This window comes from Trifolium pratense, linkage group LG2 (genome assembly GCF_020283565.1).
Source record: "Trifolium pratense cultivar HEN17-A07 linkage group LG2, ARS_RC_1.1, whole genome shotgun sequence".
NCBI lineage: Eukaryota > Viridiplantae > Streptophyta > Magnoliopsida > Fabales > Fabaceae > Trifolium > Trifolium pratense.
In genome coordinates this window covers 69,176,829-69,248,917 of record NC_060060.1, presented here as the reverse complement: position 1 = coordinate 69,248,917, position 72,089 = coordinate 69,176,829, and the positions used below count along the sequence as shown (strand labels likewise).

Genomic DNA, 72,089 nt, shown 5'->3' with positions numbered 1-72,089 from the left:
CTTTGAGGATTTACTACTACAATTAACATCAATGGAAATGATGCATATGTTGAAGATCTTCAAAACCTACTCAAAGTTTCATCTTAGCTTCTCAAGATAAGAATGATCTAAGAATGATTTTCCATGGATTTACAAAGGAGCTTATGCACCACAAGGCATCAAAGTTTCAATCATTGTCTAAGCTAGAAAATGATAATCCTCATGATGAGTACTCCCACGCCTCCACTAAAAGCATCTCAAAGTACTCAATGAACAAGCAACAATGTGTGCAAAACATCAAGAGGAATTGTGGAAAGTTTTGCAGTAACATGAATATCCCACTTTAAGAAAATCTTGAGATACTGTTTCAAGAATGATCTGAGAACATTCTTAACAGACAGACTGCACTTTTGAATATAAGCATGTTTTGGATTAAGGGCTTTCTGATTTTATAAGTCAACTTTGGACAAAACAAATAAGCACTTTACAAAGGAAATATGGATCAAATCTCTACAGAAGATAATCTCTTTTGGGATCAACAACACTTGGTGGAATTTTAAGTATATGCTTTCCTAGTCATAATTCATGCAAAGAATTATGAGTTTGATCATTCATGATCTTTTATGGCATTGATCAACCAACTGAAATATCTGATCATATATCATAGGCCAATCAGATTGCAACAACACTCTTTGAACTATGAGTTGTATTGTACTTGAGAAGAAACATTCTTCAATGCAAGTGTCATAACAAGTACACTTTTGTCCTACATGCCTTGATACTTTTCCAGCTGGTTTATTCCCAAGCTAATGCTATCTCTGAGTTGTCCTTGAGCCTACTGAACAGCTGCATATCACAAAGGAAATAGAGATGAAGCTTCATCACATTTGCTGATACAGTCAAGACTGGTTCAAGACTGATTCAAGAACGTTCCTGCACACAGTTTTGCAAAACCATCTCCAACTGTCATGAGTCCTTTTACTGAGGTTCCAAACGGCTATATCTGACCTCTGACATTGGAAGGATGCAGGAAACAACTCATTTGTACTTGCTTACAGCTCACACATATTTGGCTCTTGTGGATCAAAGCAAAATGAAGTTCAAGACTGTTCCAAGACTGAACAGAGAACCTGTCAAATATGCAGAAGTTGTCTGCTGCTTGTGGAGCACTGAGTAACAGCTCTTTTTTGCCCTCTAACTGATATACTTGAAGGCCAAGCTTCAACCTCAAGCAAGCATCTATAAAAGGCAAGCAAATCCAAGAGAAAGAGCAAGAGTTTAAGCCAAAAAATCATCAAATACTTGTTTTTGTCTACAAGTCATAAAGCTCTTCTTTCATCACTCAAACTCAAGCTCTTCATTCACATCATATTTCTGAGTTTAGTGAGTGTTTCTATTTGCTTCTCAAACAACCTTTGAGTTTCTACAAGCAAATTTCTCAAGAGACCACTTTTCAACATAACCCACTTTTAAGTGGTTATATCTTTGTCTCTCAATTTTACCACTCACACTCCAGCTCTCTATCAACCTATTGGATCACAATATTACTGAGTGTATTGAGTGTATTTTGTATAAGCTTCTCAAACTAGTTTTGAGTTTGTGTATAAGCTTAGATCCAGAACAACTTCCTTTGTAAAAGAAGATGGCTCAAGTCAATACGTAACTATTGAGTGAGTGACACCTCTGTAAGGCTGAGGTAGATCAAGCTTGTAGGGCTTAGAAGTTTTTTGATCTTGGTTCAGATCAAAGAAAATTTGTATTTGAGATCGGTAGTATCCAAAGATCATAGTGAAAACTCACAGGCGTGGGGACTGGACTAGCCCAACATTTGGGTGAACCAGTATAACTTTTGTGTGTGAATCTCTCTTACCTTTAACTCTTTATTTACTGTAAACACACATCACACACACCACTTGATTTACATTTAATTTGAACTCTCATGCAGTGAAGAACATTCTCAGAACAATCTGTTTTATCATTCACTAACATTTATCCAAGTATACACTTGAGATCAATTTTGTAGAGTGCAGGATTAATTTTAAAAGGGTCACAATTCAAACCCCCCCTTTCTTGTGACTATTTCTTCCACTTCAGGGGTTCGTACTTCGGCCCCACCCATATATAATGCAATGTCGCTGCCAACCAAGCTAAGTTCACTTGACAGTTTGGTTGAAATTTTTTACTGTGGAAGACTCAACATTTTATTAAATTAACATCTGTATGCATTTTACATTTTATATGTTATATTTATTTATATTTTTACACAATTTGTAATTTTTTTTATGTGATGTTTATTATTGTCACAATTCACGGGATTCATAAAATGTTTTAATTTTTTATTTAATTTTTTATTAAACATTTTTTACAACTAGTTTGATCGAAAATATTATAAATTTGATAAATTTTTTAAGGTTGATGGATCCTTGAGGAAATTGTTGGGATCCGCGGGGATGAGGGTGGAGGAAGAATAAGTTAGAATATTTTGTGGGCTACCATCAATTGTGCGTTTTAGTTTTAATAAAAACGGATTGATGTTGTTGTGATCAATTTGATGATTCTTAGGCTCAATAAGTGTGATAAGTAATAATGAGTTTTGAACACTAATTCTGATTTGTGTAGAAACAAAGTGTAGGTCCAACCTCTAGTGTACATGATGGATGATATGACTATGATTGTTCTTTTATAAATAGATAGGCTAGATCTCCTTTGTCATCACGTTGTCACGCGAGCAATACACCGAAATAAGCTTGTCTGAGGTTTGCCCTATTGATAACCTTAAATTTTGTAGCATGTGATCAGTCAAAGGAAGACATGGTCTAATACATTAGTCATTCCAATGTTAGCACTTCTGATAACGATGATTATTCGTTATCATGATTTTCAAGTAAGTGTGTTCTAATTTCATATAATATGTCAATCTCTAATTTTAATCTTACAAAATATTCTCTGAAGCGAGAAATTGGGACGAGGATGAAATTTAAATGGCAGAGGACTGTGCGGTAAAACATTTCCCGCTCATTTCTCATCTCGTTAACATCCCTACTCACATGGGTATGCAATTCATATGATGGTTTCTGTAACATCCCAAACTGCTTTCAGGATGACCGACTGTCCCCACAAACCAACACGAGTCCTTTCAACGTGCTTTGTCCTCACTCACACGCTTTCCGGGAAACTTCCCAGAAGGTCACCCATCCAAATACTACTCCAAGTCAAGCACGCTTAACTGTGGAGTTCTTATGGAATAGGCTACCGAAAAGAAGATGCATCTTGTTGGTATAGGTAGTACCCATCAATCCTTATAAGCCTTCCTTCCACCATGCAATCTGAAACCTGCACAACCTCAGGATCCCTCTCATTCCTATGTGAATTCGGTTCTTGCCTAGAAGCTGCCGGGAGCCGCACATTGTCATGCCTCATGCACCGACGACCACTCCCTGCACCCTCGTTAGCTTCCGATGTTACAGTTTCCAAAATATCATGAAGGGGATTCACTGGTTATCCCATTTGCATAAACTGGTGGGGGCGAATCGAACCTAAAGTTTAGTGTGTTCACACACACTTTTGAATTTATGTGCAATATCATCATGTCCGTCTTCATCTTCTTCTTGTTTGAGTATTTGGAGCAGCCCCCAACAAAAGTTCTCACAAGGGTATGAATAAACACCGAAAATAATACTGAAGGTTATGCCCTTATCCTAGCCGAAGAAACATTATGATGTAAGGACATTCATGTGCATAAGTAACCTCGTTAGTGTAGACAACAAGGTGGCGTGTGAAGTCTTATCTTATTTATTTATAGTTACAGAAATGCTCACGTGGTCGTTACCCCTCAACATCTGTTATTGCTACTAACAACATTTGATCGTTCGGATCATTACCAATGAAATTCCTGGCACACAGTGGACAGGTGTTGCTCAAGGTGTAGCAACACTTGTCTGTTGTAGACAGATGTTGTTACAGGTGCGCCAACACTTGTCTATAAACAGAGCAAATAACATAAAACAATACAAACAGTAAAGTAAATAACACACGAGAGTTGTTAACCCAGTTCAGCCTAAAGCCTACTCTGGGGGATACCAATCCAGGAATGAAGTCCACTATCAGCAGTATTACTTCGAAGCTAAACTCACCCGTTTACAACTTCTCACTTAATCACTACCCAATGACCCTTCTACCTAGGAACTCCTAGATATGAGACCCCGTCCCAATTCCCACCTTAACAACACAGACAGCGTTGTTATTCAATTCAACAATCACAACAGGTGGAGACACACTCCTAAGAAACTAGGATTCACTCTTGCTTAAAAGCTTGCGAGTAAACCACACAACACAATAGAACAATCTCCGTACTTCAAAGCTTAGGAGAAGTTCACTTTACAACTCAATAACACTCAGGTCCTAAGCTTGCATCAATGAGACACAAGATAGGCTCACAATTAACACTCTAAAATCCCTAAAACACATGCTTTGTAAGAACACGATTTTAGATGCTTGAAACCATATGCTTGCCTTCGTATTTATAGCAGTAGAATGACTTGGGCTTCAAGACAAAATTAGGGTTTCTAGAATTGCGGCAGCTGTGATATATTTTTGAAAACAATAGTTATATTTTTGAAACGCAAAAATATATTTTCCAAAAATATAATTCCTTTGGAAAATAAAACTAGGGTTTGGCTGCCTCATGAAACACATTAAACACGTGCGCCTTCCTTTGTAAGAAACCTTGAAACAATTCTTCAAACAGATCTTCAAAAGATTGAGTAGAAATTTAAACCCGCTAGCTGGCGCGCACGATACAGAGTCAGGTGTCGTTCCAAAGTGTCCCAACATTTGTCACAACACTTGGGGTCAGCACATTTGTCTCAACACTTGGCTAAAATATGTTTTTGCAAAATGTAGCCAATATACAAAAACCCAACAATCTCCCCCTTTGGCAAATTTTGGCTAAAACAATATTAGACCAGTATATAGAGAGATACAGTATTACCTTTCCTTCAAGTCAACATGTTCACACAACTAGGAAAGAAAGTAACACATAATAATCAATACTTCCATGATAGTCAAGTAGCATCAGAGGCAATGCAACAGCGGAATAAAACATCTAGCCTTATGGAACAACACAAGGGAGAAATAAACTCCCAAAGTAGATGCTAAGAAGTAGGAGAAATAAACTCCTAATAGTTTAACGCGTATTTCTTCAACATAAGAACAACAGGGAAAAATAAATCCCCATAAACATCTGAGAAAAATAAATTCTCAGTCATAATGGATAGTGGACTCATTAGTCAGGTGCCATAACACTTGGCACAACATTTGTCATCAAATACATTCAGGCGATCAAGAGATAAAGTCACTCACACTCCCCCTGAATTCATGCATACGTACACCAGATAAAGAAAGAATATTCACTACTCCCCCTCAGTACATGCATATTACTCACACTCCCCCTCAATACGAGCATACGAACAATTCATGGAAACACAGTCACCAGATGTGAGAACATCTGTCCACACACTTGTCACACACACACACACACACACTACACACACTACTCCCCCTTTTTAGCCACAATTTAGACAAACACATGCATAGGAAATCATAGTGTAGTAGACAATAGAAGTGTCAGGGTGTAGTTATTACAGACCATAGAGCACACACAGGTGCTAGAAATTCAGGGCCTTGCCCAAAAAGGTAATAACAAAGAAACACCAAAAGTACATCAGGAAAATCATAAGAAAAACATCAGAAATCATATTGAAGAACTTTCATCAGAGTCCTCCATCACATCCTCAGAGCCATCCTCAGAGTCACTAGTTCCTTCTCCTTCTTGTTCATTAGGCTCACCCTCAACAGTCTCAGCAGCCTCCTCAGCCTTCAGTGCCTCAATCACACGATCAATTTTCAATTTTCTTGCCTCAAGGGCTCTGCTAGTCTCAGTAAGATCAGCAATCATCTGCTTTCTTGAAAGTACACCAGCCTGGACAGATGTGCCAACACCTGCTGCAGCATTTGTCCCATCCAGCAGCCTCTGCTCAATCACCAACACCCCTTTCCTTTTACAAGGAACATCAGTACTTCTTAGTATATCTGGGTGTTGCTCAAGGATGATATTGCATAGCAGAGTAGGGAGAGCAACTGGCTTCTCAACAGCATAAGTCAGGGCATGACTTAAGGTTTCTTGAAAGAAATGATATCCATAATCAAATTTGGCCTTGGTACCCACAGCATATATGAACTTTCCCAATCCTCTGGCTACATCACCTGAATGGGTTGTAGGGACCCAATTGTGTGCAGCTATCCTATTCAAAACAGCATAAAATGGAGAGAGAGAAGTTGCAGCCAATTTTGCCTTGCTTGGCCATACCTTGATCCTGCCACCTGTGAGGACCTTGCAGACCTCATTGTCTGCGACTTTTAGAGGAGCCACTTCATCAGAATCCCTTTGCAAATATTGGTTGATCACAGTTGGAGAGAATTGAACACACTTCCCACGAACAAATACCTGCCTGTATTCAGGACTTGCTGGATCATTACAGTTTGCAGCCACATTAATCAAAAATTCTTTCACAAGCCTGTCATAACACTTGTCCAAACCAACCACAGTTTTCATTAATCCTGCATACTCAAGAGCTTCAACAACACTTGGACATTCAAGAATATCATTTTTCAAATTCCTTTCCAGAGCTAACCTCCTGTGATACACATACTTCCATCTTGCAGACCCATTCTCCAGATGAAATGAGACATTATCTAAAGGAGCATAGGGAACAGTTTGAGGGAACTTCTTCCTTCCTATACTCTTCCTAGATGTGCTGCCAGATGCAGCAACATCTGTCTCTGGCTCAAAATCAGAATCACTAGTTGGTGGAGCCTTCCTTATCCTAGTTTCTGTTCTAGGTATTACCTTACTTACAGGTTTTGGAGGTCCATAAAGAGGCTTTTTACTAGTATCTTTTCCAGTCTTAGAAGGTTTGGGTGTTTGGGCAGGTGTGTTAGCAGTTTCTACCCCTTTACCAGCCTTACTTCTAGTCCTTCTAGCCACACTAGCCTCAGAATTTGTAGGCACAACCCTATCACTAACAGTAGTTTCATTTTCATTAACAATTATAACCTCAGGAGTTTCATTCACAACTTTATCAGGAACAGTTTCTTTATCAGTAGCCTTAGGTGGGGGACTCTCATCAGACTCAGAATAGTCAACAAGGTTTTCTTGTGCCAAAGATGTGGTAACATCTGGCACCACATTTGGCGTAGCGCCATGTGTTGCAACACTTGGCGCAACATGAGTCTCAGGAGCAGTTTTGTTAATGGACTCATCAGCAACATCATTATTGGTCTCAGTAGAAGCACCAATATTATCATCAACAACAACAAGGGAGTTAGGAACACTTTTCCCCAAATTTCCAGATATAGCTGGGGTCTCTACACCTAGGGTTTTATCAGATTTTGGTGTATTAAGACCTAAATTAACAGAAATCTTACCAGATGCAGTAACACTTTCAACTGTAGGATTAGCGACAGGCGTTGCAACACCACTTGATGGTAGTGGATCAATGTGAAGTTCAGACATTGTAAAAGGCTTACTCGATTCACCTTTCCCTTTCTTGCCTTTACGCGTTGAACTTTTAATTGCAGTAGGAGAGGAAGGATTTGTACTTGTTCGCGATGATTTATCCTTCTTTGCAACTGATTTTCTCCTCATCGTTGGACTCGTGGCAGGTATGGTGTTGAGAGGAATAGCATTTATCGCCATTTGTGGTGATGGTACAGCATCTGTCTTCGTTGGTGAAGATTTAGCAGAGTTAGACATAGTGAGTGAAAAGAGGTGAATTTTGTGATTGAAGAAGATGGAAGTTGAACGTTCTCTGAGAAAATACAAAGTGGAAGTTGAGTTGATTTGCGTGAGAGAGAAAAGAAGATGAGAAGTTTGCGTGAAGATAGGTTGGTTTTGAAAAACCAATAATAACTCCCTTAAGTTAGCGTGCACCAAAAGTGGGAGAGTGAAATTAATTGCTGCACGCTCTCCATGCAGTAACTGCTATTGATTTTCAAAAAGGCAAATTCCTAATTTGCCCCTCAATTTTTCAAATTGACTTGCGTCCAAAGCTTTAGTAAAAATGTCTGCTAACTGTTCTTCAGATGCAATGTGCTCAAGTGTAACAATTTTTTCTTCTACAAGCTCCCTTATAAAATGATGGCGTATATCAATATGCTTAGTCCTACTATGTTGAATAGGATTTTTAGAAATGTGTATAGCACTCAGATTGTCACAGTAAAGTGTCATGACATCTTGCTCAACACTATACTCCTTCAACATTTGTCTCATCCATAACAATTGAGAGCAACTACTCCCAGCTGCTATATATTCTGCCTCAGCTGTTGATAGAGACACACTATTCTGCTTCTTACTAAACCAAGATACTAGATTGTTTCCCAAGAAGAAACATGCACCAGAGGTGCTCTTTCTATCATCAGCACTTCCAGCCCAATCTGCATCACAATATCCAATTAAGGTAGAATCATTACCATGAGAGTATAAAATTCCATAGCCACATGTTCCATTGACATATTTGAAGATCCTCTTTACTTGAGTCAGATGACTCATCTTGGGTTCAGATTGGTATCTAGCACAAACACCTACTGCAAACATGATGTCAGGCCTGCTAGCTGTGAGATATAGCAAGCTCCCAATCATACTTCTGTAGAGACTTTGATCCACATCAATCCCTTTCTCATCTTTGGTAAGCTTCAAGTGTGTAGGTGCAGGTGTTCTTTTGTGACTACCACCTTCCATTCCAAATTTCTTCACAATGTTTCTTGCATATTTTTCTTGAGAGATAAATATGGTGTCTTCCATTTGTTTGACCTGAAGACCTAAAAAATAGGTTAGCTCTCCTACAAGACTCATTTCAAATTCAGATTGCATTTGATGCACAAAATGTTCCACCATTTGTCGCGACATTCCACCAAATACAATATCATCCACATATATCTGAGCTATCATTAACTTCCCTTTCTCTTCTCTTATAAACAGGGTTTTATCATTCCCACCCTTCTTGTATCCATGGCTGACAAGGAATTCAGTCAGTCTTTCATACCATGCTCTAGGGGCTTGTTTCAATCCATAGAGTGCTTTCTTTAGTTTGTAAACATGGTTGGGAAAGCTTGGATCTACAAACCCTTTTGGTTGTTCAACATATACCTCTTCATTTAGATAGCCATTTAGGAATGCACTTTTCACATCCATTTGATATAGCTTGAATTTTAAAATGCATGCCACAGCCAAGAGTAATCTTATGGACTCCAAGCGAGCAACTGGAGCAAAAGTTTCATCAAAGTCTACTCCTTCTATCTGGGTGTATCCTTGTGCTACAAGTCTGGCTTTATTTCTAGTAATGTCACCATTTTCATCAGTTTTGTTCTTGTACACCCACTTTGTACCAATAACATTTATACCATCTGGTCTAGGTACTAGATCCCATACCTCACTTCTTTTGAACTGAGTTAGTTCATCCTGCATAGCATTGATCCAGTATTCATCAGTCAAAGCTTCTTTAACATTCTTTGGTTCAATCTTTGATATGAAACATGAATTGGAGATTGCTTCTTTTGATCTTCTTGTTGCAATTCCTTGATTTGGATTTCCAATGACAAGTTCCAGAGGATGATTCTTCTGTGTTCTGGTAGATGGTCACTTGTTTGGTCTAGGAACCTCTGTAGTAGATTCAGAATGTTGATCAGGTTCAGGTTCAGTTTGATCATCATCAGGTGTTGGGACAGGTGTTATGACATCTGTCTCTTCAGCTGGATCTGCACTTGTTGTATCACTATCATCAACAACAACATTAATTGATTCCAACATAGTTCTTGTTCTGGAGTTAAAAACCCTGTAGGCTCTGCTGTTGGTTGAGTAACCTAAAAATATCCCCTCATCACTTTTGGGGTCCAATTTTCTCCTAGGTTCTCTATCTGCCAAAATATAACATTTTGACCCAAACACATGGAAATACTTCACAGTAGGCTTCCTATTCTTCCATAGTTCATACAGTGTTGTAGCAGTACCTTTTCTTAATGTTACTCTATTGTGAATGTAACATGCTGTATTCATGGCTTCAGCCCAGAACTTGTAAGGAACATTTTTGGCATGCAACATTACTCTAGCAGATTCCTATAAGGTTCTATTCTTTCTTTCAACCACACCATTTTGTTGAGGTATAATTGGTGAAGAAAATTCATGAATTATTCCTTCAGCAGCACAAAAATCAGCAAATTTAGAGTTTTCAAACTCCTTACCATGGTCACTTCTGATTCTTACAATACCACAGTCTTTCTCTTTTTGAAGTTGTACACAAAGATTTTTGAATTCTTCAAAAGTCTCAGATTTTTCCCTAATGAAATTTACCCAAGTATATCTAGAGAAGTCATCAACAATAACAAGAACATATTTCTTACCTCCAAGACTCTCAACTTGTATGGGCCCCATCAGATCCATATGTAGTAACTCAAGAACTCTAGAGGTGGACAAGTGTTGCAACTTTAGGTGCGACACTTTGGTTTGCTTCCCAATCTGACATTCACCACAGATATTGCCTTCCTGTATCTGTAAGCTTGGTAGTCCTCTGACAGCTTCTTCTGATATGACTCTCTTCATGCTCTTCAGGTTAAGGTGTCCTAATTTTTGATGCCACAGCTTAACCTCTTCATTTTTAGTTAAGAGACATGTAGATACATTAGCTTCTTCAAGAGGGATCCACAAGTAGCAGTTGTCTTTTGATCTAACACCCCTCATAAGGATGTCTCCTTCATTATTGCTGACCAGACATTCATTTTTTGTAAAGTTGACTTTCATGCCTTGATCACATAGTTGGCTTATACTGATTAGATTGGCAGTTAGTCCTTTTACAAGGAGAACATTTTTAATTTTTGGTAGACCATGGTCAATCAGTCTTCCAATACCTTTGATTTCCCCCTTTGCTCCATCTCCAAATGTCACAAAACTTGTGGCATAGGATTTTACCTCTTTCAAATACTTTTCAACACCAGTCATGTGTCTGGAACAACCACTATCAAAGTACCAGTCTTCTTTTGATGAGGCTCTAAGTGACGTATGGGCAATCAGACTTTTCCCACTGCTTTCAGCTGTATACTCCTTGGTATTGGTTGTATCATCTTTTTGCTTCCATTCCATCCTTGTTTTAGTAATGGATGGATCAGATTCTTGTGGAATTTCACTTGGATACCCATACAATTTGTAGCAGTAGGGCCTTATGTGCCCCTTTCTTCCACAGTGATGACATCTCCATGAGTGGTACCTGCTTCTTGGTCTAGGTATAAACCTAGGTCTCTGCCATCTTTGCTGATGTGGTGCCACATGTGGCAACACTTGTCTCTGCTGTCTAGGAGACAGGTGTGACGACATCCTGTCATGCATTTTTGGAGACGGTTGTTTACTTATCTCAGGCATATATTTCCCTTCTTTGTTGTAATCCATAATCCTATTAACATTTTTGTATTCATACCCAATGCCTGTTTTGGATCTACTAGGAGCAGGCAAAGTTTCCAGGATTTCATCTAGATCACTTCCTTTGAATAGCCTAAGAACATGCTTCTTTAAATTCTCAAGATGAGAGTTTAATTCAGTTACCTCTTCATTCAGATGGGCTATCTCAGTCAGTTGTTTGATCTTATCAGCTTCTAAGTTGATGATAGTTGCCTTCTGTTCCTCAATGATCTTGAAACTATCTTCCCATTTAGTACTAAATTCAGAGATTCTTGACAGATTAGCAGCTCTCTCAGTTTGCAACTTAGTGATTGTTTCTTTTTGCTCTTCAGAGACTCTGCAGACTTTGTAACGACCCGATTTTTAGTAAATCGATATTTTATATATTTGCATATATTTTGGGTTAGTGTTAAATATTTATTTACGCGACCTATTATTATTTATCGCGAACATAAGTTTGTGAGCGAAACCTTTGTCGTGTTAGTGGGCTTGGGGCGTGTGAGAGCTTATTGGGCCTAAGCCATTGGGCTTGGTTCATGACCAATAGGAAGTGGTATAAGTAGCAAGTCAAACTAAGGAATAGTATCATAACTTGTTTTCATGAGAAGTTGAGGTTTGTAAGCTTAGAGCAAAGCAAGAACCCTAGGAGAGCTTGTAGAAGAGCACGAGCAAGGAGAAGAGATTTAGAAGCCAAGAATCATCGTTCAATCTAAGGTGAGAGTGGTTAAGCATAAGCTTGGGTGATCCAAGAGAGGGGAGGTGTCTAGCCTCCATTCCTGAACTCTCTCATCCAATTTCTTTGGGGTTTGGGTGAAGTTTCTTTATCATAAACATGTCTTTTCATCTTAGTATGCTTAATGAACATCTAGGAGGGAATATGTATATGTTTGGTGATGGTTTTGCATGTTTATGCAACTTTGCTTATTTTGCAAGAAATTGACATGATTTTGTATGTGTGATGTGTTTTGGTGTTTGTGAATGTTAATCCATGTATATATGTATGGTATATACATGATTGATCACTTGTTATGCATTTATAACATGTCTAGATGTATTTTTGATGGATTTGAGTGTTAAACCGCCTTATTGAAACTCAAGAACAGATATTTATCTGGTGTAGTTCGCTAAGCGACCAAGAGTTCGCTGCAGCGAACAGGTTCGCTGAAGCTCGCCAAAGCTCGCCATGAGCAGGTGACTCCCTGGTGTGGTTCGCCAAGTCTCGCTAAGCCCTCGCTTAGCGAAGGCCTCTGTGACAGCAATTTTTGCTGATGTTTGTAAAGTGTGTGTATCCATGTATTTGGTTTCGTTTTGGTTTGGAATTATTATATGTTTAATAATTGTGTTGTGTGATGGCATTTATATAAAATGTCAAAGAAGTATATGTATGTTTGTATATCGGGTTGTCCGATAAAGAAGAATATTAGTTTGTCTGATAAAGAAGTTTAATGGATTATGTTATCCATGTAGTGAGCGGTAGCTTCGTGCTAAGTGATTATCATATGTTTGGTAAATGCATGGCATTCATAAACTCATGCATTATTTAGGGATATCAGACTTGTCTGATAAAGAAGGATATTGGACTTGTCCAATAAAGAAGGATATCAATGGTAAGTTCCTTGATAAAGAAGATGGTACCACATGCATTAGTCGTGTCTAGGTTGGCATGACATTGAATGTTTGGCATTAGTCGCATTTGAGTAAATGTGCAATTATGTGTTATGTGTTATGTGAGTTCTTTGTGTTGTCCGAGACGACGTGAAACTATCTGGTTGTGTACTTGTGAGTATGTGTTATTTGGTGTATTACTTATTGAGGAATGTGTGTGAGTTAGTAATCCGTGATAGGTTGAATATAGGTGCGTTTCTATATTCGTATGTATGTGATTATGTTTACTAACTCTCTACCTATTTGTTATGTGCTGGACCTTTGGGGGTTCAGGTATTCAGGTCGAGGTTTCGATCGAGCTTTAGCTGCAGATCGTTTTGGTGTGGAGCACTTTTGGTGAGGAGCTAGTGTAGGCTACCTTTGTATAGTTTTGTTAAGTTTAGTTTGGTTGAGATGTATATTAGTGCTCTGGTAATTTGTAACATCGAGTCGGGGATCGTTTGTATTCCGTCGTATATCGATGCGAACATCTTAACTTATGTTTTATGTAGATGAATTATCTTTTGAACTATGTTGTTCATTGCTTTGAAAATCCTTTATGATTATGTTTTCCGCTGCGACGTTTCGTGTCGTGTGCACGATCGTTTTTGAAAATGTTTTCCGTAGCGCTCCGGCTACTTATCTTTAAAAAGTTTTTAAGATCACGTTTTTAAGGGTAGTTAGTTCGGGGTGTTACAATAGTTGGTATCAGAGCAGGTCGGTTCATGTGAGCCATTAGGATTTTCTTTCTCTTGTATGAAGCATGTGTTGGGTACACTGTTAATACATTCTAACGTCGAGTTGTGATTCGTTCAGGAATCATGGCTGCTGCTAGGACCAACGCTCAGATTGCACGAGCTTTGACTGCTTTGACTACATTGGTGGTAAGGGATAATGACCCGGAAAGGGATAGTGAGAAAAGATTGGAAAGGTTTATGTCGCATAAACCAACTCTGTTTACCGGAGGCTATAACCCGGAGGGAGCTATCAAGTGGTTAGATGAGGTTGAGATAATCTTTGAAGCAATGTGTTGTTCCGAAGAGAACAAGACTACTTTGGGAACTTATGCCCTTAGAGAGGAGGCAATCGTTTGGTGGAGGAATGTGAGACTCAGGATAGGAGTGGACGGTGTTGCCATCGTTTGGGAAACTTTCAAAAGGGAATTTTTAAGGAAGTACTTTCCGGCTGATGTGAAGAATAAGAAAGTGATCGAGTTCATGGAGCTCAAGCAAGGAAATTTATCGGTCGCCGAGTATACGGCTAAGTTTGAAGCTTTGTGTGTGTTTAGTCCACACTACAACACGGTGGAAGCCGAAGAGGATAAGTGTGTCAAGTTCGAGAGTGGACTTCGTCCGGATATCAAGCTTTTGATTGGATTTTCTGAAATCAGGGATTTTCCGACCCTTATGACCAAGGCAAGGATTTGTGATGAAGATAGCAAAGCCAAGACCAACTACTATAAGGTTCTGAATGATAGGAAAGGAAAAGGTTTGGATCGTGGTAAGCCGTATGAGAACAAGGGCAATGGAAGTGGAAAGAAGAAGCAAGGAAGTGGAAGTTGTTACAAATGTGGAGAGCGGGGTCATATGTCATATGATTGCCCGAGGAGAAGCGACAAGTGTTTCAGTTGTGGTCAGTTTGGGCACAAGGCCGATGCTTGTCGGGTGAAAGTGTTTTGTTTCAATTGTGGCGAGGAAGGTCACAAGAGTCCGGTATGCAAGAAACCGAAGATGCCGCGTTGAGGGTTCGTTCTCTGTTTTATCTCTTAGGAAATTTCGAGGGCGAAATTCTTTTAAGGGGGGTAGAGTTGTAACGACCCGATTTTTAGTAAATCGATATTTTATATATTTGCATATATTTTGGGTTAGTGTTAAATATTTATTTACGCGACCTATTATTATTTATCGCGAACATAAGTTTGTGTGCGAAACCTTTGTCGTGTTAGTGGGCTTGGGGCGTGTGAGAGCTTATTGGGCCTAAGCCATTGGGCTTGGTTCATGACCAATAGGAAGTGGTATAAGTAGCAAGTCAAACTAAGGAATAGTATCATAACTTGTTTTCATGAGAAGTTGAGGTTTGTAAGCTTAGAGCAAAGCAAGAACCCTAGGAGAGCTTGTAGAAGAGCACGAGCAAGGAGAAGAGATTTAGAAGCCAAGAATCATCGTTCAATCTAAGGTGAGAGTGGTTAAGCATAAGCTTGGGTGATCCAAGAGAGGGGAGGTGTCTAGCCTCCATTCCTGAACTCTCTCATCCAATTTCTTTGGGGTTTGGGTGAAGTTTCTTTATCATAAACATGTCTTTTCATCTTAGTATGCTTAATGAACATCTAGGAGGGAATATGTATATGTTTGGTGATGGTTTTGCATGTTTATGCAACTTTGCTTATTTTGCAAGAAATTGACATGATTTTGTATGTGTGATGTGTTTTGGTGTTTGTGAATGTTAATCCATGTATATATGTATGGTATATACATGATTGATCACTTGTTATGCATTTATAACATGTCTAGATGTATTTTTGATGGATTTGAGTGTTAAACCGCCTTATTGAAACTCAAGAACAGATATTTATCTGGTGTAGTTCGCTAAGCGACCAAGAGTTCGCTGCAGCGAACAGGTTCGCTGAAGCTCGCCAAAGCTCGCCATGAGCAGGTGACTCCCTGGTGTGGTTCGCCAAGTCTCGCTAAGCCCTCGCTTAGCGAAGGCCTCTGTGACAGCAATTTTTGCTGATGTTTGTAAAGTGTGTGTATCCATGTATTTGGTTTCGTTTTGGTTTGGAATTATTATATGTTTAATAATTGTGTTGTGTGATGGCATTTATATAAAATGTCAAAGAAGTATATGTATGTTTGTATATCGGGTTGTCCGATAAAGAAGAATATCAGTTTGTCTAATAAAGAAGTTTAATGGATTATGTTATCCATGTATACGTAGTGAGCGGTAGCTTCGTGCTAAGTGATTATCATATGTTTGGTAAATGCATGGCATTCATAAACTCATGCATTATTTAGGGATATCAGACTTGTCTGATAAAGAAGGATATTGGACTTGTCCAATAAAGAAGGATATCAATGGTAAGTTCCTTGATAAAGAAGATGGTACCACATGCATTAGTCGTGTCTAGGTTGGCATGACATTGAATGTTTGGCATTAGTCGCATTTGAGTAAATGTGCAATTATGTGTTATGTGTTATGTGAGTTCTTTGTGTTGTCCGAGACGACGTGAAACTATCTGGTTGTGTACTTGTGAGGATGTGTTATTTGGTGTATTACTTATTGAGGAATGTGTGTGAGTTAGTAATCCGTGATAGGTTGAATATAGGTGCGTTTCTATATTCGTATGTATGTGATTATGTTTACTAACTCTCTACCTATTTGTTATGTGCTGGACCTTTGGGGGTTCAGGTATTCAGGTCGAGGTTTCGATCGAGCTTTAGCTGCAGATCGTTTTGGTGTGGAGCACTTTTGGTGAGGAGCTAGTGTAGGCTACCTTTGTATAGTTTTGTTAAGTTTAGTTTGGTTGAGATGTATATTAGTGCTCTGGTAATTTGTAACATCGAGTCGGGGATCGTTTGTATTCCGTCGTATATCGATGCGAACATCTTAACTTATGTTTTATGTAGATGAATTATCTTTTGAACTATGTTGTTCATTGCTTTGAAAATCCTTTATGATTATGTTTTCCGCTGCGACGTTTCGTGTCGTGTGCACGATCGTTTTTGAAAATGTTTTCCGTAGCGCTCCGGCTACTTATCTTTAAAAAGTTTTTAAGATCACGTTTTTAAGGGTAGTTAGTTCGGGGTGTTACAGACTTCTGCACTCTTCAGACACAGCTTTTTATATGATTCAGCAAGTTCATCAAAGGTTAGTTCTTCTTCACATGATTCAGTGTCAGATGTGCAAACACTTGTCAATACATGTATAGCTTTTGCAGTATCGGCTTCTCCTTCAGAATCTTCATCTGACCAAGTTACAGTTAACCCCTTCTTTTGTTTCTTCAGAAATGTTCCACATTCACTTCTAATATGACCAAACCCCTCACATTCATGGCATTGAACACCTTTATTTGGAGCTGATTTCTCATCTGTTACAGGTTTTCTGAAATTCCTGTAAGTGTTGCGACCGATGTCAGCTGCACCTGTCTTAGAGCGTTTGTCCATTCTCTTTAGCACCTTATTAAATTGTTTTCCCAAAAGAACCATTGCATCAGAGATGCTTTGTTCAGACTCTGTGTCACTCAGTTGATCTTCTTCCTCAGCATTTGAAACAAAAGCAATACTTTTGTTTTTCTTATCCATCTTTTCATTTGTAGCTACCTCATAGGTTTGTAGTGAACCAACCAGTTCATCTAGCTTCATATCTGTGATATCCTTTGCTTCTTCTATAGCTGTGACTTTCATGTCAAACTTCTTAGGTAGAGACCTGAGCATTTTTCTTACCAGCTTTTCTTCAGGTATCTTTTCACCCAAGGCATTAAATTGATTGTCAAAATCAAGTATGGTCATGTGAAAATCCTGAATGGTTTCATCATCATTCATTCTAAGATTCTCAAACTTAGTTGTTAGGAGTTGTAGCTTAGACAGCTTCACTTTAGAGGTACCTTCATGAACAGTCTCAAGAATTGTCCAAGCTTCCTTAGCACAGACACACTTTTTGATGAGTCTGAATATGTGCTTGTCAACACCATTATATAGTGCATATAATGCTTTTGAGTTTGCAAGAGCAAGCTCATCCTCTTCTTTGGACCATTCTTCAGCAGATTTCAACTCAAGAGTTGGTTTACCATCTTTGTCCATCTTCACAGATGGAGTCCATCCTCTCAGAATTGCCTTCCATGTCTTGCTATCAATTTGTCTTAGGAAGACCATCATGCGGGACTTCCAATAGTCATAGTTTGAAGCGCCAACCAAAAGAGGTGGTCTGGTAACAAAACCTCCTTCTTTGTCCATCCTTGCCAGAAACGATTTCCTTGGAGCTCACCCTAAAATTCAGAACAGGGTGCCTGCTCTGATGCCAATTGAAATTCCTGGCACACAGTGGACAGGTGTTGCTCAAGGTGTAGCAACACTTGTCTGTTGTAGACAGATGTTGTTACAGGTGCGCCAACACTTGTCTATAAACAGAGCAAATAACATAAAACAATACAAACAGTAAAGTAAATAACACACGAGAGTTGTTAACCCAGTTCAGCCTAAAGCCTACTCTGGGGGATACCAATCCAGGAATGAAGTCCACTATCAGCAGTATTACTTCGAAGCTAAACTCACCCGTTTACAACTTCTCACTTAATCACTACCCAATGACCCTTCTACCTAGGAACTCCTAGATATGAGACCCCGTCCCAATTCCCACCTTAACAACACAGACAGCGTTGTTATTCAATTCAACAATCACAACAGGTGGAGACACACTCCTAAGAAACTAGGATTCACTCTTGCTTAAAAGCTTGCGAGTAAACCACACAACACAATAGAACAATCTCCGTACTTCAAAGCTTAGGAGAAGTTCACTTTACAACTCAATAACACTCAGGTCCTAAGCTTGCATCAATGAGACACAAGATAGGCTCACAATTAACACTCTAAAATCCCTAAAACACACGCTTTGTAAGAACACGATTTTAGATGCTTGAAACCATATGCTTGCCTTCGTATTTATAGCAGTAGAATGACTTGGGCTTCAAGACAAAATTAGGGTTTCTAGAATTGCGGCAGCTGTGATATATTTTTGAAAACAATAGTTATATTTTTGAAACGCAAAAATATATTTTCCAAAAATATAATTCCTTTGGAAAATAAAACTAGGGTTTGGCTGCCTCATGAAACACATTAAACACGTGCGCCTTCCTCTGTAAGAAACCTTGAAACAATTCTTCAAACAGATCTTCAAAAGATTGAGTAGAAATTTAAACCCGCTAGCTGGCGCGCACGATACAGAGTCAGGTGTCGTTCCAAAGTGTCCCAACATTTGTCACAACACTTGGGGTCAGCACATTTGTCTCAACACTTGGCTAAAATATGTTTTTGCAAAATGTAGCCAATATACAAAAACCCAACAACCAACAACTACAAGTATCGTACCACCATGATATTCCTTTAAAAAACATGTCTACAACACAAAAAAATAATAAAATAATTTCTTAATCTCCAAATGAAAAACCATTGACTAAAAATATTTTTCTTAACACGGTCAGTGTATCTCCATTAACTCAATAGATATCGACAATAAAGATTGTATTATTCTATTATCATTAATTTTTTTTTTTTAAAAAGTTGGAGTTATCAATTTATTCTTTTGGTGACTAGATGGAGTTATCAAATGACCCCACTTTACCTCTGCTCTTTGATCGTGCCTCATATGTCGATAGATATATAAATAGTGTATATACTATATACTAATATTTTTTTTTGGAACAAGATACTAGTAAATCTCATAGGTAAGTTGGTAACACAAAATGGTAAAAAGGAAAGTGCATACGGTACGAATATACGAATATCCAAGGAATAAAATTTCCACCTTGATATTTATAGGAAACTTAATCCTGAGAATAAATTTTGTATCCGGGAAACAAACTCCCCTTCTAATTGCATATTTTGCTTTCATGTTTCCAAGAAACCGTATATGACTACCCCATATCTTGATATTGATCAATTAATTGTGTTATTTAACCTCTTTTCAAAAGAAATACATGCGAAAGGGAAAGACAAATAAATTACCAAAGAAAATAGATGTTATATTATTGCCAATTACTAATTGAAATTACATAAAATAAAGGGTCGATATGTCTACAAATTATAAATGTAATGCGAATCTTACAAATCCATATCCATATATGATATATCCTAATTCCATAAAATGATAACAATATTATAAAATCGACGAGAACAAGAGCCTTCTTGATAAGCTTCCAAAATCCACTCTCCACTAAATAACAACTCATGATGAACCCTAATTTGATCACAAAGGTAGTAAATGGATTGATGATAATAGTCGAAATACACATTATAGCAATAAGTATTTTTCATGCGGATCTTCTCGCCTACAATTTCCCCTACCCACCAGCCATCTTTATAAAAAAAATCCACTTTTTGATCATTAAGTTACGAATATGAGGCGGTAGCGGACGAATATCCTTTAAAAATAATGTCTCAGTGAGAAATTCAAACTCATCATTTTTAAGAAGGTCACTGCCACAAAAATTAGTTTTGATAGCGCCTATTTAATAGCTCTTATCTAAAAAGCACTATAAAAACCACTGATATGCTGATACTCCATAATAGCTTTTATGAGAAGGACAAAACTTAAAAACAGTATTATAGGTTGTTGGGTTTTTGTATATTGGCTACATTTTGCGAAAACATATTTTAGCCAAGTGTTGAGACAAATGTGCTGACCCCAAGTGTTGTGACAAATGTTGTTACACTTTGGAACAACACCTGACTCTGTTCTGCGCGCGCCAGCTAGATGTTATTATTTTCTACTCAATCTTTTGAAGATCTGTTTGAAGAATTATTTCGTGGTTTCTTATACAACAAGGCGCACGTGATCAATGTGTTTCAGAAGGCAGCTGAACCCTAGTTCTATTTTCCAAAGGAATTATATTTTTGGAAAATATATTTTTGTGTTTCAAAAATAGAACTATTATTTTCAAAAATATATCTTGTGAAGATTGCTGCAGAAAATATAAAAGATTTATTTCAAATAAATCTTTGTGCTTCAAGAAGATTAGAAGATTTAATTTTAAAATATATTTACAACAAATATATTTATGGGAGGAATATTTGATGCAAAGAAAGATTTGGTAAAAATATATATTTTGCATCTAGAAGATTTCTTGGAGCTGAAGCACTGTGAAAAGCCCACGAGGCTGTGCTATATAAAGGGTGCTGCTAACCCTTATTATGGACCGAAACTTGAAGCTAAAATAGAATATCAAAGATGTAGTCTTTTAAGGGTTTCGTGTCTTTAAGCCACTCTCTAGGAGAGTTGGTGTAAAGTGAACCACTCGGGTTGTGAGATGGTCACTATGTCCTCACTCAGAAACCTATAGGTAATGAGTTGAGTATTGTAATTGGAGGAAGCTTTTAAGTAACTCCAAATTGTGAACTTAGTCGTTGGCTAGGTGGTGATGTTATTGAAGTGTGTCTTCATCTTTGTCAAGGAGAGTGTCTCCATTATGTTGTTATTGAAATCCTTACTGGTTGTAAGGTTGAGGGGAGTGAGACGGGGTCTCATATCTAGGAGTTCCTAGGTAGAAGTGTCATTGGGTAGGGATTAAGTGAGGAGTTGTAAACGGGGAAGTTTAGCTCCGAATTAATACTGCTGATAGTGAATTTCCTCCTGGATTGGTATCCCCCAGATTAGGCTGTTAGGCTGAACTGGGTTAACAATTATGTGTGTCGTTTATGCTTTTCAGTATATGTTTTTAATGCTCTGTTTTATTGTTCTTACTGCTAAGACAAGTGTTGCGACAAGTGTCGGCACATCGTGGACAACACTTGTCTACTGTGTACCAGAATTTCAATTGGTATCAGAGCAGGCATCCTGTTCTGTATCTGGGTGAGATCCTAGGGAAGATACTTTCTGGTTATGAACAAGTAAGGAATACTGAAAAGTTGTTTGGACTTGAAGAAGTTCATATTTGTTTGAATGGTCCCTATAAGTGGGGGATGGACTATTCATGGCAAGGTGTGTAGCTTTGGTGTTGAGCTGTTGTATGGTTTGATTTATTTTCAAACCTATGTTAACCTGTTGCACCTGAAGTGTGGAGTTTGTGCAAAGGTCATTATGGTGTGCCTGAAGTTTGTTGAGGAGTTTTCTGGTTTGAATTCCGCTGCATACATATATGATGGGAAAACTCATGGTGGTTTTGAGTGTGCTACACTCTGTTCTCCTCTGGTGAGGTTCAACTAACTTGTTGGAGATGCCAACGATACTTGAGGGTGATCTCAAGTCCACTCATAAAGGCACTCATATATGAGTTTGTTGAAGAGAGATCTGAACGAAGTTGTGAGCAATTTATTTTTGCTTCTAACCCTAAAAGCCAACCTCCAGTGGCTTTGATAAAGGATCTCTTGGTGTGTTCCTTGAGAAGGGGACTGATGTCGTCTCAGATGTTGCTACATCTGACCAGCAGTATGCAGAATCTTGGTTGGATTTATTTTGACACTAGAAACTTATGGTTGACTTCTTGGGTGAGTTTATTTCTGATCCAAGTAAGTGGTAGTGCAGATGTGTGTTTTGCTTTTCCTGTGTAAGCTTGATAAAGGATCTATTATTATGGTACCTGAGAAGGGGACTGATGTGCTCCCAGATGTTGGTACATCTGACCTGCAGATTATGCAGAATCGTGTTGGATGACAGTTGGGCATGTAAGGTGCTTGGAATTATGGATAGGAGTGCTCAAGTTGTATGGTCAGAAGAAGCTTATCTGCCTATGTGAATCAGAATGTGGAGGTTCTGATCTTTCTTTAATAGTATCTCTTGATCGCCTGAATGTATTTGATGCCAAATGTTGTGCCAAGTGTTATGGCACCTGACTATTGATTCCACTAGTAGTGGATGTAAGGGCAGCAAAATATTGTCAGATACTGAGGTCTGATAATTGTCTTTGGTTATCTACTGCAAGTCACTCGAGAAAAAGGTTAGAGTGTTGTTCAAACATGTGTGGATGATCTGGTATTGAAGGTTAATCAACTACTGATGGTTGATCCTCTTGTGTCCCCCTGCTGTTGTTAATTGTGACTTTGGTGCTTCCACTAAGGCCACAAGTGATTGTGTTGGTGAAACTCTCAAGGAAACTATCCCTGAGACAAATGTTGTACCAAGTGTAGGTACATTTGTGGCACCTGCAACTGCCACATATTTTGATACATCTGCAGCACCTGAAACTATAATAGATCATAATGTTTCAGATATTTCTTACCAGATGAATACTACTAAGAAAGAGAATACTACAAAAAGTAATTATGACTGGTAATAATTCTGCTGATCACTGTGTTGTGAACTCTCAATCTGATGAGAGTATGAAGATTGTGTCTAAAAATCTTGAGGATAGTTAGCCTGTTGGTGATCTTGCAGCTCATGCTCTGATTAGTAGAGTGCTAGTCTTTGTCGTGATGTTTGTGGATGTGTTATGCTATGAATCTAGTCATCCCGATCTAATATGTTCTTTTGTGAGAATTTATATCTGTCTGTCAATGTGCTATGTGGGCTCGGTGAACCCAATTACGCTGCTGCATGTCTCTGGTGTGTGTTTTTGTTGAAGTGAAAGAAGGTATGTCTTGTATCTATCTCTCCATTGTCTGGTGTACGCTAATCAAGGGAAATATGATTTAAATTCTTCGGCAAATGTTAATTCTGCTGTTGATGCTTCTACTAAGGTCAATAGTTACTGTATTGATGAGTATATCAAGGAAACTGTTCTTGAGACTAATGTTGTGCCAGATGTTTATACATTTGTGGCACCTGATACTGGTGTAGGCAAGAATGATCAAGATAATCCTGACCAGGTGGATACTACTGAGCAAGAAAGAACTCCAGTAGTAGTAAGGACTGATAATAACTCTGGTAATAATGTTATGGGTTATTCTAAATCTGATGAGAGTATTAGGTCTTTGTTTGCTGATTAAGAACCTTCTGTTGACAAAAGTGTGGGTGATGATCCTGATGTTGTCATTGTGAATGACATAGTGGCTGGTAACGAGTCACTAGATAAGACACCTAGCGCTAATATTGTAGGAAGAATCAGAAGTAGGGCTGGTAAAAATGTGACAACTGTCAATACACTTGTCCAGAAATCTAAATCATGAAAGGTGACAAGATTTGTTGGGAAGAAACCTTTTTATGGTCCACCAAGGACAATGAGTAATAATGTATCTGTTACTGGGAGAAGAAAAAGAGTCTGAAAAGAAAGAACCCCCCTCTAGTAAATCAGACTTTGAAAGGGAGACAAGTGTAGCTACATTTGGTGACACATTCAGAAGAAGTGTGAAAGGAATGAAGGTCTGATGAGAACAGTGTCTGATCTAGGTGACTGTTTTGATAAGCTGGTAAGGGGATTTGTAGTGAATGTTGGTGACAATTGTGATGATCCTAAAAACCCTGAGTATAGGCAGGTTTTTGTGAGAGGAAGGTGTGTTCACTTCTCACCCTCTATAATCAACAAATTTTTGGGAAGAAGTAATGAGGAAGTAGCTGAGCTGGAAGTCACAGATAATATTTGTAGAACAATCACTGGGAATAAGCTGAAGCAATGGCCTTGTCAAATGAAACTTTCTGCATCTCAACTATCTCCTTTATATGCAGTTCTGAATAAGATTGTTGTTGTTAATCGAGTTCCTACCACTCATTCCAGTGATGTAGCCAAAGAATTGGCTAGGTTCATTTATGTTGTTGGAACTAAGGCCAGGTTTGATTATGGTGCTTATATCTTTTATGCCACTTTGGAACATGCTAAATCTTTTGCTCTACAACTACCCATAGCATTTCCTACTTTACTGTGTGGTATTGTTCTTGACCAACATCCAAATATTCTTGTGGACACTGATGTCCCTTGTAAAAGAAAAGGAAAGCTGAATATTGAGCAAAGGCTGCTTGCAGAGACAAATGTTGCAGCAGGTGTTGGTACATCTGTCCAGCAAAAGCTGGTGCTCTCACTAGGCAGCAAATGATAACTGACTTGATTGAGTCTAGTAGAGCTCTCAGGAAACTGAAGACTGTGATGATCCTTTGAGCAAAGAATTCATGAAGGTTTTTGACATGGGTAGATGTGTTGAATTTTCACCTGATGTGATTAATAAGTTTTTGGGCAGGAGTGAAGAACCTGAAGCTGAGGTAGAGAATTCTGACAGTGCTATAGGCTTGAGTAACTTTATCTACACTGTTGGTACCAAGACCAAATGGGATTTTGACTCTTATATTTTTCAAACTACTAAGCATGCTAAGCCTTTGGATGTGAAGATGCCAACAACATTTCCAATGTGCTTTGTAGTATTATTCTTGATCAGCATCCAAGTATTTTGATCAGCTCTGATGTTGTCTATAAGAAGGAATCTCCTCTCACATTGCACTATAGACTAGTTGAAGGGACAAATGTCCCACATAATGTTGCAACATCTGGCAAGAAAATTCTGGCTTCATGACAGAAAAAGAGATGATTGCTGATTTGATGAGACTTATGCAAGTTGAAAAACCTTGGTCGAAAGAAGTATGTCTTTTTAGTTGTTGATGATTCCTCCAGATTTACTTGGGTAAATTTTATTAATATCGAATCAAATGTTGTTACTCATGTTAAAGGTTCTGTCAGTTCAAATGTTATGGCTAGTGCTGGAACATCTGTCAGATGTACCTCTGAAACTTTCAATCTAGTATGAATGTTGCTGTTGTTGATGACACTGTTGTTGAAAATGTGCATGTGTCATCTTCCAAGGTTGTTGGTTCTGACACTTTGTCATCCCTCACTAAAGTTGTGGTTGAGTCCCCCAAAGGAACCTCACATACGTCTAATGTCATATCGGATGTTGAAACATCCTGGACCAACCCGTTAGTGTTGTTGAAACCTGTTCTGCAATCCCCCAAACTGATGTTGATATGGTTCTGAGAGTCCTCAATCTAATGAGGATCAACTAATGGTGGTTTGGAGTATTGATGTTTTGAATGTGGTAGAAGAAACTGATCTTGATGATCTTCCACTTGACCAAAGTTGTTGCTCAAAGTGTGACTAAAAGGAGAACTAGCATGGTATGATTGTTTGGATGTGCATTCTGCTGAGAAGTATTATATGTGTTCAGATGTGTTATGATCATATGCGATAATGTGATGATCAAAGGTGATTACTACTATGGTAAGTGACTATTTCAGACCTGTTTCTGAAACCTCTAGTTTGATGTTCTTATGTGATGACAATATATATATTGTTGAAGATGCTTTTGGTATATGTCTCTTGAGATTGGAACTGAGTAATACTCATCTGTGTTGAATAACTTGTCTGTTCTGGTACGAGATGTTGTAACATCTGTCTCAACATCATGTTATCTCAAGTGTTCCAACATTGTGTACAACATCTGTCACCAAAATGCCAGAATGTGGTTGACTATGAGCCAAATATTGAGGATGTTGTTCTGGGCATCATGTCACTTGACAGGAAGAAAGTTGACATCTCTTCTGTCCTCTTAGAGAATGTTTCATTCATTTTGAAGAAAATGTCTAGAAATAGAAATTTGTGTTTTAAAGGAGATAATGCTGCGAGAAGCTGAATTTTTGAACAATGTTCTCTCATGCTCTTGTCATGTTGTGGAAACAAGGGGAAAAAGTTTGTTTTATGAGTGTTGACTATGGAGTTTGATGTGGTGGATATGATATGGTTCCTCTATTTCTGATTTATATCCCATGGTGTTATGTTTGGTTGTAGTAGCTCTGTGCACTATGTGGTTGATGTGATGAAGATAGTATAGGTTTATGCCTTATTACTTATGATCTTCATGCTATACTGTTGGAGTTTGGTCATGGTATTGTGGGTGAAAGTGCGCATGTTCTCTTCCCACTACTTTTGTTCTCCGTATCTTTTGTGGGCTAGGCCATGGATTTCTAGCACCTCTGTGTGCATTATGGTCTGTATTGTGTGCACTCTGAAGCGTTTGTCTGCTACTCTATGTTCTGATATGTATGATGTTTGTCAAAATTATGACTAAAAAGGGGGAGTTGTGTGTGTGTGTGACAAGTGAGTGGACAAATGTCCTCACATCTGGTGACTGTTTTTGAGTTTTTGTTTCTATGCTCGTATTGATGTTCTTATGCTTCTATGCTCGTATTGAGGGGGAGTGTGAGTTATCTATATATGCATGTGTTGAGGGGGAGTAATGCTATTCAGGAGGAGTAGTAGTGTGTGACTAGCATGATAATGTGTTCTGATAGCTTATGCTCTGATAGTGTGCTTGATGGTTGTGGGAGTGCTATGTTCCTAATGTGTGATGTCATGTCTGATGTCTAGACATCCTGATCTGATATGTGAGAATTTATTTTTCTCAGTATGTGGGAGTTTATTTCTCCCTATGTGGTTCTTTTGTGAGAGTTTAGTTCTCTCTGTTATGTAACTTGCACTTCTGATACTGCTATGGTACCTCTTTGCCTCTATTCTTTTGTTTAATGCACACTGACTTTATTTGTCAGAATTTGTGGCTAAAAAGGGGGAGTAGTGATCTGTGATATGTAAGATCTATCTGTGTGGACAGATGTGCTGACATCTGGTGTGTATGTTGTTGCGGTTCTTTCTGCGATGTGTTAATCTTCTAGGCCTATGTCTGAGTGGAGTAAATGTTACCTTCAGCTCTGTGTGATGTGTTGCAAGAATTCAAAAAAACATTTAAATTTGTAGCATAGGGCATGATCATAATCATAGTCATAGAAATATGGATGATTCATCGTGCTTAGTCATAATCATAGAAATATGGATGACTTTTATGCTTAGGATCACAGTCATAGAAATATGGGTGATTTGGGTCACATTCATAGCAATATGGGTGACTTAGTTAGTTACATTCATAGAAATATGGGTAACTTGTACATGCTTATTTATGAATGCACACATGTGTGTCTACAACAACTATTAAGCGTTAATCACTCTGATTGAATGCTTCTGCTATTACAAGGATGTTGTAGTTCCTATGGTTGATTACATTGTATGCTTGTGCTCTGTCATGCATAAATTCAGGGGGAGTGGTAGTATGAATAAGTGACAAGTGTGATGCCAGATGCTGAGACATCTTGGCTTTATTCTCTGGTGGCTGGGAATTTATTTTTCCTAGTTCTATGTTTGTGGGAATTTATTTTTCCCTGGTGATCTTTTGTTGAATGGATGTACTCTGATTATAGGAGTTTATTTCTCCTATCTTTGAATCCACTATGAAAGTTTATTTCTCTTTATCTGCTCTGTGAGGCTATATGTGTTTATTCCTGCTATTGCATGCCTCTGATGCTACTTACCTCTCTTGGAAGTAGTCATACTATGTGTTACTTTCTTTCCTAGTTGTGTGATCATGTTGACTCGAAGGAAAGGTAATACTGTATCTCTCTATATACTGGTCTAATATTGTTTTAGCCAAAATTTGCCAAAGGGGGAGATTGTTGGGTTTTTGTATATTGGCTACATTTTGCGAAAACATATTTTAGCCAAGTGTTGAGACAAATGTGCTGACCCCAAGTGTTGTGACAAATGTTGTTACACTTTGGAACAACACATGACTCTGTTCTGCGCGCGCCAGCTAGATGTTATTATTTTCTACTCAATCTTTTGAAGATCTGTTTGAAGAATTATTTCGTGGTTTCTTATACAACAAGGCGCACGTGATCAATGTGTTTCAGAAGGCAGCTGAACCCTAGTTCTATTTTCCAAAGGAATTATATTTTTGGAAAATATATTTTTGTGTTTCAAAAATAGAACTATTATTTTCAAAAATATATCTTGTGAAGATTGCTGCAGAAAATATAAAAGATTTATTTCAAATAAATCTTTGTGCTTCAAGAAGATTAGAAGATTTAATTTTAAAATATATTTACAACAAATATATTTACAACAAATATATTTATGGGAGGAATATTTGATGCAAAGAAAGATTTGGTAAAAATATATATTTTGCATCTAGAAGATTTCTTGGAGCTGAAGCACTGTGAAAAGCCCACGAGGCTGTGCTATATAAAGGGTGCTGCTAACCCTTATTATGGACCGAAACTTGAAGCTAAAATAGAATATCAAAGATGTAGTCTTTTAAGGGTTTCGTGTCTTTAAGCCACTCTCTAGGAGAGTTGGTGTAAAGTGAACCACTCGGGTTGTGAGATGGTCACTATGTCCTCACTCAGAAACCTATAGGTAATGAGTTGAGTATTGTAATTGGAGGAAGCTTTTAAGCAACTCCAAATTGTGAACTTAGTCGTTGGCTAGGTGGTGATGTTATTGAAGTGTGTCTTCATCTTTGTCAAGGAGAGTGTCTCCATTATGTTGTTATTGAAATCCTTACTGGTTATAAGGTTGAGGGGAGTGAGACGGGGTCTCATATCTAGGAGTTCCTAGGTAGAAGTGTCATTGGGTAGGGATTAAGTGAGGAGTTGTAAACGGGGAAGTTTAGCTCAGAATTAATACTGCTGATAGTGAATTTCCTCCTGGATTGGTATCCCCCAGATTAGGCTGTTAGGCTGAACTGGGTTAACAATTATGTGTGTCGTTTATGCTTTTCAGTATATGTTTTTAATGCTCTGTTTTATTGTTCTTACTGCTAAGACAAGTGTTGCGACAAGTGTCGGCACATCGTGGACAACACTTGCCTACTGTGTACCAGAATTTCATAGGTGTTGTTCATTCTGTTGACCATTAATAACATGACAAGTAGACTCACTAATACACATCACATCTACCTCAAATAGTCTCAAGTTTTGTTCTACCACCGTTAACCTTTATCAGTGAAAGAAATCTCCACGACAGTGAATTACCAAAATCAGTTCTCAGTTTCTCTATCATATTCTTCCCCAATTTTTTTTTCATTGCTACTGAAATTTCAATCGTATTTCACCCTTTAATACCCACAGGCCACAGGAGATTGGAGTTATAAATTTCAATCCTATTTCCACCGCCATAATACCTGTCAAACACAACAACTCACATAGCTTGTTTCTACTTCAATCTCTAATTAATTTGTTGCATGTGAAGGGCAACTCGATCCTTTTTTAAACGCATGAAACATAATTATAAAAACATGACATTAATCTTCATCCATCGATGTTGTGAGTTCTTGCAATCAATGTCAATAATAAATCAAGAAATTCTAATAACTATTGATATGTGGTGCTCCCAGTCCCTATGGAGCAGAACCTTCATGATAATGGCGTCGCAGATTTGCAGAACAATAAAAAAAATTATTAGTAGTTGTGTATTCATTAACGGCGTTAACGGAGGTTAAAGGGGTCAATGGAATTATAAGAGTTGAGGATGACGTGCACAAGTGAGTACACTTGTCATGTTATTAATGGTCAAATGGATGAACAACACCTATGGTACTATTTGTAATTTTTGTCCATTTTTTTTTGTACAAGTAGAAGAAACAAAAGAAAAAAAAAAACAAACTATCTAGAAAAGAAAGTCCCACAAGCATCAGCTAGCAAGAGAATATTCATTCCATTTGGGGGATCTACTATAGGAGAATATGCCTCAGGATTGGCAGCTCCAAATTTTGCAAGGTAGTCAGCGCATGCATTGTCCTCCCGGAAAGTGTCAACTATATGAATCCTCCGATCTCTAGCAAGATACTCTTTTATGTTATAAAGAATAACTGCATAGTGATGCCAAGCATTAACAGATTCTGATATCAACTTGATTGCCACCTTAGAGTCTGAGTAGCACCACAATTCTGTGATCCCAAACTCCCACGCCATGACTAAGCCATAGTAGATAGCCAAAAGCTTCGCGTGAAGTATGTTAGAGAAACCTATGTTTCCAGCAAAACCATGAATCCACATGTCATCATTGTTTCGAATTAAGCCCCCAAAACCTGAGATACATTCAAAATCATACCAGAACCCCGATGGGCATTCCACCTTACCCACTTAGTTTCCGGAACTGTAGCTTGCTTAAAGAAGCATTTAAACAACAGATGCGCATAATTTTCCGTCCACATCCTAAGAGTAATCGGGGACACTAACTCATTAGCTAAGCACAAGAGATTCATGGCGCGCCATAACCACCAAACTGCAGCTAAAAACATAAAGACAAACTTGCCTTGTATGTCAATCCTCAGTCAGTTGTACAAATCATTCTTCCCGTAAAAAGACTGGTCTGTGAAACCAATAGAGTGCTAAAGTCGGATTGCGAAATCACAATCTCTCAAGTAGTGCAAAGTCGTCTCGATTTCTTGGTTACACCGAGGACAATGGTTTGCCTGAAGCATGTTGCGATGACAAAGCATTTCTCTAGTGGGAAGACAATTGTGCAGAGCAGTCCAAAGAAAGAACTTGAGTTTTTCCTGAGCAGAAATATTCCATAACCAAGTCCAAGATATACTATCTGTATCATTTCCAGCAAACTCATTTCTATTGAACCAAAAATATCCATCACGGGCTGAATAAATACCATTAAGACCATCTCCAATGGTGTAGTACCTATTAGGTACTCATGGTACTTATTAGGTACTACCATTGGAGCACAAAACATTTTAGTACCTAATAGGTACCACTTCTAATATAAGAATTTTCTCTCTCTTCTTTTTATGGGACCCACTTTATTTAATATATTCAAAAAAAATTAATTTGACAATATTATTTTAAATTAAATTTCAAATTTTAATGATGTGGAGTTATTGATGGGACCTATTTTAGAACTTTTTAAGAAATGCTCCATTGGAGGGGTTGAGTACCTATTAGGTACTATTATTAAAAAAATAATAAATTGATGATGTGTCTATGTGGGACCATTTAAGTACTAAAAAATGGAGTGCTCCATTGTGGATGCTCTAAGATTACCTTTCCAGGTATACGAATCAGCCACTTGGGAATTTAAACACACAGGAATCATTTTTAGGTGATCTGTAACAGCAGTAGGAACACAGGAATCATTTTTAGGTGATCTGTAACAGCAGTAGGAATATTTGTATAAAGCATATTAAAATTCCAATTCCCATCGGTGTAGATATCTTTGACACACATTTCTGTGAATATATGCCTTGACAGGAACATTGTAGTTTTGATGATTGACAAAAGAAGTGTAAGAATGACAAGGATGCAAAAAGCGGAAAAGTGGATTAAGCTTTTAAGACTTGAATTATTGGATTGTAATCCATTTTTTTAGGATCTTTATGTGAGTAGTAGAAATAGCTCTCTTGAAAATATATATATCACACACTCACAATGATTTTTATTTAAATATGATTTTACATAAAAATATTTTGACATAAATTATTTTAAAATTGCATGATTTATTTATGTCTTTAAAAATATTTTTGACCATGCTTTTGAAATTAATCTTAGCATGTCTACGTGTTTCTCAAAATGGCATGTTGGAGATCATAGCCAAATTGATTTCAATGTGATTATGGCATATTTGTTTTCAATGGACCATTATTGTTACAACGGCTATTTGGTTAAAATGGAATAAAATGGATTTTATTTTATGATCATCATGGAATTAAAGTGCAATGAAGAAAAATATTTTCCAGACGTGTTTTGCTCAACTAACGGCTAGTATTTGTTTTGCACTTCATTCTCATTCCATTTTCTATATAAATAGAGTCTTGTGCCATCCATTTGAAGTACTGAATTTTTACATCAAAATCATATAGAAAATAATACTCATCACTCTCACTATTTCTATACTTGCTAATATATTTACTTGAGAGCTCTTTTATACTACATAGTTTACCTTGTAGTACTTGTGCTTCAATTTGTTATATCTACACACTTGGTGTAATATCATTGTAATTTCTTTTGTATTGGGTGTGATCCCAAGGTTTTCAAGAGAGGTGATATCTCTTGGTTTAGAGGCTCTTGCACAAGGGAGGTGATATCCCATTGTTTGTGTTGAGAGTTCTCGGTTGTAAAGGTTATTAGCTTATCCTGTTATAAAAGCTTGGTTTAGTGAAATCTCAAGGTGCTTTCCTTGGGGACTGGAGTAGGCCCTTTGTTTTTGGCCGAACCAGGATAATTTCTTTGTGTTCTCTCTCCTTTCCCTTTCATCTCTTTTATATTCCTTGCAAGTTATTTTCAATTTATTTACTTGTTTTCGGTAACTTTATTTATAATTTCTTATTCTATTTAAACTTATTTACAAGAACTTAATTTTAATTGGTTAAAATATTTTAAGTGCTTATTTTTAATCGGTTTTTGAGTACACAATTCACCCCCTCTTGTGTTGTTTGGAGTCACTTGACCAACAAGTGGCATCAGAGCTTGGACTCTTGTTTAAAGACTAATCGTCTCAAGAGCCAAGATGACTTCAAACAAATTTTATGGGGAAACTTTCATAAATAGACCACCACCTTTCAATGGTGAATGGTATGGTTATTGGAAGGAAAGAATGAAAATTTTTATTCAAGGTATAGACCTTGATATATGGGACGTTGTGGAAAATGGTCCATTTATTCCCACCCATTTAGTTAATAATGTAGTGGTGAATAAACCAAGAAATCTTTGGACCAAAATGGAAAAAGAAAAGGTACAATACAATTTGAAAGCAAAGTATATCATCACAAGTGCTTTAAGTGTTGATGAATTCTATCGAGTATCAAATTGTATGACCGCCAAAGAAATGTGGGACACCCTCCAATTGACCCATGAAGGAACTACCGAGGTCAAGAGGGCTAGGATGAACACATTGACTCATGAGTATGAATTATTTAGGATGCAATCCGGAGAAAGCATACAACATATGCAAAAACGATTCATCCGTATAATAAATCATCTTAGAGAACTTGGAAAATATTTCGAAAATGAAGACTTAATTAACAAAGTACTTGGATGCTTAAATCGAAGTTGGCAACCCAAAGTGACCGCTGTTTTGGAATCTAATAATTTATCTTCTATGAATTTGGCTATTTTATTTGGTAAATTGCAGGAACACGAGCTCGAATTAGATCGACTCTTTGTAAGTGAAGAAGGTGAAAACCAAAATAAAAGACTTGTTTTCAAAGCAAATATCAAAGAAAATAAAGAAGACATGGAGTCAATGGTTAATATGCCCAAAAAGTCAATGAGGCATAAATGCAAAGAAAAAGAATCTTCAAGCTCTCATACAAAAAGAAGGAAATCATACATTGCTTGGGATGATTATGGTATGACCTCATCCGATGAATCTGAAATTGGGGAAGCAAACCTATGTCTTATGGCTCATCAAGAAGAAGAGGTAAACTCATTTGAATCTGAGCCCAATTTTACTTATGATGAGTTGCTCTTTATTTGTGAAGAATTAAATAAGGAGTCTAGTAAGTTTAAAAAAATGGTTTCTACTTCTAAGAAAACTATTTCCACTCTTGAATCAAAAATTAATGTTTTAACTAAGGAAATAGAGGTTCTTAAAGAGAAACAAATTTTTCTAAGCGATGTATCTACTAACACCCCTTGTGAAAACAAGAAAGAAAATATTGAATGTAATGAATGCAATATCTTGAAAGATAAAATTGAAGATTTGAATAATGTTCTTGCTAAATTCACAATGGGTAGAGACAAACTAGACATCATTTTGGGTAATCAAAAAGCAAGCTATAATAAAGCTGGTTTGGGTTATCAACCAAAAAGACACACTTTACCTTTTAAAAGAAATTTTAGCCCAAACATGACTTCTAGTATACCTTTTGTTAAATGTTTCTATTGCAACAAAAATGGTCATACTTCATCTATTTGTAATTTGAGAAAGAACCAATATTTAAATAATAGATGGGAAGGAATGTCAAATGGCACTTTGCCTAAAGCTAACTCTCAAGGACCCAAAATGATTTGGGTACCAAAAGCCAAAGTTTGATTTTGTGTTGTAGATGTGCTTGGAGCCGAAGAACTCAAATTGCATATCTTTAATGGCTATTCAAAGCACATGAAATGGGAGAAAAATGAGTTGTCCTCATTATTACAAAAAAAGAAAAAAAAAAGAAAAAGAAGGTGGCTATGCATCATAAGGCGATGTTATTGAAATCTAAAAAGAAATTGCAAATTCAAGAGAAGCAAAAATGGTTTACTCTTTTCACTTTACTATTTTTTATGATTTATTTTTCCTGAATATATGTTTTGTCATGATTATTTCTTTCCCGCTTTTTGATAATGCCAAAAGGGGGAGAGTTGTGTGATTTGCATGTTTCAGGGGGAGTAGTTTGTAAATATTTGCATATAGAAAGGGGGAGAATAATCTGCGCTTATCTCTGACATATACTTTATTATTGATTAATTTTATCCTAACCCCTTCATTGAGCAAATCCCACCATGAGATGTTTGTCATCATCAAAAAGGGGGAGAATGTGAATATATGCCTTGACAGGAACATTGTAGTTTTGATGATTGACAAAAGAAGTGTAAGAATGACAAGGATGCAAAAAGCGGAAAAGTGGATTAAGCTTTTAAGACTTGAATTATTGGATTGTAATCCATTTTTTTAGGATCTTTATGTGAGTAGTAGAAATAGCTCTCTTGAAAATATATATATCACACACTCACAATGATTTTTATTTAAATATGATTTTACATAAAAATATTTTGACATAAATTATTTTAAAATTGCATGATTTATTTATGTCTTTAAAAATATTTTTGACCATGCTTTTGAAATTAATCTTAGCATGTCTACGTGTTTCTCAAAATGGCATGTTGGAGATCATAGCCAAATTGATTTCAATGTGATTATGGCATATTTGTTTTCAATGGACCATTATTGTTACAACGGCTATTTGGTTAAAATGGAATAAAATGGATTTTATTTTATGATCATCATGGAATTAAAGTGCAATGAAGAAAAATATTTTCCAGACGTGTTTTGCTCAACTAACGGCTAGTATTTGTTTTGCACTTCATTCTCATTCCATTTTCTATATAAATAGAGTCTTGTGCCATCCATTTGAAGTACTGAATTTTTACATCAAAATCATATAGAAAATAATACTCATCACTCTCACTATTTCTATACTTGCTAATATATTTACTTGAGAGCTCTTTTATACTACATAGTTTACCTTGTAGTACTTGTGCTTCAATTTGTTATATCTACACACTTGGTGTAATATCATTGTAATTTCTTTTGTATTGGGTGTGATCCCAAGGTTTTCAAGAGAGGTGATATCTCTTGGTTTAGAGGCTCTTGCACAAGGGAGGTGATATCCCATTGTTTGTGTTGAGAGTTCTCGGTTGTAAAGGTTATTAGCTTATCCTGTTATAAAAGCTTGGTTTAGTGAAATCTCAAGGTGCTTTCCTTGGGGACTGGAGTAGGCCCTTTGTTTTTGGCCGAACCAGGATAATTTCTTTGTGTTCTCTCTCCTTTCCCTTTCATCTCTTTTATATTCCTTGCAAGTTATTTTCAATTTATTTACTTGTTTTCGGTAACTTTATTTATAATTTCTTATTCTATTTAAACTTATTTACAAGAACTTAATTTTAATTGGTTAAAATATTTTAAGTGCTTATTTTTAATCGGTTTTTGAGTACACAATTCACCCCCTCTTGTGTTGTTTGGAGTCACTTGACCAACAATTTCTAAATCATGGATATCCACATACAAGACCTTATCTGCTAATTTACCAGTGCCAGACCAATTAGAGAACCAGAAAGAGGAATTATCATTACCTAAGCGAAATTCAAAACCATCTCTGAGAGCCAAAAGGGCTTTCATGATAGCATTCCATGTAACCGATCCTGGCTTCTTGGTCATGGTAATAAAACTGCCATTGTTTATGTACTTGTGTTTAAGCACCTGAACCCATAGAGAATCACAATTTTGATGTATGCTCCAAACCAATTTTCCCAACAGCGCCGTGTTAGCCTCTCTAGACTTCCTAATTCCAAGACCGCCTAATTTTTTAGGTCTAGTGACCTTGTCCCAGCTAAGTTTTGTCCATATGAGAAATCGCTATTAAAACCGTGTCTTACAATATTTTTTTTGACAAATAACAGTTTTTATTTAAGTGCCGTAATATGTGAGATTAGTAAATAAAAAAGGCAAATGTTAAATAGTGCCCCAGGAGCACTTGTTAAGGATTCAAATTTAGAAAGTTTTACTTGGAAATTGTGTAGTCAATACAACAAAAGTCTATATTTTGATGTTTTCCATGCACAACTTTTATTTTATTTCTTCTTTTGGTTCATTAACTAGTGCCCCGGGGGCACTGGTTAGCAAGACCCAATAAAAAATATGACTTTGTTGGATGTTGAACCTTTGACCCTCTTATTATTGTTTTTTTCTTTAAAGTTTAAAATAAACAGGCATCTTATTATTACTAGCGGGATAGGCACGCGCGTTCCACGCCTGCCTGTGTCTAACTTATGTCCAAAAAATAAAAGATATGTCTTATGTTATGGTGAGTTTGTTAAAAAGAGATTTTTGCTGCTAAAAAAATGTGTTTTATATTATGGTGAGTTTGTTAATAAAATATTTTTGTTGCTAATAAAAAAATCAAGAGTATTATTGTTATTATGAAAAGTCCATACCAAAACTCATACATCCTCTTTATATATAGTATAGATATAGATATAAAATAGATATATAGATATAGATTATAGGTTTAAATGCAGTTTTACCCCCTGTTTTAAAAAAATCGGAATTTTACCATCCTATTTTAAAATCCGGAATTTTACCCCCCCCCCCCCCCCCCCCCAATTTTATTATTTTTTTGGATTTTGCCCCCCCCCCCCCCCCCCCCCCCCCAAAAAAAAAGTACAAAATCTGCTTTCGAGTATCAACTTCAAAGTTTCGCACATAACTCAATTTGGATCAATAATTCACCAAACTGATAGTGAAATGACCGTAATCGAGTCAACTTTCCACAGAATCAAACTCCACTAAATTTGGAGTTACATAGAGATATTAATTACCGTTTTAGTGAAGGTCTGTCCAATTACTAATTTTGCAGAAATCTACTTATGACCTTCAAATTCAACATAGTCTACCAAACGTATCGTAACTCCAAATTCGACGAAATTAAAATGCCAACAAGGGTAATTTCGTTAGCTTTCCAGACATGTAAATACTATTAAAAAAATGAGCTACAGGGTAAGAGACATGACGAAAATATCAGTAGTAATTCCATACGATAATTAATTTGGACATACCTTCACTAAAACGGTAATCGATCTCTCTCTGTAATTCCAAATTTAGTGGAGTTTGATTCTGTGGAAAACTAACTGGATTGCGGTCATTTCGTTACCCTTTTTGTGAATTATTGATCTAAATTGAGTTATCTGCGAAACTTTGAACTTGAGGCTCAAAAACAGATTTTGTGCAGAATTTTGGTGGGAGATAAAATCCAAAAAACCGGATTTTAAAAAAGGGGTAAAATTCCGGATGAGGAGTGCTAGCAACACACTCTTTAACAAACACACTCTAACACACTCTCTTCTATTGGTTAAAATTTATATGGGTCCCATAAAAGTTATATAGGTCCACATTTTTTTATGGGACCCATGTGAATTTCAACCAATAAAAAAGACTGTGTAGGAGTGTGTTTGTTAAAGAGTGTGTTGCTAAGCATTATTCAATTCCGGATTTAAAAAAAAATAACCACAGAGCCATTCATCTCCGTCAAACCTCCATCGTTGTCGTCTTACTGTTGCGCATATTAGCGAAAAGACTCATACAGAGGCAGTCGAGGTCTGCCGATCTCGTCGTCTCTATTGAACCCTATGTTCTTCGTTTCGACCCATCACCTCACAATTGAACCCTATATCCTTCGTTTTCTCTCCTTCAAACCCTAAATTGTTGTTATTAACACCTCTATCAAACACGCTCGAACACCAAATTTGTCGCCCTCACCCCTTCTTCGATGCCTTTCATTGACAGAAAGAAAGAAAGTAAGAAACTATCACGCAAAGGATCTTTTTGCCAATCCCTTCACTGACGACGACGACGACGACGTTCATCCCTCATACACAGGTTTGATTTGAAACCCTGATGCTTTGGTTTCTTGATTTTTCAATTAATTTAACCTTCCTTTCAGTTCAATGTTGCAAATTTACAAGGCCCATAAGCTATAATCTTGCAAATTTACAAGGCCCATAAGCTATAATCTTTCCACCTCCTTGATTTTTCAATTCATTTGATTTTGGATTTTAGTGTGATATCCAATATAGGTATCATTTATTTGTTTTCAATTGCTTAATATTGTTTATTCTGAGGTGTGTTCATTCTAGGTAATTTATTTTTTAAATGAAGATAATTATTTGATGATTAAGAATTTGAAACACCCTCACTTGCTTGTTGTGGTTTGTGAATGTATATGAGGAAATATTTAAAGATAAAAATTGAAGTTGTTAATTTTAATCCATGTTTAAATTATCTTCTTGCCATATATTAGATTAGGTTGTTCTATCTTTGTGTGATTTTAGACATAGATTGTTGATCATCTTTGCCACATGAAAAAGTGTAAATCTATAAATCTTGCTGTTGTGTTTGGACAGTTGGAATGGTTCTTGTATAAGAAGGGTTGCTCAAATGCATCTTCTCCATAAATTTGTAGGTTACAATATAGGTGATGATTTTCAATTTTAAGTAAAAAAAAAGCTAAATTTATAATGTTTTCAATCCCTATAATGATGCCTCTGCTACTGGAAACTTACCCTTATTTCTAGTTGATATATCATGATTTCTCTTTGTTTTTATTGTACAGGAAACTTGACATGCTTTGATATATAAATTAAGAAGTGGCCACAGTAATAGGTTCAAGTTCTTTGAAATTTGGTGGATGAGAATTTTCTGCATTTCCTCACAGGTTTAATTGAAAAGGAGCATTTTTTTCCTCTGCGTTTTTAAATGGTAGGTAGATTGGAACCACTGCCACAACTATGAACTCTGTTGAATTTGTGTTTCTCTGCATCTTTTCTCTCCGGTCGAGCCAAACTATTGGTTCTTCCTCTGCTATTCTCTTTCGTTACCTCTTCTTTTTTCCTTTTTCAATTAGAACGGTCATTGAGTCCACCAAAATACCTCTTATTCCTTTCTTCGCTGTTGTAGGTTTCAACCGTACCAACTGAAGGTATTTGTTGCTCTTGTTTCCTTTCATTGTTACTGCTCTTTTGTACATTTTATCTTTTGGGCATCATTTTTACTTGATTAAATTCTTGGGTTTGAATTTTTGCTGTTATATTTCCTCAGCATTGTGGTTCTCAATTTGGATTTTCAGTTTTTCTAGTTAATTTATAGTGTACTTATTGTGAATACTATAAGAATCTTGTATATACGTGTGTGTATTTAGTGTAGGATATTTGTTTGTTGAAAATACTATTGTGGTGCATAATTGTATGCCTATTGTGTAAGTCATTTGAGTTCTGTTTAGTGTAGGTTCAAGTGTAAATTGTGAAAGTAGTAATGAATTTAAAATTATAACTGTGAAGTGTAAATGTTGAAGTTCTTCAATACTAGTTTCATTTTGTTTTGCTAGTTCTTAGTGTTTTATTCTTATTTTTCAGTTCTTTCATATGTGGAGAGATCATATACTGGTGATATTTACTAAGTCTTTGAAAAAATCATATAGGTACCAAGCTTACTTTGCACATGTAACTTATTTTGTGGTAAAACTTGTATGTATCTGCAATTGTAAATGATTCGGGAAGATGATAGGTATGCCTCAAATCACACATTGGGAATGGATCTGCCACTCTTAGGTAAGTTTTAACTCAACACTATAGATTAGTGTCCTTTCTCATTTTCCTGAAGTTTCAGATTACTAGTGCTGCATAATATTAGAAGTTTTGTGTGCTTATTTTGTTCTTCTATTATTTTGAATGACTTGTGAAAGACACATACATCATGACCTTGTAAATCATTCATATACAAGTTTTAATTACTTAAATCTATATTGTTTCGTGGTATTATGTACCAAGTTTCAACTAGCAAGTTTCATATTTTGCCTTTTATTATACTACCAGTATATTTTTGTTCAATATGAACAATTTTCAACAAAGATAGCATATTTGGCATTGATCTTTTTAGGCTCCAGACAACCATATTAAGCACAAAATCAATTTGGGAAACAAAATAAGAAAGGTTGCATCTTAATAAGGCATTTTGAGTTGAGTTGCCTATTGTTCCTGTTTATTGATAATAAATTAAAGAGTGTTTTGTCCCTTAGGGGACATCCGATAAAATTAAAGAGTGTTTTTAAAATTTAATAAATTAAAATCTATTGTTCATCATGATCTATTGTATTGAATGAATGGAATGCTAATTGTCCAATTCAATAGCTATTACTTCAAATGTTATCTGACTTTGTTGCTATGTCAAAATTGTGGACATTATTATGAAATGGAAGCCTTGTATGAACTCTCTCCTATTGACAAGTCTTAATTCATAACATTTTGGTTCTCTTGCTTTCTGAATGTTCAGGTAAACAAGTCAGACTGGGGCCATGTCGGTGATGCTATAATTGTTTAGCTAAGGTTTGTTATGTAGGTTCTATTAGTTTGATAACTACAATCAATGATCTCACCCATTTTTCTTGTTACTTTCCAATTATGCTTTACTAGATAGAATTATCTAGTAATTACCTCTTTTTCTTAGAGACAACTTGAGTATGTATGTATTGTATGTCTAGTTTAATTATTTCTATTGTTGAATTCTATTGTTAAAATCGGGCATACGATTCATAGTCAGAACCAAATTTTAACAACAATGAAAACTTTTTTATGGTATTCTTTGTTTTGAACCGATTTTACGCAAGCTGTCAGAGGCAGCAGTACTGTACTTCACAAGCCGACAAAGGTGTTGTCAAGGTTCCTTTGTTTCACCCCTGCTCTCTGTTCGTGTTTGTTGAGGTTACTCAAGCGGTCATGGTTTGTTCTTTGTGCTTGTCTCTTGTGAGGTAGTGTTTATGATTTTACTTCCTATCTTCATATCTTTGGTTAGGACTACATATTCTTAAATTTTAGGTTTTTGTAGCAATTCATGATCATTGATATCTTCTATAGTATATTTGTATTCAGTCAAATGATGGAATGCCTATGTACTTGATTTCTTGTACATCTATATATACAATGACTATGTTTTATTATACAGGTAGTTTGAGGCCTTCCTTTTTCAATGAAGTGGGTGGTTCTCATCAAGTCATAGGTCGCAGAAGAAAGTAGGGCTAGAGTTTGACAATCTCTTTTGTAGTGGTCTTTGTGTTTGTACTAAAATTTGTCATTGATTTTCTCATAAGTATGGCCAAAGTTTGACAATATCTCTTTTGTAGTGGTCTTTGCGTTTGTACTATTCAATTCGGATTTGTCTTATAGTCGGATTGGTTTTGTTTATGAAATGAATGTATTACAAGAGTTTCTGTTTTACTAGAGTTTATCTTGTGTGGTGCATCACTATTTTTTTTATAAAAAAAAATTAATAATATGTTTTGAATATATATATTGGTACTATGTTAAAAGTTCAAGAGCAAGTTGTCAATAAAAAAAAATGCAATTTACCGTAAAAAAAGAGCAATTTTTAAAAAACGGATAGGATTAGTCAAAAAACAAAAAGGACAGGACATACAATAGTGTTTTTTATACGAGTGCTATTAAACCTTGGTCCAGACAAGGAATTATAATAGAGTTTTATAAATGCAGGTGCTATCCAAACCCGTCTCCATAAGCCTGTTTGTTCGCGCGCAGGTACATACTACAACACGTTTTGGTAAAACTGCTATTAAAACTGCACGCTTGATAGCGGTTTTAAAATGCTATTATAGGCCCCACATACCTATAATAGCGGTATCAGTAATAGCGTAAAAAAATTCTATTAAACACCTATTTTTGTTGTTTGGGTTCTTGTAACGAACAACATATTTTCCATTATCAAGACATGAAACAATGGTGGCTTCATAGTATGATCCAACAAATCCTTCTTCTTTGCAACAGACATAGTCCATTCTTTATATAGTTGAGATGATAGGTTGTTTGTAGTTGATATTAAGATAATTTGTGTTCCGAACTGGCCAAAGGCCTAATAAGATAATAAGGCGCATTGACTCCAATATATGTTACGAAGCATAGGATAAGTAACTGCTCCTCAAGTTATCTGTGACTCATTCCAATCATATGGAGGGACTCATCACATGAATTTTATATGATTTTTTTAGATAGTTTTAAGGTTAGTTTTTGCTCATTTTAGTAGTCTTCTGATAGCCAAAACATGAAAAATACCTAAGAAACGAAGTTAGTTGACCAAGATGCAAAAGTTGAAGAAATTACACAAAAATGAGTAAAACATGAAAGAAAAAAAAAAGCTCAGTTACATCGTGCCACGATGCCACTATGAAAAGGATATATTATTGAGGAAAATCGACAATATTTATGAAGAGAATCAGTCCCATCGTTCCACGATAGGAGTCATCGTGCCACGATGAACCTCTGTGAGATATCGTCCCACGATGAGATGCATCGTGCCACGATGAAGCCTAAGTCCAAAAAATCTATAAACAGAGCCTTTCACCACCACAATTATTCATTCCAAAATATTGACTCACAAATGAAGAAGCAACTTAATTAAAAAATAATTAAATTACTGCATATAAAAAAAAAAAGTTAGTATTTTTGTTAAATAAAATGTTAGCATTTCACTTGACCAAAAAAAAATAATGTTAGCATTTCAAAATAAAAAAGAATGAATGTTATAGTTTTATGTTAAGTCTTTAAATTGAATTACTTACTCTTTTAAGAAAAATGTTATATTTTAGTCAAAAGAAAAAATGTCAGTACTTTTTTTTTATACAAAATGTGGCGGATTCTAGCGTGAGAGAGTGGAACATGTCTCTCACCGTGAGAGAGTGATTTTTACTTGCTATTAGAGGTTGTTCCAGTTTTTTTTTTTTAGTAATTATTAATTGAGAATATAATATTGTAATTATTATTAGACATTGAGACCTTAAAACACATAAAATAATAATTAAAAAATATTTTTCCAACCAACAGATCTGTCATTATATCTGGTAACTAGTATACGGACCCGTGCCAAGCACGGGTTAAAAAGTAACTATAAAAATTAGGATTTTAATATTTTAAATTTCATAATTATCTAACACAAAAAATGATAAATTACACTAATATATATGTTTAATAAGTCACCAAATTTTTTTGTCTTTAAGAATCTGTGTAACAAATTTTGCTACTTCAAAAATTAAAATGCCAATAATTAAATGATGACTAAAATTTTGGGAAAAAAAAATAAGGCCAAAAAATCATTTTTTTAATAAGGGATCTAAATTTTACTTTTATGAAAATATGAAGACCAATATACATTTAAATTTATTTTTATTACAAAAACAATTTAACACAATTCAAATTTGCTGCGCACATAAAATAAAGTAAAGTAGTTACATTCGAAAATCATCTTTTTATTTCTAAACTTTTGACTTTCTGCATTTTATTTAAAGTAAAATAGTTATATGCGAATATCATCTTTTTCTTACGGTTAGCCTGTCATAATTTGGTTCTTGCTTTTTCCTTACTCAATCATCGGAAGTTGGACACTTCCTCTATTTTTACTCGATGTGGCCTCCAGGAAACGACTTTCCTTCATTGTGTTCAGGACTATACATTCTCTAGAAACCTTTGGCACCACATTGAATTCAATGACCGGACTTTCTTCTCTTTAATTGACGCACATGATTGGCCAAGGTTGGCTCCATGTGTCCCTAAACTAATTCCTTCTCGGCTGGTGTTTGGTGTATATGGAGATATCATAATTTAATTTATTCAAACAATGAATTTTGTCCTTAAATCAACTATCCTTCAACATCTAGAGCTTGGTCGAGATTTTCACATCTTTTTTCTCCTCTAATCACGTTGGTACAGGTTCATCAAATGGAACAATGAAAACTTCTCTTGTGTGGTCCTCAACGTTGACGGTAGTTGTTTAGGTTCCCCGATTAGAGCTAGTTATGAGGGTCTTATCAGATATAATTTATATTTTTACTTACCAGACTTTTCTGGCTTCATTCGTGAGTTGTCTGACATGATTCTTGCGAAACTTTATGTTGTTTATAGAGGTCTTACATTGGCCAAAAATTTGGCTATTGAAGAACTTGTTTGCTACTCTGACTTATTACTCTACATCAAATATTGAATGTTAATATTCAATATAAGTATAATATTACAAAACATATAAAATTCAAGATAAAGCTTTGTTATAGTGATTATAACACAAAACTTAAAATCATGAAACAAATCAAATGAAACCGATTCGGTGGTAAGATTAAACATTGGTCTTGGTAGTGGAGTTTGGGTAAAAATCTTCGAGCTATTGTCATTTATATGAATGACTTTTTTTTTTTTTTTGAAGGAATTTATATGAATGGCTTATGACACATATAGAATGTTAACTAAAGGCAAGAGATTAAGAATTGTCATAACTAAAGGCAATTAAATGACACATATATGAAACCAGAGCCGATTGACTACAATATACAAAGCAAATTGAACAACATGTCATTTTCTTATAACAACAATAATAAAATATACAAACACAACAATACCAAGAACATATCCACATGAATTCCATTCCAAAACTTGACATTTTCCTATGCCAATCTTATTAGTGAGGTGATTTCTAATAAATATGTTATATTTCAGTACCTTCCAAAGCTTGACATTTTTTTTTGTTCTTATTTCCACTCAGTTATTCACCAGAACATATCCACATGAATTTCATTCATCTCTTTGGGTAATAACATGTTGCCGGCATAATGTTGCGCAAAAGCTGAAATACATCTTAAACATTTCTTTACAACAACTTCACTTTCAAAAGTACACCTTCCACCGATTTAGAAATCACATCATTGTTGAAATCAAATCACCAATGGTCTCTTTGACTCAAGGACGACATGAAAAAAATAGAATTTAAAATCTGGATACTTGTTATTGATATTAGCACAAAATTCAGCTTATGAACTATTTTTTTAAAATAAAATGAAAGTGCAGTGACAAAATGAAAGGTTTTTTAAATGCAGGGACTAAAACTCAAATGACCCGTAAGTACATGGACCTTTTGCATATTTAAGCCCTAAACGAATTATGTAAATTCTGATTTTGTATAAATTGTAATTGTATAATTTGCTTACTTCATATCCTACAGGCTGCACTAATACTATGCTGAAATTCTACCCAACTCAAACAATGAAAGTGTTAAAGTTGTTGATTATGAATTGTTGGAAGCACATCTAGAAATTAGGTCTCAAATTTCAAGCTATAATCCTGACATTAGCTTCAGAATTATGTTCGATGTGACTCAAAATTTGCAAACTTAAAAGAACATAAGATCTTTGTGCAAAACTTGTGAAAACAAATAAGTGCAACACATTTGATATGGTTTATAAGCTTCTTAAGTTGGCTTTGGTCTTGCCGATAGCAACTGCAAGCATCAAACATGTTTTTTCAATTATGAAATTTGTGAACGTGTTTTTTTTTGCCACACAAATATGTCAGGTTTAGATCTGGCCTTGTACTCGAGAGAACTTGATGGATGCAATGGATTTAAAGAAATGAAAACACAGATAGAAAACTATTCAAGAGAACTTGAAATACATAATTTGAAGCATGAAGAGAAGAACGATGGTTTTGTTGAACTTAATGATAAAGAGAATGATAAATTTTAGGTTGTTGCCTCGTACTGTTTGAGTGTTACCTCATAGGCAAAGTCAAAGTGGAATTCGTAAGCTTAATAAATTTATTGATGCATTTCCTTGGTTAATTAAAATCAAAAACAAAAAAACAAACAAATTCAGTTTAGTTTTTTTGGTTTAGTTAATTTTTTTACTTAAAGCAAAAAAAGATCGAGTAATTTTCACTTTGATTTGATTTGTTGGGTTCATCGATTTTGTCCAAATATTTCTGCATACTTAAGTATACTAACCACTTTTTGTTGAAAAAGATGTATAATCAACACTTAGCAACATGGAATTTTTTTTTACAACCCTTAGCAACATGAAATGAAACCTAAAAAACTACTATTTTTGCCACATTTAATTGAATATATGATTTCTTTTTTGACAAAAATTGAAAATATGAATTTATATGAATTAATGAAACATTTAATTTCATAATTAAAAAAAAAATTGCAACTATTCTTTGAACTCTAAGGTGTTTCATGTCTTAGATTAAGTATCATCCCGTCTACCTTAAATTCTTTTTAATAAAAGTTAATATAAAAATGAATTTGAATATATTTTTTAACGGAATTATTTAGGATCAAAGTAATTATTTAGGAGTATAATAACATTTGAATTTTTTTTCTAGAAAACACATTTACATTTCTTTTTTACCAAAAGTCATTTAAAATTTGAAATTGAATTGGCTAATTAAAAACTATCCGTGACTTATTAAGTTTAGGATATTTCACTATTATATTCTTATTGCATCTGAATAGTTTTTTCCTTAAAAAAAATCAGAAGAATCATGTAGTGTTATTTTTTAAGAATCATGTAGAGTTTGACATTTAGAAGTATATGATTAGTACGTTGACAGAGTGTTAAAAAAATTTGCATTAGAAGTCAAAAAAAAAAAATCATTGATTATTTTGATTATGTATAGAAAAACTGACAATTTGAAACAAAAAAAAATTGAGAAGATCTGATTTTCGTTCCTTTAATTCATGATTATGAATAATTAATTGAGAATTGTGTCATTTATTGTAGATTAATTTTTAATAAATGTCCATTATTTAAGTTGAAAAAGTTATGGTAGGAGAAGTCAAGTCAAAATTATGGGACATAATTAAGTGTTTTTAATTTATAATCATATTCAAAATTCACATGTATTTGAATTACAAAATTGGTCTCAATTTTACTCTTTGTTCAAATATTCGGTAGAGTAAATCTTGTGACAAAAGAAATAAAACATTCTGTTTTTTTTTTTTACAAAAAAAAGAGTAATTCATTCTAAGTTAATCATCTTAGAGAAGAATAAAAACAAATTTTTATTTTCTAACAAAAGATTTATCTGCATTAATTTATCTATATTTTCCTCTAACATGTCTCAAAAGTCTTTAATCCATTTTAATCTCATTGTTGTGATCATTATTCTACAACCATATAAAAATAAAAATAACATTAAAACCGAACTCAAAACAAAAATTCAAATAAAAAATATAATCTAATGAGAAATAATCGCATCCATTCGTAGGACACATTAATGTCACATAGAAGCAAAGCTAATAAACCACATTCACATTATAAAAGAAAAATCACTTTCGTATCGCACAGATTATAAAATGCACCGATGTCCAAAGAGTTTCCAAAGGAAAAATTAGTGGTGTTATATGTCCGGTAATCAATATTAGACCACACTTACATATTAGTCTTCACAATATAATTTGATTTTACTATTTCATTAGTAAAAAACATAATATTAGTGAACATCTTACATTAAAATAAATAGGATATAACAACATGACCATATGGTTTTGAACAACAAAACGTTTTATAACCTTTGCGAATACAAACCTTTAAAGAAAGATTCTAATATATGATCAAATATTTCTTTCCAAAAGCTAATGAACCTGTATAAAAATTTGAATAAAAGAATGGTGAAACAAAAGAAAGGATAATTGAGAAAAAGAAATATTTGAAATTTAAAAAATGCAAATTCATGCCAATATATAAATTAAAATGAGAAACAATTAAAAAGAAGAAAGATGTGTCAAAAAAAAAGCAAGAAGAAGAACTTGAGGCAGTGAGCATCAACATGATTTAATTTGTTGAATAAAACTTTATAGGAGACTCATTATTTATAGATGTAAAATAATAACATAAAAGGTAGTAGTAATAATAATAATAATAATAATAATAATAATAATAATAATAATAAGTACAATAAAAAAGTATAACAACAATGGGATTTTAAAATAGTGGTTGTTGTAGAAAATTAATTGATTGATATACCTTTATATAGAGAGATATATGAAAGATGGTTTTAGAGATGCATCACAATATTAAATAAAATTTTGTGTAGTACAACTATGTGATCTGACATATTTAATTTTATTTATGAATGAGATGAGATTAAAATTGATTAGTAACTGATGATAATTTTAAGGAATAAATATATTTTAATTTATTGTTTAAAATATTATTAAAGGAAATAATTTTGGTTTCATTTCCCTTAATGTATTAAATGTAATCCTTAAATTAAGAAGGAATGGATTACCTTATTCATTTTTAAATTAAATTAAAACTATACATAAATATAATTGAATTGAAATTGAAATGTTTCTAGAATAAAAGAATATTCTATATTCAGGAATTTTTGATATATTACCGAAAAAAATCAAACAATTTTGAAATAGCATTTACCAGCTAATATGCTATAATAAAGATTATCCTTTATTTTTTAAAAGTTTTTCATATAGTTCGGTGAATATTTTGGGTACAAAATTACAAATTCAATGATGTTCTTCAATACATATGTCAAATAATCTTATGACACATTATTTTGTATATTTTTATGGTACATTGTTTTATATTTGATTGTTGTCAAATATATAAACATTTTTTTATAAAATATATAAATATAATTTAAATATGCAATTTATATATATATATATATATATATATATATATATATATATATATATATATATGTTACTATTAAGAACCATGTAAAATAAAAACTTACTAAGAGCATCTATTTAACTTTGGGCACATTGAGTAAAAAAAAAACTTTGGGCACATGTATAATTTAAATATTGTTTTATATTTGTCATTACTATTGAAATAGTTCCAATCCTCCCAACAAAATTAAATTGTGAACTTATTTATAAAAAAAAAGAAAAGAAAGAAAGAGTATTATAGTATAGTCATATAAAAAAGTATTATAGTATAGACATTTTCAATCTTTACATTACACAAAATATTGGATGTAGTTCATTCAAGACTTATAGAATGCCAGAGGTAAACAAAACTTTTGCACATTTTCGTTAATCCATTACTTCAAATAATCATACATGCTTCCTCTATAAGTGTGATGTCAACGAATTCACATGTCAAATTGATAGGTTGTCAATTTGTTCATTACACCTAAAATCAAGAAATTTATTCAAAAGGTTAAATAAGATTCGGACCGCCACTTTTCTGAAAGCATGGTTTTTGCCTTCCTCTTTCCTTTCAAATTTCGTACGTAGGTGATCAAGACACACCTGTATATTACCTATAAACACATATGTATGTAAAAAAAAATATAGGTATCCGAAAAAAAAAGAAGTATAGGTAGAGAGAAAACAATTAAGAATAAAGATTATCAGAAAAGACTACAAACCTTTAAAGAAAGATTCTAATATATGATCAAATATTTCTTTCCAAAAGCTAATGAACCTGCACAAAAATTTGAATAAAAGAATGATGAAACAAAAGAAAGAATAATTGAGAAAAAGAAATATTTGAAATTTAAAAAATGCAAATTCATGCCAATATATAAATTAAAATGAGAAACAATGAAAAAGAAGAGAGATGTGTCAAAAAAAAAAGCAAGAAGAAGAACTTGAGGCAGTGAGCATCAGCATGATTTAATTTGTTGAATAAAACTTTATAGGAGACTCATTATTTATAGATGTAAAATAATAACATAAAAGGTAATAATAATAATAATAATAATAATAATAATAATAATAATAATAATAGAACATAAATATAGAATGTTGCTTAATTTATATTTGGTATAATCCAATTCTTTAATATTGTTAAATTTTCTTTAATATAGTTTTGACAGAATTGTAAATCAGTAATCATATTTGATCAACAATCATATTTGATCAATAATTTTCAAATATATGTGTGTGTTATTTTTCAAATCATAATTGTGAAAATAATTTAGTTAACACATCTACTATTTGGGAGAAATAAAAAATAAATATGTATATCAACATTAAATGTGAGGAATGAGGTTGAATGAGGAGAGGAGAGAGAAAGACAAATAAGTCTGGCTTATTACATATTATAGATTATAGATTATAGATAACCACTAATACATAATTTTATTTATTTTTCATCACCTTCTTCATCCCTTCTGTTATAAATTTCGTGAAAAATTGCAGATCTTCAACTAAGCTTCAAGCAAATACAGAAAAAAATATTCCAAAATTATAAAATTCAAACAAAAATCCAAATTTTATCACGATGTCTACACTCAAATATGTCATTCTTCCTCTTTCACTTAATTTCTTTGCAAAAGAACATATTTTAGGAAAAAAGAAAGAAAAAAAAATGAAATACGAGAGATTCGAGATGGCAATCACAACAAGCAAGATGAGTGAAAGAGGTTTGATGCTGATGGTAAAGGCAAAGGCAAATCGTCATCGATTGAAATAGAGAAAGTGATCCATGACCATGACTAAAACTTTTACCCAAATCTAGAAACCACAGATCTCTGCACACAAAAATTATCGATTTTTGGATTTTTTTTTCTTTCTGGGTTTGTTTGAAGCTTGGTTGAACATCTGGAGTTTTTCATGAATTTTAGGAAGAAAGATGAACAAAAAGAGAGAGAAAATGTGAAGAAAACAACAACAGAGTTTTTCATGATTTTTTTTTTGGGTCCTAAGAGTTTTTAGAGAGTAAGCTTCAGATTGTTTTATTTGATTGCTGTATTCTTTATCTTCTTTTTGTTGGCTAGATGTGTGGTGGTGGCTATGACAGAGGTTTTGTTTTTTCATCTTCCACTTTGATTAAAGCAAAAATAAAATTTAAAATATCCGCAAAACACTGTAGCAACAAGTATCTGGTCATTCATCTCTATCATTCATTATTTTGTCATCTAATTCAATGATAAATAAACTCTTTTCACGGGTGAGAGATTTGTTTCACTCTCTGAAGCTAGTATCCGCCCACAAAATGTTAGTATTTTAGTTTGAAAGAATAGAGAAATGTTAGTTTTAAGAAAAATCTTTAAAGTTAAAATAGTGGAGAAAAATCATACTTTTTTTATTGCTATATATTTATGGAAACAAGAAATCACTAGTAGTTGAAAAGTGAAAACCACTGGCTTTCTTTCAACATTGTTACTATTTTATTTTACTTTATACTTTATTCTTTCTCACTTGCATTCATTTTCTCTTCACACCACACACACCACACAATTGAGTTTTTTTTTCTTTCTCAATTCTCATTCGTTGGTGAAGAGAGGTACAAGCTAAAAATAATTTTCAATTCTCATTACCGAAAAAGAAAGTTACAATAGACAAATATCTCTCCACTAATGCATAATAATTAATGAGTTTTACCTCTAGCAATACAAACTCAACATTTTTTTATTACAGTAGTGTGTATATATATATATTTTTTTGTCAAATAGCTTAGTGGCGAGACTCTTACACATTTAAATGTTAAGAAGTGTGGAATCTGGGGTTCGAACCCCGGCCACTCCAATAATATCTCTGATAGCTATCATTTGAGCTATATTTATGGGATATATATATATATATATATACGAGAAAGTGGCTAGGAGATATTTTGCAAACACCGTGTGTCCGTTCCGTTTAATAGACAGACACCCACACAATCTATCTATCGAAAACTTGTGTGCTTTCAATCCAATTGCTGTTCTCTCACACACACACACATCCAAACAGAACAGAAGAAAGTGAGAAGGAAAATGGGAATCATGAACTACTACAACTGTGTTACATGTGCAGCAACAACACCAATGTCACAAGATTCATCAAAACCATCACCATTACCAGACCCAAGACAAACAAAGGTTATCCTTCCCAATAAAAAACCCATGAAATGGTCTACTGGTATGGCTCCTGGTGAGTACGGTGGTCCTCCAACAACCACCAAGCTTCGCAAGTATTGGGGTGGTGAAAACCCTGACCCTTTGGCTTCTGATGATTTTATGTGGAACATAGATTTCGTCCCTCGTTTCAAAAGGATTATTCAGGGTCCTCTTCAACCTTCTCCCTCAGAGGTTTCAATTTTTTTCTTATACGTTCTCAATCCCCCATCTGGGTCTCTTTCTTTTTTTTTTTGGTAACATGGGTCTCTTTCAATTCGTGTGTATATGTTTTTTTTCTTGTAATTATTATATGGAGCGTTTTTTATTGGTACTTCATAAATAATATTGTTGAAAGTGTTAGATTTACTCACCACAGTGATGCCATCAATTGCCTCATAACTTCTATTAAACACATTTATGCGTGTGGTAAAAGAGTATGGAGAATAGTTACTTCATTTAGCATGCAATTACTTCATTCCAATTTTCACATAGGAATCAAAATGACTTGCAATATTTTCCATTCCTTGTTGACTTTAGATGTTTTAATTGAGAGTTGGTTTTTTATAGAACATAATGATGATGATGATGTCGTTTAATCCATAGAGCCAACACCACCTAGGGACATAAATGTTGGTTGGTGCCGTGGTGGTGGTGGTGACTCTGAATCGTGATCTCTGATGAATGCCTACCGACTATTTGTTTCAACTCCATGAATTGGTTCTGAAAATAATTTTATTTATTTTTTTATTTTTTTATTTTTTGTGAACAGGAGGTGCCTTCTGGGTTTCTAAGCTTAAATAGAGTCATGAGCCTCGACAGGTCATGCTCTAAAATATTCAAATTAAAGTCTTCGATTGTGCTTGCATCGTTTTTTATCCTTTTCTTTTGTTCTTTTTTTATCTATAAACTCATTTGAATTATCAACTGTGTAGTATGGAGGTTGATTTGAGCAAAGAACTCTCAGCTCCTGTAAATCAAATTGTACAGCAGCAAATAGAGACACCAACTATTGTAAGAGATCTGTATCTTCTTTTGATTTTTCCCTGTTTAATATATCTTTTGGATTTGATGAGTAATGATTTTCAGTATTTAATTCTCTTTATCTATTTAGTATCAAATTCTAATTGAAAAAACAAAAAAGGATATGGTATGTTATGTTGTTTTTCCACAAGGCTCATTTATCTTTTATACAAATTTAATGTTGATCAGGCGACTGAAAATGAAAGCAAAAAGGTAAGATGGAGATTGGCACCGACACGTCGCGAGCAAGACAAATGGAATAGAGCTGCTAAAGCGGCAACTGACGGCAGCGTAAGTATTTTTTATATATATATATATCACTTTAAATCCGTCTCATTTGTATCTAATTTTTTACTTGCTGGATATATTTCTCTGCTTATATAAGTATATTACCTGGGAGGCTGGGACGGTGTAGGACATGAAGCTCAATCCATTCTTTACTTTTGAACCAAAAATGGTAACTTGACGATTGTTAATATTAACTACTTATAGGATGTGATGTTACGGGAATTAAGGAAATCTCGTGAAAATCCTGAAGTATTGGCTGCTCAGTACAGGGTGCAGTATGATAAGGTACTCAACACTGTTGTCTGGCTGGTTTTTCTTCATTATAATATATGTAAATATTACCCTTTTTCATTGTGACATTGATCAAATATCAAACTTTGTTAATTCTGTTTCTAAACTTAATTTGGATTTTCAGTTAAAGAAGAGGTTGCAAGAACTTACATATGGTATAGGTGCCGTCGGTCTGGTTTCATCTTATCTTTCATATTCTCCTGAGATCGCAGCTAGGTAACTAGATTCTTCTTGCACTTATTAACTTGGTTATTTTGAATTGGAGATCCTGCTACACCATTCCCATCGTTTACCTATGCTATCAAATATGGTTAAACTAAGATGATTAAAAGAAACAACCTCTAGGGAATAATCAGTGTCATGTTTCCATTTGAGAGATATATTGAAGAAATTCACTATATACTGGTTATTAATTATTAATAAAGATCTTAGTTACTGATGCAAGATATAGTTATTTTTAAGGTTTATTCATATGTGATTAATACATACTTTTCTTTCATGTATTCAGCTTTGGTGCTGGCTTTCTTGGTTCTTTAGCGTATATTCGCATGCTGGGAAGTAGCGTGGACTCACTAAATCCAAGCGGTGGAAGGGCTCTTATCAAGTAATCTTTAGTAGATAGATTCACTATGTGGAATTTAATATCTTCAGTAGACAATTATTTAATAGTCAAGTTTGAACTTTCTAGTTTTTCTCGGTAATATTTGAAGTTTCCAAGAGTTTAATAACTATATTTGTAAACAAATTTTACACGTGCATCTAATTATATTTCATAATCTTTCACATGGGGGATGGGAGATATGTAGAGGGAGAAATATGTTATGTTAAAATATGATCAGATGTCTGTATAAACACTTGCTAGATATAGCCGTATTGTGATCTCTTACACCATTCGTGGAAATGAATCTCTCATAATGTTCCTTGTTTTTCACCTTGTTTGTTGTACTGTAGATAACACAGGCTTAACAACTTGTTGGATGTTACTTTCAGGGGAGCAGTTGGGCAGCCAAGATTACTGGTTCCTGTTATATTGGTCATGATTTATAATCGCTGGAATGCGTAAGTCTTCTTTCGATATGCAATTAGAGCAGTTATTATTCTATTAATAAAGACAATAGAGAGTACTCCCTCCGGCCTTATTTATAAGCAAAAGTCAACAAAATATTTTGGCCTCAAATATAAGCAAAAGTTACCAAAACCAACTTCATTTAATGATATTCTTCCAAAAGTACCCTTATTAATTGTTCTACTTTTTAACATGATTGTAGAGTCTCAATGTATATTTAATACTATTGTAAGGTCATTTTAGGAATTTCAATAGAAATATCACATAAAATTAAGATAAAAAAGTAATTTTTACTTACAAAAGAGGTCAGAGTAGTATATATGAGCTAATATGATGAGAGTTAAGAATAGTAAATCAAATTTAATATATAGGAGCGTTTGAGATATGTATGTTTTTCACCAAGTTACCTTCGGTTTCTCTAAACTATCGAATACCGGTTTTGCGCCGTCTTTTGACTGCTTTACAAGGCTGTTTCTATGCAGGATTCTCGTTCCAGAATATGATATTATGCACTTACAATTGATACCAATGCTAGTTGGTTTTTTCACATATAAGATTGCAACTTTTGCTCAAGCTATAGAAGGAGAAATTCTTAGGTGAATACTCACCTAAGCATTAATGGTTAGGCACAACCAATAATAATTTTACAACTCATTAATATATTAAATAATTATAAATAAATAATAGAGTATTAATAAAAACAAATCTTAACCAAATCTTAGGTGAGTATTAATAATTTTATAATATTTTCACCAAGTTACCTTCGGTTTCTCTAAACTATCGAATACCGGTTTTGCGCCGTCTTTTGACTGCTTTACAAGGCTGTTTCTATGCAGGATTCTCGTTCCAGAATATGATATTATGCACTTACAATTGATACCAATGCTAGTTGGTTTTTTCACATATAAGATTGCAACTTTTGCTCAAGCTATAGAAGAGGTGATTACCGTAGCTTCAAAGAAGGACGTAAATATATCTTCCAAGGGTTAGATTTGGGGATTTCAATCTTACATTAAGCATGTATTGATAGCATTTTTTTTACATATTAAGAATCTTATTTACATCAAGGGACATACAATTACATTCATGTGCCTTTTGTAATAATGTCTAATATCTAGTGTATTTTTTCTCTGAAGTAACAACACGTGTTTAAAATCTTTTTTACTTTGATCGTCACTCGTGTATATTCACCGGATGTATTCTTCTAGTTAGTATTTTGTGTTTTTTTTAACCTGAAATTGATTTTTTTTTTTGACAAAACCTGAAACTGAATATTATTAATGTAACACCCTAACCCATACTACCCTTAAAAACGTAATTTTAAAAACTTTTCAACAAGTGTAAAGGCAGAGTGCCACGCGGTAATTAAAACACAAGCATACACACAGAGCATCATGAAATTTAACATGAAAAGCAACAGCGGATTCCAATCAAACCAAGCATGCATATATATACATATATATATACATAAGCCATATTCATCCATAAGGATGTCACTTATACAAGAACTAGCATATCAAAAAGGTAACACCGATATACGATGAAAGCCAAGCAAAAACCCCGACTCGATGTTACATTACCAGAGCATTTACTATTTACAAACTCTAGTCAAAAGCTAGAACTAAGAGGAGTAATCTATGCTAAGTCTCCTCACCAAAAGGTACTTCAACACCACGCTAAAAACCGCAGTCTAAACGTCAGCACCGTCCTCAGCCTGAATATCTGAACCCCCAAAGGTCCAGCAATTAACACAAAGCAGAGAGTTAGAAAACATAACCGCATAACATACGAACATAAGAAAGATCTTATACTTTCGAACTACATCATACATATTCTAACTCACGCCAAAACGTCGTACTAAACAGTTATCAATTAATAAAGTTTAACACAGTTCCACCAGATAATGTCACATACCATTTATCAAATATATGCGCATTTACCCTAATGTATCTAATGCCAATCATTCTATGTCATGTCATCCCTAGACACGACTAATGCATGTGGTACCAATTGCCTTTTACCCCTCATGGATAAGTTAAACAGTTTTACATCTTGCCGGATTGTTCGGAACTTACCAAACCTTCATATCCCTCATGGATAAGTTAAACAGTTTTATATCCTGCTGGATAGCAGCTCTAGATCTTATGGATTCATCTAATCCGATCCTCGGCTTCCTTATGGACTCAAAAATCCATTTAATTCTATTGGAACCCTAGTTTCCAATTCAACATATATATACATGAATGCATGTATGTTTACACATATCATCAATATGATATTTCTCTAGCTCGAAGCTACTCTTTTATGAATGCGGGAACACAATCCTAACACATTCACTTAACATTGCAAATTAATGCCAAAACATAACATTGCTCACTTTAAGCTACAACTTATTGCATACACGTTTATCATTCATATAACGATTAACAATAAGCATTAACAGTATCAACATGTATCAACAATCATGTAAGGATACTCTTAAACCATGTTACAAGTGCCAAATCACACTTATAAACATCAACAAGAATTGCTGTCACAGAGGCCCTCGCTAAGCGAAGCCTTAGCGAGACATAGCGAACCACACCAGGAAGTCACCTACTCATGGCGAGCATTGGCGAGCTTCAACGAACTATTCGCTGAGCGAAGGCTTAGCGAGCCTAAGCGAACCTCACCCGGGAATCACCTGCTCATAGCGAGCTTCGGCGAGATCCAGCGAACTCCTGGTCGCTTAGCGAACTACACCAGAAAGAAAATATCTGTTCTTGAGTTTCTAAGGCGGTTTAACATTAAATCAACTCAAAAATTCATTCAAACATGTTATAAATTCATATAAACAGCCATTCCAAACATATATGGTATCAAGGAACATTAATCATCCCTTCCAAACATCCAAATACCTCTAACAATCAAAATCATGCCAATTACTTGAGTTTTAAGTAACTTTCTCAAACTTTTCAAACATGGTTCAAATACATAAATATTCTTCATGGAATCAAGCTAATGATTAACACATACAAAGTGATGATGAAGAACATCATCCTCACATACAAAAGCTTAATCAAAAGTCTAAAAGAAATTGAGTGGGAGAGTTCGGGAACGGAGACATAGACAATCTCCCCTCTCCTTACCACTCAAGAATCATGAATTCTAATCTCTTACCTTAAGCAAAGATGATGATCCAAGCCTTCTCTTGCTCAAGCTTTCTCTTAGCCAAAACCCTAGCTCTTGCTCTATCTTGCTTCTACTCACTCAAACTCAAAGAAATGAATTTATGATACTATTCATATGTTTGACTTGCTACTTATACTACTTCTCATGGTCATGAACCAAGCCCAAATGGCTTAGGCCCATGCCTCTCACGCCCCTTTAAGCCCAAAACAATGGTTCTCGCGTCTAATAACTTACGTTCGGCTAAATAATTATTCGTCGCTCACTAAAATAATAAAAGCCAATTAATAAATAAAATAACATTTAATAAAATATACGAATACGAAAAACGGGTCGTTACAATTAATGCAACAAATCATCAATGAAGTTTCACTTCTACTGGATTCTTTTAGATGGAGTTATATTCAAAATAATAAACAAATTAAGGCTATGGAGTTATCTTTATTTTGAGTTTTCGCCTATAAGAAGGCTAATTTAGGTTTAGGTGATTGAGACATTAAGATGTATATCTTTTTCTTTTTTTTAAGAAGCCAAATAATATATTAATATAAATCAATTTTGATCAAGCACACAATGTACTTAATTCGGGAAAAAACAGTCACAGAGGATAACATAACAACCCTAAGCAACAATTACAATCAAAGGAACCAAATACAAACCAAAAGGAAATTGAATCATGAAATAGCAATCCATAAAAAAATAAAAGGATTAAACTACCACATATTTTAATCATAACAGAAGCTTCTTTTTTTTTTGTCTTCAGCCACACCAGGGTTTAAACATTATCGAGCATCAACTTTATCGATAATACCTTATGAGCATCAATTTTGTAATGAGGTAACATCGTTTTAATTGGATTAATACGACACAGTGGGAGTTAACCTGTAAAAATGATTAGATTTTGATACAAAGGCTAAGTTTGTTATCATCATGACAATTTAAGTGAATTATCAAGTGAAGGAGAGAACATTATTGAAGTAAAACTTTACAGTTAAAAAATGTTCAACAGACACGGGTTCATTGTTTTGAAAAAGAATTGCTTTGCTTTCAATTATTGAAAAGAAATGCATTCAAATGGATATTCTCATCCAGCAGTTTGAGTACTTTTGAACTCTTATTCAGGGCTTGCCTGTTGCATGTGATTAAACACAGAAAATCAGTGTACTAAGTAACACAATTTGAGGGCATGGGCGCAATAACAAGAACAATAATCCATAAAAATTGTAAGGGACACAAATTCAGTAACTATGACATAAAGGATCATATGAGAAGGGTAAAACATCAATTATTTCAAATGGCATAAGGGGGATACAAATAAAAATAATTGCTAACACAAACCAAAATCCATTGTTATTATACGGTAATAGATAGAATAATTATTATTTGATGTCAGTTCACATCTGCAGAAGACAAAATAGGCTGCAATGTATGTATCCCATCCCATTTCACATAGTAACAAACATTGTATTTAGAAAATAACAACGATAACAGCTTAACCAGTGTTCTGCATGCCAGCAGCTATACCCTTCATCGTCAAAATAAGGGTATCCTCCAAACCAGGAGCATAGTCACTCGAAGGATTGAGTTTCACAAGCTCTGCCGCCGGGTTGCTTGATTCCATGTATTCCTTGGACAAATGTGGCCTCAACTTCACATGGTAATCAGGATCACGGATTCGCTTCAATGTGTAGGCTTGCAAAACATTGAGAGTTGTGATGTATGAATCACGAAGACGAAGTCTTTGCTTTAGGTAAGGGTCTCCTTCAAGGATATCTTTGTGCCCAGCAACCTACAAACAATATTTAGGGAAATAGAATGGGTCATTAAAATACCAAGATAAACCAAAATTGATTTTCACTTGTACTCTTTTACAAGGACTAAGCCTGAGAGCAGCATGAGAGATTTCTTGTTAAGCTTTCAACATATGTTTTCAATTTGTCATAGTGACGTGACAGTATGACAACAGTATGTCACAGACCAAATGCTGCATGAAATAAAAAAGAAATTGCATCTACAGCAGCCAAAAGAAAAGGTGACTGAAAATCCCTATGAGCAAAATAGCAGGAATAAAATAATAGTTTACCTTGAGAAGAAGGCTCTTAGTTTCTTCATAAGTAGACCTTAATCGCTCTCCAAATGACCACAGTTCATCTGACACTAGGAGTTTGTCGTAAAGAGTTGCAATCCCAGGGTCTCCCTTGGCAAACACCATCTCAACCAAGTCAAGGGTGACCCTGAAGAATGGCCATTGATTGTACATATCTCGTAGCATTTGGAGATTCTTTGGATCCTTGTCAATTACATGCTTGAATGCAGCCCCAAAGCCAAGCCATACCGGTAAGTGAAACCTTGTCTGAGTCCAGGCAAAGATCCAAGGGATAGCACGGAGTGATTCAATTCCTCCACTCGGCTTTCGTTTTGACGGACGACTGCCAATGTTCATTCGTCCATACTCCAACTCAGGAGTTGCCTGCAGTTTGCAAGATTCATCAATAAAGTAAGGAGAGAAAATTATGTGCACAAAACATAAAGAGATCACAATACTCAAAAAACTTCAAAACTAACAACCAACTCGAACAGTGCCTATGTTATTTTAATTTTTTGTGTGTAAGAATACTAATTAAACTCTGATGTTAATAACTAATAAGAATGATAGCAAACAATACTTACACATCGGAAGTATTCAACAAAGCGAGGTTCCTGAAAAACAATGGAGCGATACTCCTTTGTAGCAATGACAGCCATTTCATCCATGAGGGCACGCCATTCTGGTTTTGGTGACACTGGAGGGTGCATGCCATGCTCAAGTGTAGCAGCAGTGAAACGCTGAAGTGTTCTGAAGCACAAGTGCTCTTCTCCAAATGACTGTTCAATAACTTCACCTTGAACTGTAACCCGAAGTGAACCATGAACAGTTTCTGGGGGCTGAGATAATATAGCAAGATGAGTGGGACCTCCTCCTCTTCCTACAGTTCCTCCTCTTCCATGGAACATTGTAAGCTTAACACCGAACTCCTTTGCAACCTTTATAAGTTCTTCTTGAGCCTTGTACAATGCCCAAGCTGCAGAGAAACGACCAGCATCTTTTCCTGAGTCTGAGTATCCTATCATAACTTCTTGTTTTCCGTTGATACGGTTTCTGTACCATTCTATAGAGAATAGGCGGGCTACTGCAGCAGGAGCAATCTCAAGATCAGCAAGCTTTTCAAACAATGGAACGACCCTTAATGGCTGCTTCACATCGCATTCACGTTGTAAAAGTTCTACAGCCAGCACATCAGATGGGGCTGTTGCCATTGAAATGATATAAGCACCAAAGCTGTCTGAGGGAAGTTCAGCAATGACACGGAAGGTATCCAGAACATCAGCAATTTCTTCAGTTTTCGGAAGATCAGGGCCAAAGAGAGGGCGCTTTCCACTGAGCTCAGACAACAGCCATTCCTGCCTGCGTTCCTCAGACCATTCTCGATAAGATCCAATCTCCAAATGGTTTGTTATAGCATCCATAACATCAGTGTGCCTATCTGATTCTTGACGGGTGTCAAGTCTCACAAGTGAAAGCCCAAATGTGGAAACTTGACGCAAGAAATCAAGAAGGCTTCCATCAGCTATTGCTTGATCACCACACGCACACAGTGACCTATAACATAGTTCAAGAGGCTCCAGGAACTACATGAAAAATTGGAGGTTAGAGTTTAATATAATACATGAAATCACAATATCAAGATTATTTCGAACACTATAATCTGATGCCATGAATTTGGTATTGTCTTTTCCATGTAGTGGGTTCAATGCTGTCTAATTAAAATTGAAAACTAATTAATTAGAGTGGAGAAGATTGTAGCCAACTTGAAAATTTATTGTAATAATTAGCAATATACAATCCTCCAATCAGTTTAAAAATCACCCCACTTTATATCTCTAAATGGATCATCTAATATTTGTCAAAAATAAATAAAAAATAGATCATCTTAAAATAAGGCTCTAGATAAACTAAAACCTAGCAAACCTAATATTCCCATAATCAAGAAGTGAATCAATCTCTAGGGATGGAAAATCCAGCACTGCTAATGTTTCAATGAAAGAATTCATGAAAATGGCTTAGGTATTAAGAGTCTTAGAACATTAACTGAAGAGAAACAGGGAAGCAATCCAATTATCCTATCCAACAAGTCACTTTAAGGAAGTTGCCTTTAAGGTGAAAAGGTTCAATTATATGAACCCCGTGATAGTTTATCTGGCAGTTTCGAGGATAATACCTGTTCAACATTTGTGAAGGTAACCTCTTTAGGTATTTCAGAGCTTCCATTGGCTAGTAACTGTCGGGCATGTTCACGTGTATTATATAGTTTGTCCCTAACGTCACCAAGAATAACACGATATGGCTCCGTTGGAGGAACCTGTTTCCAAAACTCTGCAGCAATGAAGAATTTATTATTGTAACACTGAATACAATTTACTTATCAAAACTTCAAAAGGTACGGTTCTAAATGAATTAACAAGTTTGAAACAACATCACAGCATTAGTGTGTTCAGCATTAAAAATGAACCTGTGTTCAACGTTGTAGATTTCAATAAATAATTTAAATGTTTAGAATGTAATTCAGAACTAATATTAGGACTATTATATAGCACATACCAATGTAATGTTTTGCATCTCTTTTTGCAGAGCTGTGGAGTTCCTCAGCACGAATACGCAGCTCACCATTGCAACGCCACATTGACAACTGCCAGAAATAGACAATAAGCAAGATGGTAAACAATGGTAAAAGTAAATTAATAAATGATGACAAGTATATTTAATACCTCAAACATGAGATCCTCAATTTGAGAGAAGTATAAATTGGCAGCCATCATTCTAGCCAGCAAACACACATCCCTTGTAACTTCTGGAGTTACTCTGGGGTTGCCTGCAATACACATTACACAAATTTTATTACAGGTTATACTACACAAGCTTCGCCTGTAAGGCAGCATCAAAAACTGAAGATGGTAAAATTCAATGACGAGATGAACTGAATGGAGAAAATATGAGACATCAGAGATATAGAACTGCTTTATGAGAAACATATCCACTCTTTAATTGCTTTGAAGAAAAGAAAGATACCATCACGATCTCCTCCCATCCATGAAGAGAATTGAATAACAGGGGCATTATATGGGATGCGTTCATTTATTCCAATGTTCTTCAGAGCAGTGTCAATGCGGCGCAAAAATTTTGGTACACCTTTCCAGATTGTCTCATGAAAGTAGCTCATTCCAGCCCTCATCTCGTCTTGTGGTGTAGGAGGAGTTCTTCGAATTTCATCTGTACGAAATGCAGCTTGAATCTGCAGGAAAAAACATCGTTAAGGCCTTATCACTACACAAAGTTTATCATATAGACATAGTCAGCAACATTATTTAACAAAGAATTTACATCCATAAAATTAATGAAACCAATTTACTTTTGAAAGTAGAATGTTCATAAAAGTCAAATCCAAACGAAATTTAATTGGAAAAGCTAAATCCATAAGATTATTAAGATACCACACTACTTGAAGGTAGATTGCATCAGACATAACACTTTGATTTGTACAATTATTTTATGCCAATTCTGAACCCCAACAAATGATCACAGAAAAGTTATAAGATTTTATACCTTCATGCAATGAGTGTAACATCATAATATTTATTCAATGCTATGCATGCTAACAAGTACAAACACGGATAACTCAGATTATTTAGCCCAACCAGGTGAAATTTTTTATCACTTAATCAATTATAAGGTTATCGTGTCTAAAGTCTAAACACCGTGAAACTACTGTGAATTTTAACAGGAAAATATCAACCTGAATCATGATGTTTATGTTTAACTGTATATGTAAAGTAGCTACAATTCAGAAAATCATGGCTATCAATGTTGGCAATGATATATGTATATAGAATCAAGAAATATCAGCAGTTAGGTACCTCTCTTTGCAAAGCCTCATCAAGTTCCTGCTTATCATCCGGTGTAATATCTTTTGCATACAACTGAGTCAAACAATCCCTTATCCTGGAAACAAATTAAAGGCAATTATTATCAACAGAAAAGGTTAAGCGATAGCTGCATTTCAATTTCAACAATCAAGCTAAGGAATGGACAAACCTGCCATGCTTTTGCAACAAAGATCTACGAACAGACTGAGTTGGATGAGCTGTTAGGACCAGATCTACAGTTTGGCTCTTCAAAGCATCAAAGACTTCATGGGGGGTCTTCTTCAGTTGATTCACAAGCCTCTTTAAGGTCTCTTCGATGTCTGATTCGGTGATGGCAGAGTTCTCATCACCAAAATCACCTTTCTTTAATAACTTAATCCTTCTTCGGTAGGCAATTTGAACTTCTTCTGCCAAGTTGGCCAAGTTAAGCATGTGAGAAAATGACTTGGCAATGACAATAGAATCCCCAGCATCAAGACCGGTCAGCATGTTCCCGAGTTCCTCCAATTTCTGAGGGTTATTGTTCCCCTCATACTCAGCAGACAGCTCATAACAGTCTTGTACCTAGTCAACATCAAATTACCAAAACTAATAAGCCACAAAAGTCAATATATGCAGTGACGGAAAATAAAAATGCAGACCACGTGCAAGCTAGCTAATATCCAAGTAGAATTTGATTTGATTTTTTTTTTTTTATTATAATCAGAATTTGATTTGATATACGGATATACCTAAGCATGAATCTATTTCACCAAAACCCTAACTTTTTGGACCACTACATCAATTTTTTTGTCTCTGAGACCGCAACACAGCTGTGATTGAGGGCAGATCAGCTGCATCTGATCACGATTCTTTGTAGTATCAATTAAAACCAACAATACGATGACAATTAAAACCATGCATAGACCACACAATTCAAAGCACTTCAACAGTTAAACCAACCAAACATAACCTTAAATGCCGATTCATGCCAACGGGCATACAACACACAAACCCTAGACAATATTTTTATTTTCTTTCATCAAATAACGATGTTCCAAGACACAAAAAAAAAAAAAAAAAGCTTTTTTCACAAAAATCAAAGTGGGGAACATGAAATTTGTAATTGCAGGAGTAAAAATTATACATTAAAAAAAAAAGGGGGGGGGGGCATAGCATAGAAATAAAAATACCGACCGTTTCTCTGATATCACCACCATGCAAATCCTGAAGAATGTCAAGGAAACGATCGAGCAACAAAGCATCGTATTCAACAAGCTTATCATCATCAGAGACCTTACTCGGTGCTAACAATCTCAACTGAGCATCAATCGAAGCCATCTTCTCTAATTTCTTACTTGTCATCCTTACTCACTGTCAACGAACGAACCAATCAATTCAAGGGATTAGGGTGAAAAAGGATGAATATGAAGAATTCGTAGGTTAGGTACGAAGCTAAATAGCTTCTACCCTTTTTGTATATGATCAGTGAATTCGCTTTTTTGAAAGGAAAAAACAAAAAAGTAGAGAGAAAGAAAGAATAGGAGAAATTGAAAAAGAACCTGAAGTAGCGCTAAAAAGAGAGGGACTCACACGATGATTTGAAATATGCCGAATACTTTCAATTTTTTATTTTCAACACAGTACGATACGATGTTATCTTATTTTTTTTTTTAAAAGAACTAGGACCGGTTTCTATCCAAAAAAACAAACCACGACCGGATTCAGTCCAGTGTCATTAGAGGTGGGAATAGGCTAGGCCGAGCTAGGCTTTGCCAAGCCTGAGCCTGGCCTGTCAAAAAATCGAAGGTCTGAGCCTGGCCTGTGGCCTATCATAGGCTTAAATTCTAGGCCTGAGCCTGACCTTTTGAAAGTCTGATGTGGCCTGTTAGCCTGTTTAAAAGCCTATTTCATATGAACATATTTAAATAAATAATTATATTTATTTTGAAATATACTTATGAACTAATAAAATAATGTTCCATTTGATATTTTAGAGAATTTGACTATATATGTCATCATATTTCAATTCTAGTTTATAATAATACATTTATATATGTTAAAAACTAATGTAGATTAATAAACTTAAATTACTTAAAAAGTTAATAGATTTATAATTTAATCAAAGTATAAATTTTAATATATAAATAATAATCGTAATAAAAATATTATTCATGTTAACTTAAATAGGCCGGCCTAGTAGGCCTCAAAGGCTTTTTTAATGGCCTGCGGCCTGGCCTTTTTAGCTAAATAGGCTTATAAAAAAGCATTGGCCTGCTCTATTTAAAGAAATAGGCTGGCCTGGCCTGAGCCTATGTAGGCTAGGCCTTAAGGCCATGTAGGCCGGCCTGGCCTGTTCCCACCTCTAAGTGTCATATACTCCCTATAACCTTAATAAGTAAAAATACCTTAATAACAAATTTATATTTCTGTCAAAAAAAAAAAGGTAAAAATCTATATATATTTATTTATTATATATACACACATAAAAACCAGGACCTGATTCAATGTGATACTCCCTCTTGCTTATAAAAAAAATAATGTGATATTCCCTCTAACCTTAATTATTAATAAGTAAAAATGAATATGATGTATTTCTTCGATAAACAAGACTAAATACATAGATTTTCTTTAATTTGTTTTTGTTTGTAATTAATTAAAGTTAAAGATATTATGTTGTCAAAAAGGGTAAAAGATACTTTACCTTCTTGTACCAAAAAAAGGGTAAAAGATAGTATACAATACACATTAAATATTTGAAGGAAAAAAAATAATACACATTAAATAAATGTAAACGTTAGTTACACCCAAAAAGGAAGAAAGAACCGAGCTATAGACTTGGGGGTGTGTTCCTCAAGATCTCCAACCATTATATATTCACATTGGATCCAATCTCAGAATGTAAACACTTCGTGCAAAATGAAGTACACGTGTCAATGAGAGATTCGGGTAAAATTTAAAACATCTATATTACACCAAGTATGTTTTTTTTTTTTGGTTAAGATATTACACCAAGTATTTTATTATAATTTGAAATCTGGCACGCAGTGAACACAATGCTGCACAAGATGCTATAGCACACGTTGCAACAAGACAGTCACAGAACACAGTAAATAAATAAATAAATTGCAGAATAATAAATAAGACAGGCAATTGTTAACCCAGTTCAGTGCAACGTCACCTACTCTGGGATACCAATCCAGGAATGAATCCACTATAATAGCTCTAGTTCAAAGCCCTCGACCAACACCCGGTACTTGACTTATCACCTAGACACTACCCGTGCAATCCTACCTAAGAACCTCTTAGATAATGAGACCCCGTCCCAAATTCCCTCTAACAACACGTACTATGTTGCTGTCAATAATAATAATCACGATGGAGACACTCTCCTAGAAACTAGACCACACTCTTGCTTAAAAGCTTATGAGTGAATCACACACGCTAACTCCGTGCTTCAAAGCTTAGGAGTAGCTTACAATTAACAATAAAAACACAGTCCTAAACTTGCATCAAATTGACATAAGAAAGGCTGACAAAAGACACAAACTCTAAACCTTAAAAACTCACACTTTGTAAACAACACGGTTTAGAATACATGAGTAGAATAGCTTGAGGCTTCACATATTTATAGTCTTCAATTGTCTTGATGTCCAAGTTAGGTCTTCAGACATATACAGCTGTAGGAATTGCGGCCCAACCCTAAATTAATTTCAAAAAATATAATTTGTTTGTTTCATGTTGTACCAAACAAAAAAAAACGCCAAAAATATAATATAATTATATTTTTGTTTTGAATAACATTCCTTCAGCCGACTTCAATAAAACTTGCTGAGCAAGGCTCGTTTTGCCCAGACGCACGTGCTTGAATATATAATTGAAGCAAATCTTGACTCAGATTTGAAATAAAAATTCTGCACGAAAACAGAGTATCAGTATGCTGTACTATAATGCTACAGCATCTCAGTCCAACATCTGGCTGGTTGGCTTTTGCAAAATGTAGCCAATCAAAACACCAACAATCCCCCCCTTTGGCAAATTTTGGCTAAAACAACCTTAGGCCAGTGCATAGAGAGATACAGTCTAAATTTTCCTTCGAGTCAACATAAGCACACAACTAGGAAAGAAAGTAGAACGATGCTAAGCTATTTAAACTTTCCTTCGAGTCAACATACGCACACAACTAGGAAAGAGAGTAAAGAAATTCATCAGATGAATAGATAGCTAGCACGTAAGCATCAGAGGCATGCAACAGCGGAACATAACACATCTTAGCCTCAAAGTACATATAGAGAGAAATAAACTCTCACATAGTGGATTCAAGATCGGAGAAATAAACTCCTTAAAACTTAAGCAACGCCACAGAGAATAGGAAAAATAAATTCCTATATAAGCATGCATATTAAAAGTAGTAGAAAAATAAATTCTACCTACTCCCCCTCAATATATGCATAAACTTTCACTCCCCCTCAAAACATGCATATCACATAAAACCAACAACATGCTATACTAGATGCTATAGCATTTTTCATCACATCATGCACACAGATATTACTCCCCCTTTTTAGCCATAAATTCTGACAACTAAAGTCATTACCATAGAATAGAAAAACATAGAGTGCAGAGAGTATCAGAGCATAAGAGATCATAAAGTGCATATTACAGACCATCATGGCAAAGAGAACCTGGAGTGTCGGAGCCAAAAGACATGGATTGTGCATGTTACAATCCAGAGAGCATCAGGGCGTAGCCCATAAAATTAAAATCCAAAAGGACATGCAAATAAAGCATAAGCAAGGCACATAGAAGGACTTGCGTCAGAGTCCTCCTCCTCTACCTTAGTATCACCACCTGCATTATCATCAAGAACACCAGGATTGACATTGGAAAACACCTTGAGGTCAACAATCATTTGCTTCCTAGGCAAAACATCAGTTGACTGATTGACAGATGATGCAGCACAATCTGCAGCATGTGTACCCTCAAACAGTCATGCAGAACAATTTCATCAAGAATATAAGAACCAAAGGCAAAAGGTGATCTGGTCCCTACAACATATATAAACCTAGCCAAACCTGTAGCCACAGTATTAGAATGAGTAGTTGGAGCCCAGTTGCAGTTTTCATCAATCCAGCTGCATTAATCAAATCAACAAGCTTTTGGCATTGTAAAAAAAAACTTCACTTAAATTCCTTTCCATAGCAAGCCATCTTTTTATCACAAATTTCCACCTGTCAACATTTTCAAAACGATGAAAGGAAATGTTGTCAATGGGTACAGGGGATACATCTTGAGGGATCCTCTTTTTCTTCACAGACTTCTTTGAGGATGCTGCAGGCGATACAGTAGCATGTTGGTCTTCCTCAAACTCTGAATCACTAGAGGAAATAGTCTTCCCCCTCAAAAGCTTCTTCTTTGGCTCAGAGGGTCTAGTAATCTTACTCCACTGTCTTTTAAGACCATAGATTTTCTTTTCCTTGGCAGTCTTGACAGGAACATTGTAACACCCAAACCCATTATTTATATATTTCTACCTTAGTAAAAATCTTTTTCAAAATACGCAACGGAAAGTAATGTTCGATATTATAAAAGTTGTGGTTCGAGTATTACATTCTTCAATCAAAATAATACTAATGTAGTTAATTAGTAAAAATACTTGTTTATACAAATGTTAAATCAACTAATGTATTTATTGATTATACAAAAACAACCTAGACAATAGACTTTATATACAATATAAAACCCTTTCCCGTGTCACAATCAGAGCGGAGCTTCACCGACGACTCAACATCGAATACCACAAAATCCTGTAAAATCTGGACCCCCAACGGTCCAGCACATAACACATAAAAGAGAGTTAGATAACATACTCAAAATAATACAAGTGTAAGTAAATTGTACTTAAACACTTCTTCATAAAAACATGCATAATCATACATTATACATATACATCACCATCATTCATGCATATTCATATATCATGCATATTACCTCATTTATCACATAATCAATCATCTACAATTATATACCAAACATATAGTTTCACGTCGTCTCGGACAATACCAAAACATCAACAAATACATTGTTCAGATTATGGTCATGACGGACCCTGCGTTGTTCAATTTATAGTCATGACGGACTCTGCGTTGTTCATTTTATAGTCATGACGGACTCTGCGTTGTTCATTTTATAGTCATGACGGACTCTGCTCCTCACGTACCGATTAACAATCAACATTTACCAAGTATGTGTCAAACATCATTTATCATAAATGCACACATAATCCCTAATGCAATCTAATGCTTCACATTCATGCTATGTCCTCTAGACACCTCTAATGCATGTGGTACCATCTTCTTTATCAGGGTATTTCACCTCCGATATCCGTCTTTATCAAACAAATATAGTTCGATATCCTTCTTTATTGGACAAGCCAATATCCCTAAATATTCATGATGCATGCACTCAAACTCATGAATATATTCATCAATAATTTTGGCATATAGCCCGTCAACAATAACGTGGAACACTATCCAACGTCCGTCTTTATTAAGATAATCAATACCTTAATATCCGTCTTTATTAGAATAACATAATTCTAATATCCTTCTTTATTAAGTTGATTAACACCTTAATATACTTCATTTATACTTCATACATGATTAACAATCAATATATGCATCAACAATCATCAACAAGCATCAACAATCATCAACAATCATCAACAATCATCAACAATCATGTAAGAATAAGACACTGATTCGAAACTACATGCAAAGGAAGATCGCAGATGAAAAACTGGTGAAAACTGCAGTATTTCCGCCTGGGGCGGAAATATTTACGCCTGGGGCGGAAATATTTACGCCTGGGGCGGAAAAACATCAGAAAGGATGGCTGCTCACTGCTCTGCCGTTTCAGGCGGAAATTATTGGACAGCCTCTCATTGCAACGATCATAACTTGGGCTACGAAAGTCCAATGGAGACGCACATATACTCGTTGGAAAGCTAACAAACAGGGCTACAACTTTTATGTTGGCCACTAAAACCAGTTCGCAACGAAAAGAGGTCAAAATTGCACGTAAAGGTTCAGACCTCATAGATAACAATTTTCTACATTTCTCATTTCAAACTCTAAACTCTCAAAACTCTCACATAAGTCATTTTTCATGTTATAAACCCCAAATAAGTTCATATTCAAGTGCAACAAGCATATCTAAACACAAAAGGACAGTTCATTTCTCAGATCTACGCCATAAACATCGAAAAAGTAAAGATTGACACTTTTTCATCAAAACTCTCAAGAACACAAAGTTCTTGAGTTTAATCCATTAGAAAGCTCGTTTTAACCATTATTTCCGTTCATTAATCATGTTACAAGCATGTTAAACATATTAAGAACCTTAGGAACGATTTCCATCAAGAAAATCCATTCCAATCTAAAACGAAAATGGGGTGGAGGAAGTTCGGGTAAGGAGAAATCGACATTCTCCCCTTCCTCGAGTCACCCACGAATATGAAATCTACTCTCTTACCTGGATTCGAAGAAAACACGACGAAGCTCTCGAATCCCTATCTCTCCCTTTGCCCTAGCTCCCAAGCTCTCCTCTTCTCCTCTCAAGAACACAAGAACCATGAGAAATGAATTTCTCTCTCTCTTCCTTGCCCTTAATGGGCGCCCCCTCACACACACTCAAGGCCCATTGGGCCTCAAGCCCAATTGGCTTGGCCCAATAACACGTTAACTCTCTCTACTCGCTTAATAACTAAAGTACTCGATAAATAACTCAAGTTATTAA

General features: G+C 35.1%; 3 protein-coding genes and 2 long non-coding RNA genes across 11 annotated transcripts; 3 read left to right on the top strand and 2 right to left on the bottom strand.

The window, feature by feature from the left end:
* Nucleotides 1-33,092: 33,092 nt before the first annotated feature.
* LOC123905318 lies at nucleotides 33,093-34,619 on the top strand. The gene has a single exon (XM_045954925.1). It carries the CDS (start codon nucleotides 33,093-33,095, stop codon nucleotides 34,617-34,619), a length of 1,527 nt encoding a protein of 508 aa, XP_045810881.1.
* A 3,708-nt stretch (nucleotides 34,620-38,327) lies between these two features.
* Nucleotides 38,328-42,117, top strand: LOC123906438. 3 transcript variants are annotated; one of them, XR_006808915.1, is made up of 5 exons: nucleotides 38,377-38,723; nucleotides 39,457-39,822; nucleotides 40,321-40,450; nucleotides 41,172-41,646; nucleotides 41,841-42,117. It is a non-coding gene; the product is annotated as an uncharacterized LOC123906438 (long non-coding RNA). The 3 variants fall into 3 exon arrangements; XR_006808917.1 differs by having other exon boundaries at nucleotides 38,366-38,723; nucleotides 41,172-42,117; XR_006808916.1 differs by having other exon boundaries at nucleotides 38,328-38,723; nucleotides 39,457-40,450; nucleotides 41,172-42,117.
* Nucleotides 42,118-49,671: 7,554 nt separating this feature from the next.
* Nucleotides 49,672-50,877, bottom strand: LOC123906437. Its single transcript, XR_006808914.1, has 3 exons — nucleotides 50,799-50,877; nucleotides 50,066-50,121; nucleotides 49,672-49,957 (listed from the first exon to the last, which is right to left on the bottom strand). It is a non-coding gene; the product is annotated as an uncharacterized LOC123906437 (long non-coding RNA).
* Nucleotides 50,782-56,319, top strand: LOC123906436 (protein CONSERVED ONLY IN THE GREEN LINEAGE 160, chloroplastic). Of its 2 annotated transcripts, XM_045956342.1 has the most exons (10): nucleotides 50,782-52,711; nucleotides 53,289-53,338; nucleotides 53,452-53,530; nucleotides 53,729-53,830; nucleotides 54,032-54,112; nucleotides 54,243-54,334; nucleotides 54,627-54,722; nucleotides 55,109-55,177; nucleotides 55,667-55,780; nucleotides 56,021-56,319. In XM_045956342.1, the coding sequence occupies exons 1-10, from the start codon at nucleotides 52,397-52,399 to the stop codon at nucleotides 56,172-56,174; spliced, it is 1,152 nt and encodes a 383-aa protein (XP_045812298.1). In that variant the 5' UTR covers nucleotides 50,782-52,396; the 3' UTR covers nucleotides 56,175-56,319. The 2 variants fall into 2 exon arrangements, with proteins under 2 accessions (XP_045812298.1, XP_045812299.1); XM_045956343.1 differs by lacking the exon at nucleotides 55,667-55,780.
* Nucleotides 56,320-59,589: 3,270 nt separating this feature from the next.
* Nucleotides 59,590-66,018, bottom strand: LOC123906435 (phosphoenolpyruvate carboxylase). 4 transcript variants are annotated; one of them, XM_045956339.1, is made up of 11 exons: nucleotides 65,855-66,018; nucleotides 65,490-65,666; nucleotides 64,483-64,877; nucleotides 64,305-64,389; nucleotides 63,460-63,682; nucleotides 63,159-63,262; nucleotides 62,992-63,079; nucleotides 62,612-62,766; nucleotides 61,023-62,021; nucleotides 60,436-60,822; nucleotides 59,590-60,141 (listed from the first exon to the last, which is right to left on the bottom strand). In XM_045956339.1, the coding sequence occupies exons 2-11, from the start codon at nucleotides 65,655-65,657 to the stop codon at nucleotides 59,845-59,847; spliced, it is 2,901 nt and encodes a 966-aa protein (XP_045812295.1). In that variant the 5' UTR covers nucleotides 65,658-65,666; nucleotides 65,855-66,018; the 3' UTR covers nucleotides 59,590-59,844. The 4 variants fall into 4 exon arrangements, with proteins under 4 accessions (XP_045812295.1, XP_045812296.1, XP_045812293.1 ...); XM_045956340.1 differs by having other exon boundaries at nucleotides 65,886-66,012; XM_045956337.1 differs by having other exon boundaries at nucleotides 65,490-66,004.
* Nucleotides 66,019-72,089: the final 6,071 nt, after the last annotated feature.

Bases quoted from the DNA above. Each gene is read 5' to 3' on its own strand.
- LOC123906436 (XM_045956342.1), top strand. From the start codon at position 52,397: ATGGGAATCATGAACTACTACAACTGTGTTACATGTGCAGCAACAACA. The intron at 54,113-54,242 runs GTACTCAACACT...TTGGATTTTCAG, and splicing joins ACAGGGTGCAGTATGATAAG to TTAAAGAAGAGGTTGCAAGA. The intron at 55,178-55,666 runs GTAAGTCTTCTT...GTTTCTATGCAG, and splicing joins ATTTATAATCGCTGGAATGC to GATTCTCGTTCCAGAATATG.
- LOC123906435 (XM_045956339.1), bottom strand. From the start codon at position 65,657: ATGACAAGTAAGAAATTAGAGAAGATGGCTTCGATTGATGCTCAGTTG. The intron at 63,683-64,304 runs GTACCTAACTGC...TTTTTCCTGCAG, and splicing joins ATGAGGCTTTGCAAAGAGAG to ATTCAAGCTGCATTTCGTAC. The intron at 63,080-63,158 runs GTATTAAATATA...TATTTCTGGCAG, and splicing joins TTGAGGATCTCATGTTTGAG to TTGTCAATGTGGCGTTGCAA.
- LOC123905318 (XM_045954925.1), top strand. From the start codon at position 33,093: ATGACTTCAAACAAATTTTATGGGGAAACTTTCATAAATAGACCACCA.